This window comes from Cajanus cajan, chromosome 11 (genome assembly GCF_000230855.2).
Source record: "Cajanus cajan strain Asha chromosome 11, NIPB_CcT2T_4, whole genome shotgun sequence".
Classification (NCBI taxonomy): Eukaryota; Viridiplantae; Streptophyta; class Magnoliopsida; order Fabales; family Fabaceae; genus Cajanus; species Cajanus cajan.
Window position 1 is genome coordinate 47,062,429 of NC_138527.1, and position 71,166 is coordinate 47,133,594.

The 71,166-nt window shown below is 34.4% G+C and overlaps 6 protein-coding genes and 1 long non-coding RNA gene across 11 annotated transcripts in view; 3 read left to right on the forward strand and 4 right to left on the reverse strand.

The window, feature by feature from the left end:
* The window catches only part of LOC109797532 (cathecol O-methyltransferase 1), a 9,945-nt gene extending 9,284 nt beyond the window's left edge, over nucleotides 1-661 (reverse strand). The window contains exon 1 of the mRNA XM_083066639.1: nucleotides 132-661. Coding sequence (XP_082922765.1) covers nucleotides 132-565 — 434 coding nt within the window. The 5' untranslated portion in view covers nucleotides 566-661. The remainder of the gene's footprint in view (nucleotides 1-131) is intronic.
* An 11,166-nt stretch (nucleotides 662-11,827) lies between these two features.
* Nucleotides 11,828-18,627, forward strand: LHY (Homeodomain-like superfamily protein). 3 transcript variants are annotated; one of them, XM_020355524.3, is made up of 8 exons: nucleotides 11,828-12,095; nucleotides 12,449-12,474; nucleotides 12,686-12,877; nucleotides 13,439-13,550; nucleotides 13,771-13,832; nucleotides 16,150-16,374; nucleotides 16,474-17,865; nucleotides 17,948-18,627. In XM_020355524.3, exons 3-8 carry the CDS (start codon nucleotides 12,839-12,841, stop codon nucleotides 18,347-18,349), a joined length of 2,232 nt encoding a protein of 743 aa, XP_020211113.1. In that variant the 5' UTR covers nucleotides 11,828-12,095; nucleotides 12,449-12,474; nucleotides 12,686-12,838; the 3' UTR covers nucleotides 18,350-18,627. The 3 variants fall into 3 exon arrangements, with proteins under 3 accessions (XP_020211113.1, XP_020211115.1, XP_020211114.1); XM_020355526.3 differs by having other exon boundaries at nucleotides 16,477-17,865; XM_020355525.3 differs by having other exon boundaries at nucleotides 12,689-12,877.
* Nucleotides 18,628-18,878: 251 nt separating this feature from the next.
* Nucleotides 18,879-20,576, reverse strand: LOC114915846 (uncharacterized). Of its 2 annotated transcripts, none has more exons than XR_003804046.2 (3): nucleotides 19,935-20,576; nucleotides 19,566-19,661; nucleotides 18,879-19,467 (listed from the first exon to the last, which is right to left on the reverse strand). It is a non-coding gene; the product is annotated as an uncharacterized LOC114915846 (long non-coding RNA). The 2 variants fall into 2 exon arrangements; XR_014430607.1 differs by having other exon boundaries at nucleotides 19,951-20,563.
* A 6,448-nt stretch (nucleotides 20,577-27,024) lies between these two features.
* LOC109797832 (Protein kinase superfamily protein) lies at nucleotides 27,025-31,708 on the forward strand. Of its 2 annotated transcripts, XM_083066986.1 has the most exons (4): nucleotides 27,025-27,264; nucleotides 27,842-28,264; nucleotides 28,765-28,848; nucleotides 29,108-31,708. In XM_083066986.1, the coding sequence occupies exons 1-4, from the start codon at nucleotides 27,084-27,086 to the stop codon at nucleotides 30,169-30,171; spliced, it is 1,752 nt and encodes a 583-aa protein (XP_082923112.1). In that variant the 5' UTR covers nucleotides 27,025-27,083; the 3' UTR covers nucleotides 30,172-31,708. The 2 variants fall into 2 exon arrangements, with proteins under 2 accessions (XP_082923112.1, XP_020213567.1); XM_020357978.3 differs by having other exon boundaries at nucleotides 27,137-28,264; nucleotides 29,108-31,707.
* Nucleotides 31,709-32,089: 381 nt separating this feature from the next.
* Nucleotides 32,090-34,864, forward strand: PPA1 (pyrophosphorylase 1). The gene is made up of 9 exons (XM_020357553.3): nucleotides 32,090-32,246; nucleotides 32,369-32,489; nucleotides 32,569-32,597; nucleotides 32,828-32,893; nucleotides 33,045-33,152; nucleotides 33,771-33,836; nucleotides 33,925-34,045; nucleotides 34,153-34,234; nucleotides 34,603-34,864. Exons 2-9 carry the CDS (start codon nucleotides 32,369-32,371, stop codon nucleotides 34,643-34,645), a joined length of 636 nt encoding a protein of 211 aa, XP_020213142.1. The 5' UTR covers nucleotides 32,090-32,246; the 3' UTR covers nucleotides 34,646-34,864.
* A 182-nt stretch (nucleotides 34,865-35,046) lies between these two features.
* On the reverse strand, nucleotides 35,047-52,591 carry DCL1 (dicer-like 1). Its single transcript, XM_083066279.1, has 21 exons — nucleotides 52,323-52,591; nucleotides 51,123-52,196; nucleotides 50,844-50,957; nucleotides 48,685-48,895; nucleotides 47,584-47,978; nucleotides 47,279-47,510; nucleotides 46,790-46,962; nucleotides 46,571-46,693; nucleotides 46,326-46,486; nucleotides 45,006-45,239; nucleotides 44,763-44,913; nucleotides 44,501-44,683; nucleotides 44,185-44,346; nucleotides 44,003-44,098; nucleotides 43,266-43,897; nucleotides 42,788-42,888; nucleotides 37,561-37,760; nucleotides 36,572-37,486; nucleotides 36,273-36,437; nucleotides 35,790-36,157; nucleotides 35,047-35,700 (listed from the first exon to the last, which is right to left on the reverse strand). Exons 2-21 carry the CDS (start codon nucleotides 52,170-52,172, stop codon nucleotides 35,523-35,525), a joined length of 5,844 nt encoding a protein of 1,947 aa, XP_082922405.1. The 5' UTR covers nucleotides 52,173-52,196; nucleotides 52,323-52,591; the 3' UTR covers nucleotides 35,047-35,522.
* Nucleotides 52,592-57,708: 5,117 nt separating this feature from the next.
* LOC145953572 (uncharacterized) lies at nucleotides 57,709-59,679 on the reverse strand. The gene is made up of 2 exons (XM_083067552.1): nucleotides 57,958-59,679; nucleotides 57,709-57,843 (listed from the first exon to the last, which is right to left on the reverse strand). The coding sequence occupies exons 1-2, from the start codon at nucleotides 59,677-59,679 to the stop codon at nucleotides 57,709-57,711; spliced, it is 1,857 nt and encodes a 618-aa protein (XP_082923678.1).
* Nucleotides 59,680-71,166: the final 11,487 nt, after the last annotated feature.

The following is a 71,166-nucleotide window of genomic DNA, read 5'->3' on the forward strand; positions in this document are numbered from 1 at the left end:
ACAACAACAATCAACATAGCGGGAGATATTAAAATAAAAATAAAAAAATAAGATAGAGGATCCCGGTGTCTGAATTGGTTTTTGGTATAATATAATTTAAAATAATAATAATTGAGAGAGAGTTTAAGTACCAGCTTTGTAGGAAGATGTTATCCTGCAACAAGGCCAACAAGGGTCCCAAGGAAACCCCGTCAGAATTGGGAGAGAAGAATTTAGCGACAGGAGTGATTGTGTAGAGCCTGTGAAAGGATCCAAGTTTTTGATCGTCGGGAATGAGGGAACAATTAAGAATGGAATGAGAGGAAAGAAGGGCGAGAAGACGATCTAGCATGGAAGGTGCCTCTGTGTTCTTGCACGAAAGCTGCGACGCAATTTCCTTCGCAGATAGCTTGGCACCTTCACCCGCATTTTTCAAGACTTCAAATACGCCAAGCTCCGTGGCCGATTGCAGCGCCATGGAAAGCACAACGGAGCCGCTAAGCTGCAGAGCATGCGAGAAGTTTTCTTCATCTTCCAATTCTGGAACTTGCTTCCACTTCTCTTTCAAATCTGAAAGGTTCGCCATCACCGCTTCACCTCTGGAATCACTTGTCACTTTCTCAGTGCGGATACCGAGAGACACTTACATGCTCTCCGTATCATAAAAGTTAAATTTCATTTAATAAATATATGGTTATTCATACGGTGCCCTTTTATACGAGGGGGTTTCAGTGCCCCTTATGTAAGGACAAATCATATATTGACATGTGGATTTTATAAAGTGACTCATTGTGAACTAGTCAAGGGGTAATTTGACATTTTGACATATGGTCAAGAGATAATTGGGTAATTTGTACCAAGGGCGTTACTGTAAATAGAGGAGTACTCTAGGTCGTCGTGTGACGACGACAACCACGATACCCACACCGCTAGCACTGGCTCGAGGTCGGTGGTTTCCGGCGCGAGTTTGTTCGGCTACGCGTCCGAGACAACACGTGGGATGGCCACGCGCGTGAGAGTCGCTGTTACAAGGTTTGCTGGAAGGGAGAGTGTTTCAGCTTCAACATTCTGGCCACGATTGATAGGGCAATAACAGACAACTTAATGTTTTTCGTTGTCGCTCGGTGGTGGAGTGGCTGATTATTTCAGAGACCACGTAGCTATCGGAGCTTTTTCTGCAATGGAGAAAGGGATTTTGGTTTCTTGCTCCATTGGGAATGCGGGTCCTACTTCTGATAGTCTCTCCGATGTGGCTCCATGGATTACTATTGTAGGGATTGGCACTGTCTCGGGTCCTACTTACGCAGGGAATGCTAGCAATGCCACGAATGGGAACTTGTGCGTGATAGGATGCTGTCTCCGGAGAAAGTTGCTGGGAACTTGCGTCACTTGCTTCGTTGGAGATGATTAGGGTTTAAGGCTCACAAACCAACTTACTTCGTCGAAGAAGACGGAATTTTCAGATCTACAAACTTGCTTTGTCGTCCGAGAAACAGGTTTCCGAACGGGTTTCAGGAACGGGGTTCAGGATCGTTTTCACATATGTCAAAATCCCAAATTACCCCTTGACCAGTTTACAATAAATCAGCTTATAAAATCCACATGTCAATCTATAGTTGGTCCTTACATAAGGGGGGCATTGAAACCCTTTCACATAAAAAGGGCACAGTAACAATAGCCTAAATATATGGTACATTAAGAGGGTGTATTGGTTTAGGATTTTATAGGATTTTAAAAGACTTTTTTTTGAATAAAAAAGTTCATTGATATTCAATCAAGATTTTATGTCACTTAAAAATAATCCAGTGATATTCATTTAAGATTTTTTACAATTTAAAAATAATCTATTGGTATTCAAAAATATAAGGATTTTAAAGGATTATTGTGTGAGAAGGATTTTGAACGACTTTCTAGTGTTATCTATAAATACCAAACTCATAAAACAATCACATCCAAACCCATCGGATTTTAAAGGATTGTTTGAAGTGATTTTTTAAGTGCTTCAAGAATTTTCAAGTGAATTTTTCATTTTTTTTCTATGCTTTTGTCTTCTCCATTTTTTCTCTGTTAATAATATTGCACTATTGTTCATTGCTCATATATAATATTGTAATTTTGTTCCCAATCTATTTTCCTATTTTGTGAAACTCCGATATGTAAATGACAGTGTTATTGACTTGCTCTATTTTTTTGTTCATTCTCTTTAATTGACTTGCTCTATTTTATTCTATTTAGTTGAATTTGTTCCCTTATGTAACACAAAAAGATGCTTGAAATTTCAACTTTTAAGTGATAATTTTTTTTATAACACACGTCAAGAAAAGGAAAAGGTGAAAGATAAAATTGATATCATGATCTCTACAATATATATATATATATATATATATATATATATAAGATGAATTTAAGTTAGGGTTTCTGTGAGTAGAATGAGATGAAAATGAATCTTAATTGGTGGAATAACCCTCTCAGCATAAAAACTGCGATCTCTCTCCTTCTTACTCTTATCCCTCCTCCTTTTATAACTCAACAATTATTTTATTTTATTTACTATAAATTTTTCTTTTATGAAATTATGATTTTTTTTCTATATTTTAAAAAAAGAAAATTAACATAAGACATTGTAGTATCTAATTTTTTAGGATTTAGGATTTGTGCCTTCATTAGCTTATTTTTGAAAAAAAAGGAAATATTGTTAAAATATTTGTTAGAATAATTTACATTTATAAATATCGTTAAAAAATTATTATATAATATATAACTAAAATAATATATATATATTTATATCTAAATACTTCCGTTTATATAAAAAAATTATGTATTTAAATATTTTCTCACTATCGAATATACTGATTTTTTTATATAAAAAATTATCTTATGTTTCTATATTTCCGTTTTTACATGTTTTTTTTATAATGATTGAGGTATTTTATCCATTTGGATAGCCAAGATATATTCAATCTTGTATGATTGATGTGCTTATAAAAATAATAATATAATTTTATCAATTTTATCTCTTATCCATAATTATTTATATAACTAATTTTCAACATATATTGTTTTAGTAATTCAAATGGGAGATTCACAAGGAAATATTAAAGGAAAAGAAAAAGAGAAAGAAAATTATGAAGCTTAGACCAAGGAAGATTCCGATGAATTGTTACAATTGATAGTGGATGCTATAAAAAGTTGATTGCATGATGCTAATGGGTCAATTAGCAAACTAAATGTAGAATCCATTAAAATCCTACAAAATCTCAGAGAATCTATTAAAATTCTGATTTAAAAGTCTTGCAGAATCCATTAAAATCCTAATTTTAAGTCTTGTAGAATCTTGCAAAATCTTAAAAGTCATGAAAATTCTACAAAGTCTTTTAAAATTCGCAAGATTTTTTTTAACTAAAAAAGTCCTTTAAAATCCTAATCCAATACACCCCCTAAATTTCACGTGAAATTGATGAGAGTTTTTTTTTATTTTTTATTTTTATAAAATTACATTTGTACGGTATTATTACATCATAAAGAAGCTATTATGAATTTTTATGTAGAATGTAATATTATAATTAGTTATTGAATTAGATTTAAACTAATAAAATTTAATGTATAGTGTAGTGAATGTAATAAGTTATTGAATCTAAAATATTTAGTATATATTAGAGGTTAATCAATCATAATATATTTTTATAATTTTTGTCATCGTGATTATATTGTAATATCAAATCATGTATGTTTCAGTATTTATGAGTATTTTAGAAATTTCATAAAGATGAAATTAATCCTATTTGACATTCATATAAATAATTTCATCAAGTGTATGTTGTAAATCATACATCACTTATAAGGGATACAAATTTTTTTATAAGAGGTTAAATTTTCTCATAATCATATAACACTCAACTAAAAAAGTTATTCTCTCATTAATGTAACTTTAGCACTTTCTCACACCATAGGAAAAAAATTAAAAATTAAAAATGATTAAAATTAATTGTAGTGCTAACAAAACTAATAAGTGATTTATTTTTCATTGAATCTTTTTCATGGGATCTCCAATCACAAATGTTAGATTATTATCATTGTTTGTTTCAAGTAATTTTAATAAAATCTCATTTTCCTCAATGTTTATAAATAACTCACAATGTTTCATAAATAATATATTTTTTCCAAAGATCTAAACTCAAAAGACCAGTTAAATCTATTATTCACTACACATAATCAATAAATTTCAATCTTTAAGATTGTTATTCTTAATTTTGTGTTTCCAATGAAATATTAGTTAAGAGATTCCCAACCACTAAGTCTCATAATCAAAAATTTGGATCCTCTCCTGCAATATTATCTCTTCAGCCTCTCTCATGCAACATTAATAGCCATTAGATATATCTAATGGCTCAAATTTAATCTTATAATTAATGTAACTTTTTAAATGATTAAATTTGAGCCATTAGATATATTTAATGGCTATTAATGTTGCAGGAGAGAGGCTGGAGAGAGAATATTGCAAGAGAGGATCCAAATTGCATAATCAACTATCTCTAAAGTAACAAACTCTAATTCAATAATTATTATTGATTGATCTCAAGTTAATCTCACTACAATAAAGTATAATGACACAATATTAGTGAAATTTGTTTCATATGGATCCAAGACTCAATTAATAATCATTGTATTTTCTAACATAATGAAAAATCCACAATATTAAATATCATTAATTTATGGTACCTCTTTAGCATATCATGATATATAAAATTTCTAATATGGGGAACACCATATTTGATGCTAAAGCCAAGTAAAATTACTCAAATTGTTAACAATTCACATTGTCTCTGTAACACCCCGTTTTTATAAAATATAATATAGGTATTTTATGAAAAAATTTGATATTTTATTTTTATTAATAAGAGTTGACTAATATTTATTTTATTATTATTTATTATGTTTGTGATAATTAAATATTTTAAATTTAGTAACTGTTGGTAATTCTTTTATATGAATATATATATATATATATATATATATATAGTGAAATTTTATAATTAAAGATTATATTATTTAATTATTTATAATAAGGGAAGGGAACTAATTTTTGATAACCATGGTTCACATTTTTATTAAAGGGTTAAAGGGATGTTAAGTTTTAAAAAGAAACAAAAAAGATAGATGATCAATTTTAAGTTTTACATTTTTTTCACATACATGTTTACACTTCAGAGCTCAGAGAATCAGAAGGAGGAGGAAACCACCCGAAGTCAATCGTTCATCTTTATATACTCAACAAGGTAAGAGGCAGTGAGAAACCTCGTTCTAGGTGTGGAAATGTATGTTGGGTAGTGGGATTGACCCCCAATTCTATGTTTGTTATATACTCATGTATGAGGGGTTTTCTCTAATTGTGTCTATTTCATCTATTGTTCTTCTTATATATAATTAATTGTATAAATTGCTTGAATGTGATTAATTTTAGTTTTAGAATTGTAATTGTATGATTTGAGATCCTTATGGGTTCCTATGGGAAGCCCTAAGGAAATGCATTAGTAGTTGTACACGAGGATGATTGAAAGATGTAATTGTTTGAGTAAATTGTAGTGTCTTTAATGTTTATTGCCTGATGTAGAACACTTTCATTGATTATATAAATAGATTGAAGATTGGATGGAAAAATGAAAAATCGCAAATTGCATAGTTTTTGATCGCAGAAACCACGCTAAGCGTCATTTTTTGTGCTAAGTGTCAAGGTGACAGAAAGCTGATAATGCTGTTTGTGATCCTTAGGCTAAGCGTGAGCCTGAAGCTTAGCATGGCCCACGTTGAGCGTGAGATTCCACGCTTAGCGTGACTCAACCAGAGAGTTAAGATTACTCTCTAGAAGCCTTGCACTGAGCGCCCAATCTAGGGCTAAGTGCTAGTTGCTCTACTATGCTTATTTCCTTCTTTGTTTGATGAATTCTATTGGTGCAATATGAATCATGTGTTACTTCTCTCTGGTGATCTATGATGTGCAATGATGTGAATTTCTTGTGTTATTGTCATCCTTCAATGAATGTAATTAATGAGTATGTGATGTGATAAAAATTGATATGGTGGAACGACATGATAATGTGATATGATGCAGAGTTTTGATTTATATACATCATTTGCATAGATGTTTTTAAGGGTACGATATGGAATACATTGTCAGGGAAGGTCCCCTTATGTAAAAGCTTGGGGATTAGTCCTTGAGGATAACTCGATTTGTAAGTCTCAGTCTCGCCCATTGTGTACATGGAATGTATCTTGCACAGCTTAGCTATCTCGACTAGACCCTGGTAATATGTCCTTCTAGTGAGAGTGCGCAGAGGATGTGACCCAACATGTACTCCTATACTACTCTACGTGTGTTGCTAGCAATAATGCATCAGGTGATGTTTTACTGGCGCCACATGCATGATAATATGTAGTCCGTGTCCATTACATGTGCATTTTAATGTTATATGTTAAATTAATTTATGTCTTGGATGAATGGAATGTGATATTGTTGTTAATTTATATATGCTATGTACATATACATGTCTTGTTTGTGTTTGATCATCCGGTGTGTATTTCTACAACGTGAGCTAGAGTTCACTCTCTTTTCTTTTGTGTTGTATTCCTTTGACTGTTATATAGATGATCATTAACATGAGACTGTGGATGTTGGTGATGAAGCTTAGGCTTCAGTGTTGGGATTTGCTCTAATAGGACATGTGACATCGTGACGTAGATAGGATTAGATTGAGATGTTATTTCTATTAAATTATTTTGAAAACCTTAGCATTATTTCTTTTGTAATTTCTACTAATTATGTTATTTGTTCAAGTTATGGATGTGATGCTTTCTATCTAGACATGTTTGACATTTGATTATGAAGGATTTATGTTATTCAGATTTTATTATTTATTTGTTATGATATGCGGGGTAGAGGGTGTCATAGTCTCCACTAACTCGTGTCTTAAATGACTATAGCTTTAAGAGTTAAACTCAAAAAGCTCACACTATTAAGATCAAAGGTATTACCATACTAACATTCATTATATGATATTTCATTTAATTAAGATAGTCAATTAACACTTATTTGCCACTAGTTATCTCTAATTTAATGCCATATAGATTAACATATTGTCTCAAAAGCAAAAAAAAATAAATATATAATTATCAAATCAATTATATGATCGCAACAACATAGGAGGAGATCTAGAAATCGATATCTCTTAAATATAGCACAAAAAAAATGCTCATTACTACATAAATTGATGCACACTACCATTGATAATTAATTTTTTTCACTATGAAAAAAATTTCAAGAATTATTTATTTATATCATTTTTCATCATATGATGTCTCGTAATTATCCTTCTCACTCCTTTATCACTCCTCATTTTTTTTCTCTCAAAAATTAACTTTAAATTCTACACATACATCGAAACCCAAACTTTAATTCTCTTGAATATAAAGCTCCTTGATATATGTCAGTAATATCAACACTCAATACTATGCATTAAAAAACTTACCTGCATCAGGGGTTGATCAATTCATTAACCCTTGCGCATGCCCCTTAAAGTTACAATGGAAAGTGTATGTGCCAACCAATGAATGGCTCTTCATGTTCCTTTGATTCATCCTGTAACTAACATTATTTGCATTGTTATTCACCAAATTCTTCACAATTTTTGGTATTCCCTTCTTGCATTTTATCCCTCAAACACTAGTTCCTTTAATGCGATTTGATATCTTTCATTTGGAGAAATTATAAAATGCAAACATAAAAGTTCTTAAAGGCCATAAACACTAGAAACGTGAATATATATGAAAGATATAATAAGCAACTACAATTATGAATTTTAAAATTGATATTAATTAGATTTTAAAACTTATAATTAATAAAATAATTATTTTAAAATTTAAATTTAAATTAAAAATAATTTCACGAATTAATTAACCTTTTAAAATATTTCAAAATATATCACATTAAATTGGTTTATGAATCGTTTAAATCAAATTAATAAAATTGTTGATTAGTCCATTGCTTTCCAATTTTCAAGAACAAAATAAAGAGAGAAGAGGAGGTGGGCGAATTACTTGAATTTGACCACCCATGTTGATTATGAAGGTGTCAGGAATGTGAGTTCAAGCTCTGGACACGGATGTGTTAATATAATCTTTCTCCAATCCCAAACTCTCTGAAATCGCCTCCACAATTCTCAACGATAATCCTCTCATCTCCTTTGCTCAACAAAATTGATACGATTTAATTAATTAGTCTTCAGTTTAAGTATAATTCCACTTCAACCTAAGCTTGTATCGTATTCCTCTTGTGAGGGCGTTAGGCGTGTCTTTTCAGTTATGGGCTTATGGCATAAGGCTAAAGCTCATTGGATCTATAATGTCTGCCTTTGGGTCAAACCCATTGGATTGGGCTTGTCATACCCAATATGGAAAACATATTTTTACTAAAACACATCCTCGTATGATCATTTTTTTTAATGATTACTTAATATGGAATATATTTATTTATATGCACTAACTTATTTTTTTAAAAAAACTATTTTAGCAAGTTACATATTAAGTATATTTTAAAAAATCAGAATTATAACTTATTAAATTACCCATATTAAAGACAACTGAGTGAAAGTTGACATATTACTGTATAATTAAACAAATACACTAAATTAACTTCCAACGGTTTCTACTTGGTGTTAAAAACAAACTCTTTTAGCTTTCACTTTCCCTTCCCATGCTCATTATTAAGCAAGTGCATATAAAAAATATGTTTAAGAGTATACTTTTATAGGAAAAAGAAAACAGAGTAATTTTTCAATAAAGATAATTCTAAAAAATTTATAAAGTAAAAAGACAGATTAGGATATAAAAATTATACTAATTTATCATTTTTTCTTTATTTTAAAATATCGAATTAAATAATATCTATTAGCAATGAAAATCAAATTTATCTTATTTTTTTCTCTTCAAATTTTCACTCGTACGTATATATTCGAAGAAAATCAAATAGAGAACATAATAAATTTGGTTTTGGATAAAAAAAAACAGTAACTTTGAGATTGTGGTTGATAATTTAATCGCAAAAACTATGAGTAATTATGAACTATATTCATTTGAATTTGAGGAAAAATAAAGTGGACTGAATTTATCAAAAAAAAAAATTCAACAATTCAAATCAAATTAATTCAATTAACAATAGTTTGGTTTGGTTCAGATTAATTGAATTCTTTTTTTAAAAAAATTTACATGATTTTTTTTTCCAAAATTTAAATTTAAACCTGTCATTAAAAAATATAAATAATACATTTGAGCATAAATAAAAGACCAACATAATAATTTGAAACATGTTTATATAAAAAAAAACATAAACTAACTTCCATAAATAAATATTAGTCCAAGACTCCTTGTATTCTAAAAAAAAAAATCAAATTATTTAACATAAATGATATTGTTCAACATTCACCAAATTGTCCTAGATAAACCAAATTATCCGAAATAAAACAACATAAACTAGACTATTCAACGTATGAAATTAACTAGCATTAGGGTATGCGAGTTGTGAAAGTTAAAATGTGAGACTTACTCAGGGTCGGGTAAGAACTAAGAATCACAACTTACATAATTTAGACTTACACTTTTGTAGCTTTTGCTTTACACTTTTTTCAATTTGTAAATACTAGTAATAAAAGAAAACATAAAATAATAAAAAGGAAAGAACTATTGCGTATGTTTGTCAAAAATAATATTTTATGAGACTTCACATGTTTTTGAAGGATTTGCTTGTCTTTTCTCTTATGTAAAATATTTCTTTATTTTTTTTTAGTGTGGATAACGAATAAATTTTTTATTCTCTTTGATATGTTAAGGATAATATAGATAAATATGATTTGATTATCAAATATCATAAATGATATATATTAAATTTTTTGCCTTACAAACAATGTAATTTGTTTGAGAGATTGAATGTCAAATATAATCAATTATCAATTCTAATTCGTTTTATAGTATGATTTGAAAAAAAATTCTCTTAAAAATATTTAAATTTGTTATTATTAAAATTTATATCTTCATAAATTCAAGATTATCTTTTTATCTAAAATACATGAAGAATAGGATAAAAAAAATGTTTAGCAGATATATAATTAAATGATTATTTGATAATATATTTATAACTATAATAAGAAAATATCAATATTTAGTTTTCACTCTATGTTAAATCACTTCCTTTTTTTTTATAATAAATATACATAACTGAAAATAATAATTAAATTTTATTGGAGACCATAAACTCATATTATAGATATTTCCTTCCCAACTTTATATTAGATTACTAAAATTATAAATTTAAACATTTGGTTGAGTTATCTGGTGGCTTAAAATTTTTGAATTCGTAATTATGTGTAATACTTACCTCCATTAATAAATGTATTTTATAATTTGTAAATTAAATCTTTGTTATGCTGATTTTACCGTACGTTGTTGATATTATATGTGGAAAATCAAATATATTATGAAGTGAACTGGTGGGTTGGGAATGAAGCAACAATTAGGCAAAGAGGCATCGGAGACATGACAATGCTTATTGCTTAGATTATTAGTATCATCCAGTAAAGGACAACAAGACCTAACACACTTTTCCTGCCTACCTCCTTCTTTAGATGCCACATGGCAGCTTCTGTTCCACAAAATATACAAAACCTGTTTTTATTCTACAAATAAATGATGTCCATTCTATCCAAATCTTTTCACAAACGCTACCATATTTGTGTTTAGTTTGTAAAAATATTCCCTTTCAATTTAAATTAAATATAACAATATGTTTTCATTCCACAAACAATAAAATATACTACTATTAGGATCAAGTCATTATTACTACATTTTATTATTTTAGTAACATTTACTTAATTATATTTAATAATACTTAAAATAAATAAATTTTAATATTTTTAATAATAATTAACTAAAAATATCTTCAATTTTGGATGATTCTTAAAGAGGTCTAGAATCATAATGTATAAATGATAACACCATTAATTATTTTATAAAATAAACTAAAATTTAATAGCATTATTAAAATACCATTTTAGTAACATTCAAAAAAAAATTGTTTAATTATGTAAAAATGTTATTAAGTTTTTTTTAATAACATGAGATATATAAAATATTTATTAATATGTCGTAAAAGTAAATTAATAATATTTATATATAATTAAGTATTATTTTTTAAATATCAAGAAAAAAAAAATATTGTAACACGTGCAACTTAATTGCATGTATATATATTTATTATATTATTAAAAAATATTTATTTTGAAAGTTAAATCTTAATAATAATTTGATACTAACAATATATAAAATGTTAAATAAGAAAAATTCTGACAGTATCTCATAGAACGCGCTGTGCTGGTGTCCATTGAGCATATCCAACGAACAGCAAGTAAGTAACCATGAAGAGAGGGCCACGTAGCGGTCTCTGAAAAGCGAGGTACCACGTTGGCGGAAAACGGAAGACGCTCCGTGCGCCGGTAACCGGACGAAGCCGTTGCCACGAAACTGATGGGGCCCACATATGACAACTGGCGACGCTTTTACGGATTGAAAACTAAGGCGCTAGAGTTTGTGGATGAGATTTCAGTTGAGGGGAAAAGGCCCCAAAAAATAACAATAAAGAAATTCAAAAAGAGTGCAAAAAAAATTGTAGGAAAAGTGCAGGGGTGTGTGTTTGCACCAGCAGCCACTAAATTCACGCCACTTGTCACCATCCTTCGCAGTTCTACTCTTCCGCACTTTCGCAGCCTCAAATTAAAACGACTCCTTAGTTTTTATTAAAAAATAAATAAAAAATACCGGAGAAATTGTAGTGGCTGAGATTGCTTCTCACTGTTGAACAGTTGGGGTGTGGATGCTTCTGGTTCTTCTTCTTCTTCTTCCGTTGCTACTGTTTCTGCTTCTTCTTTTCACTTCCAATTTGATTCTTCCTTCGATCCCTAACACTCAGATTCACCATTGCCGAAAATGAGTCCTCCGCCGAGTGTCCGGTGAATTCCGTCTCTTCACATGCATGATCGCACCTGCAACTCTCTTCACCATGGCTTTACTTCGAGGTACTTTCCCCCTCCTTTATTTTCCTTTCTAAAAAATGATTTAGTTTCCCCTCTTTTTGGTTACCGAGAAAATTTAATCGCCGGGAGCTGCAAAACGATTAATACTGCATCTCTCCGTTCTTCACTCTTCAGTGAATAACTTTCCGGATTTAAATATATCAGGTCCGTTGAGCTAACCTCTGCTTGCTCTGTGATTAATTATTCTCGGCAACTAATTCGGAGAACGGAACTTGCAGTATAGTGTATTTATTTTTGGTGACAGAGACAGTAATTCTGAAGTGAAATTAGAACTAAGAACGTGCAAGTTAGAAGTGATGTGATATACTAATTGTAGTTATTTCCGCGTTTGAAAGGTTTTGGCGCTGTGGAGTTCGTTTTGGTGAGGATTCTGATTAAAGAGTTTTCTTTTATTCTTTCGGAGAAGCGTCTCCGTTGCGGTGGATTCTTAAAATTTGTTAAATATTTTATCATGTTATTTCTAATCTCTATTATCCTGCGTGTGACTTGTGAATTGGAATGCTTATAGTTGCTGATACCAAACAGAGACGGATCTCTACCTATTGTTCTTGCTTTCTGTTTTTTTTTTGCAGTAGCATCACCTTATCATCAGCTTCTGCTTGCTTTCACCATAACGGCTTTACTACTTGCTGTGTCCCATGTCACAAAAAACGAAAGGAGATATTCCTTTTACCCACTCCTCGTCAGGGAAGATCTGAAGCAGCGCTAGCTGCACACGACCTCTAATGGACGCCTACTCCTCAGGAGAAGAAGTGGTTATTAAGGTAAGTCACGTTTATTGTGGCAGATTGATGGGAAATTTTGATTCCTGAAAGAAACAGGTACTGCAACACTGCTAGATTAATAAAGTTATTATTATTATTAGGTTTAATTGATATTTTGGTCCTTATATTTGTCCCTATGTTTTGATTTTTGTTGTACGAATAAACATCGTTATAACTGCTACAAAATCAACATGGTACCCAGAGAACTTACAACAACTCACAATACACGTGCTACAAAATTAACACGGTATCAAGAGAAATTATAACAACTCACGTGATCTATTCAACCAATTAAGCTAAAATTTGTTGTGTAAGAAATATTTAGTGGTTTTACATCTATCAAAAAATTTTGTAGCCGTTTTAACAACAACACGAACAAACATATTAATGACAAGGCCTAAAACTTCAATTATATGTGTACAGACTAAAACTTACATTTTTTTCTTGTAAGAAAAAGTTGTAAAGTAAGAATAATTGTAGAGATTGAAATATCAATAAAACCTCATTATTATTATTATTATTATTATTATTATTTCATGAGTGGCTACTTGGCAATTGCAGACAAGAAAACCATATACTATCACAAAGCAAAGAGAACGATGGACAGAGGATGAACACAATAGATTTCTAGAAGCCTTGAAGCTATACGGGCGAGCATGGCAGCGCATAGAAGGCAATATTTTTCTCACGATTAATATTTATATATATTTTCTTTACTTCATATCTTCAGATGCATAAATGCCATTTTACATTGCCAAATAATCTTGATGTCTAGCATACTCAAATATCTTATTATTAGTAAATGACACAAACTGCTCTCTATTTGATTAAAATCTATATAGGACTACTTTTTTTTTTGCCTCCTTTTATGCTGTTTTACTTTTGTTGTGCAGAACATATAGGAACAAAGACTGCTGTGCAAATCAGAAGCCATGCTCAGAAATTCTTTTCAAAGGTCAATCCGTAACTTCTCACCTTGGATTATGCATTGAAAGTTTTGGACTTTGGTCCTATAATTAAAATTTATGCTTCATTTGATTTGCTGTTGATTTATTAATCAATCGGTATTTTGTTTGATTCATAAAATTCCTATTCAATGGCACTAAATAGTTCTGTATCTGAACTGATGAATTTCAAACTATATCAGGATTTGGTTTCTTACATAAAAATACAAAACTGATGGGTATATCACTAAATATTATGGCTTATGCTTTTGCCTGGGTGGCTCCTTTGGATATCCCAATGAGCGTCCCTTGGAGAAAACATGAACTGACTAACCACATGTGTAGAGAAAACCAAGTGTGAGATCATGTTTAACAACAAGCTAATTTCATCCATTACTTCTCTCTGCTGAAAGTTTCCATCAGAAATCATATAGGTGTCACATGGCCTGCAGTAACTGTTACTTTCAGGATAAGCAAATCAAGGATATACATTCTTTCAGAAAGAAATATACTCTTCTTGTCCCATGCTACGTAAATATGTAAATATAATCAAGGATTTAGGTTTCTTAAGTAAAAGGGTTTGAGTATTGATTTATAGTCAGTAAAGTTGATCCTTCAAACCCAAAAGGGTGTGGTTGGAATTCCAAAACTTGGATGTTAGCATGGAAGGTGCTTCAGTTATGTATGTACATACACTAAATGCAAGTAAAATGTTTTGAAGATTTAAGCTTTATATATATATAAAATATAAAGCTAATAATTGAATGCATATAATAAACGAGTTTAGTGGGCTGTCGCCAGCTGCAACAGTATCAATGTGAACATAAGTGCAAGATAAACAATATGAACATAAGTGCAAGATAAACAGTTCAAAGGAAGAGAAATGAATTGTATCAGCCTTACATAATTCTCACTATTTCCAATTTTTATTCTTCATCAAGTACAATGAAATATGTGTATTTATTTGCAAAGAAGAAAGGTCAAATTACACCAAGAGTAACTTCAAAAGAATATTTTTTCATCCCCACTCATCATTTTCTATTTGTCTAATAATTCTAATGAGTAATCTGTCTTTGACAGTTAAAACAAAAGAAAATAAGAGAGAGGATGAGGAATAACTCTTTTAGAGTCACTTTTGAAGTAACTTAATCCCTTCTAACTTACAAAAATATAGGATTTGGGCTATGCTTAATTTTGATAAGAGAAATATTGGCCTCATCCTTTCTAACATTTTCTATTATTGAATGAAATTTATTAGAAATAACAGATTTTGGTTGGGTCATGAATCTCATCGAGTCTTTCTTCTCTATTTTCCCCATCATTTTGTATTATTGATCCCAAGTATTTAAACTTATAAACTTGTGACATAACATCTTATCCGATCTTTACTTCCAAGTCATACTCCTCTGGCCTCAAGTTCAAGTAAATAACTATTTAATGTTGAGTTTTCGTGCTGACCCCTTTTATTGGTGTCTGTATTAAAGAGGGGTTCAATGCTTTGATGGAGTACACAAATGCAATAAAGACACATGGCAACAAATTGATTTTAAAGAAGATAAAAGTATTAAAAGACAAGGGGGGCTGGTTTGGCCAAGTAGTCAGTTTGATTGCTTGGTCAAGCCAGCCCCCCCCCCCCCCATTTTTTTTTTTTTTGTTAAGTGACACTACTATTGTGCCATTTTTGAGATATAGAACAGATCCGCACATCAAAACAATGACAAATACATGTATATTTGGAGAACCTAATACTAAGGTGAAAAAAGATACGATGTGCATTGAAATAATAGTTTCTGAGAAAAGTGAAAGTTTTGTTAAATATTGTGTTCATTTTATCAAATTTGTTTTTCAAGTCAAATTCCTACAAAAAATCTCGGTCGTGCTTATGCACAACTGCACAAGTCAGCGGTGTTGACTTCTGCAAATCACGTAATCAAGTTATTCTGATTGACATAATGTACTGTATGCAAATTTTGTGATCTGTTAATTAATTGAGCTGTCCTGTTCCATATAACCGTAACTGTACTTTCCGGCTTAATTACAAACTAACTTGTGTATAAATTAATTTTAGTTTTTGAATAAGCTAATTTTGTTTTTTATTTTTATTTTCTTCTCTATAAGTACTTAAAGAGAAATTTATGTAAACAGGCCCATAATTGATTATGCTTTTTTAATGAATGCATTGAAATGATACTGCTGGAGGTATTACAATTTTCTAATTAGTATTTTCATATTTTGGAAATTTCACAAAAGAACTAATGCTCCGATTAATGCTTTTTAAATAGTTTTGGTGAAACTTCATCCTGCTGAGAATACAAATTTTACTTTCAGTTGGAGAAAGAGGCCTTTGTAAAGGGTGTTCCAATAGGACAAGCTCTTGATATAGACATCCCCCCTCCACGGCCGAAAAGAAAACCAAATAATCCTTATCCCCGGAAGACCAATGTTGGTGACCCAACATTACATAATGGAGTAAAGCATGGGAAGTCTCTCGTTTCAATTGCATCTTCACACAGTAAACAAGCACTGGACTTGGAGAAAGAACCACTTCCAGAGGTTATATTTGTTTTTTTTTTTTATATTTCACTCGTCATTTCAAATTTTCTGTTATTTTTTTTTTCCTTCAATGAAATCATTCCGCTTGTTCATATATAGAAGCATAATAAGGATGAAAGCTGCTCAAAAGTATTTACCATTATCAGGGAGGCACCCTGTTCATCTGTATCTTCCGCAAACAAGAATTCACTATCAATGTCAGTGCCGCTGAGAAATTCATGCGCCTTAAGGGAGTTTATACCTTCAATAAAAGAGATAATAACTCCAGATATAACAAACGAATCCTTTATTACTGATGAGCTTGAAAATCAGAAGTTGGAGTTAGATGATGGCAAGCAAACACAAAAGACTAATGGCACTTGTAAAGTCTCTAAATTGGAGAATTCTGACGCTTCGAAATTGATTCAAACTGCGAAAACAGAGGTTCCTAATTGTGCATTAACAATCGATGGGATGCAAAGCAATCAAAATTACCCAAGACATGTCCCCGTGCACGTTGTTGATGGGAGTAGTACTCAAAATCCATCCCCAGATATGGTGTTTCAAAACTCTATATTTCAGCCGATAGGAGGGGTTAATGGGAAACCTAATCTTGTCACCACTTCTGCTACATCAAACATAAGTGAAAGTCAAAATAACACAGCACGGTCTTCTATTCATCAATCATTTCCTCTGTGTCCCCTCTTCACACAACATAATCAGGATGATTACCATTCTTTTCTTCACATATCCTCCACATTTTCAAGTCTTATTGTGTCTACCTTGCTGCAAAACCCTGCAGCTCATGCTGCAGCAAGTTTTGCTGCTACATTTTGGCCCTATGCAAATGCAGAAACTTCCACTGATTCTCCTGTGTGCACTCCAGGTTTTCCATCTAGACAAATTGGCTCACCTCCAAGTGTGACAGCTATTGCAGCTGCTACAGTAGCTGCTGCAACCGCATGGTGGGCTGCCCATGGACTGCTTCCTTTGTGTGCTCCACCCCATACAGCTTTTGCCTGTCCTCCTGCATCAGCGACTGCAGTTCCATCAATGAATATTGGTGAATCACCACAAAAAACAGAACAAGGAGAGATTAAACCACAAAATCCTCCTCTGCAAGACCAGATAATAGATCCAGAACAATCAGAAGCTCTGCAAGCTCAACATTCAGCTTCTAAGTCACCAGCTGTTTCTTCACCCGAATCTGAGGAGAGTGGAGATGCCAATTTAAATACTTCATCAAAGGCTACTACAAATCATGAGATGAACCAAACAATTTCTGAGAACCCGGATTCCAACAAAATGAAGGGCAGGAAACTGGTAGACCGTTCCTCATGTGGTTCCAATGCAACCTCTAGCAGTGAAGAGACTGAGCTACTAGAGAAGGATGAGAAAGAAAAGGAAGAGCCCAAAACACTGGAAGAAAACCTTTTAGCTACTGAGACTAATAATCGTCGTAGTAGAAGCATTAGCAACCTTACTGATTCATGGAAGGAGGTCTCTGAAGAGGTATGACTGTATATCTTATGATGAAATATAAATATAATGTATGCATGTATTGCTTCTTTCCTCATGCCACTGTTATTTTCAGGGGCGTCTTGCCTTTCAGGCTCTATTCTCCAGAGAGGTGTTGCCACAAAGCTTTTCACCTCCTTATGATTTGATAAATCAGGATCATCAGATAGACAGAAACAGCTTCAAGGATAACAAGCAAAACACAGACTACAAAGATGAAGACCTTGAAAGCAAGAAATGCAGTTCTAATTGTGATGGGGTGCAGAAAAATCTGCCACTAGTCAAAGATAACAGTGAGGAGGAGGGACTGCTATCTATAGGTCTTGGACAAGGAAGGCTAAAGACTCGTCGAACAGGATTTAAACCTTACAAAAGATGTTCGGTGGAGGCCAAGGAAAACATGATCGGAACCGCCTGCAACCAAGGTGAAGAAAAAGGTCCTAAGAGAATACGCTTGAATGAGGAGGCTTCAACTTGATGCTTGATATATGCATGCAAACCACACAAAGAAAATCTTTAGTTTTGCATATATCATTTAAGTCCCCCTCTTTTGGTGTCTGTATTGCTTATTTTCTAATCTTGCAGCTCACGAAACTTGTCGTGTAGGTGTGTGTACCATATTAAATTACTACATAAACTCTTTTTCTTTCTTGGACTGATGTTACTGCAGTTAAAAACTCGGCTAAAATAGTTAGACAAGAAACATTAAGTACTGTGTGATCCTTGATCATTTAGTAATTTATGATCCTTCTTTCAGTCACTTCCACATTTTAATTTTAGTTGTGTGACATCTGTGAATTATTTTCCTCTATTACAAAATCTGCTCAGATTGAACAAAAATTTCTTGGACAGGATGTGCTTGTATGTTGGCTGTGGCAGTCAATATACTATTTTCCTCAACTGAAGGATTTTCCTGTGCATTTAACTCCACTTTTTTAATATAAAATATCAGTGATAAATCTTGCAATAGTAACAGAAATTTAGTGCCTTTTCTAACTAGTTAGACATTGTAAATGATTTGATTTGATTTGGTGTATCACAATAGTGAAGTTATGACTATTTTCATTACAAGATAGTCAGTAATTCAAAAGATTACTTCATATTTCGTTTATTGTACTAAGCATTGTATATATTACAATTTACAAACTTGTAGCAATAAAGTCAGCAGGTTAAGCTTACCGAAAGGAACTGGGTAAAGTCACTTGTTTAAACAATAATAACCTGCCTTTCATGCAAATGCTCTGAGGATATGCACATTCAAATAGGTAACACTAGCCTGTTTGAAGGACGGAGTGAGGATATTCCATGCACATGATGCTGCAAACGGAGTGAGGATATTCCATGCACATGATGCTGCAAATGCCGCAAGTTCGTTGCTTTTTGAATTATCTAATCCATGACCATAGCAGGATGGATCCCTTGTTTGATTTGCAACTCCAGTTTCCATGTCAATCCTCTTTGAAGAGCTGAAAACTCTGCTAGTGGAATTATCTTGCACAGATGCCTCGAAGAGACCAGAAAAGACTTCCAATGTTGTGGTATGAGGATCGACTACTAGGACGTAATCTTTCTGAGTGGATTCCATTAAGTGAGAAACTGAATAGAAAAGTGGAGTTGAGGAATTGGCAGAAGGACAGGCAGGAAGCAATGCAAGAATGATAATACAAAATATTCAGAAAACAGCATGAGTATACCTTAAAGATTGGTTCGACAAATGGACACCACAACAAACAGACTTCCCCTGCTTATCCCTCGCAGTATTTGAAGTGACCTCTAGACGTAAAAGGTTTCTGCAAAGATCCAAGTAATCAGAACGTAGTTCAGTGGATGTCAAATTTTTGAAAAATATGCAACACAAAAATGAAATGTCAGGGTGAAAAGGATGTTTAAAAATTACAATGGAAAAGACAAAGAATTGTCATTTTCGTTTTTAATTCTGAGAATAAAAAAATATCATTTTTTATTCAAACTTCATATCGTAAAACCAATTTAAACTGTTTAGAAAAGATAAAAAGAACAAATATTTGCAAGTACAGTCTAAACGTAGTACTGATTTTCATCACCTTCTTGGCATCTTACTTTTTTGGTTTTGGCCCTTTTGAGTGCCACGCTACTGTGAATGAACCCTACCAAACAATCCATCCAAATTATGAAGCTATGTCCATGTTCATGGATGCATCACCAGTTCTTGTTGGGATGAAAAGAAACCATCTTTGATGTTAACAGCTAGAGATAGAGAGGGGACGAACAAGTGATTAGGAAAATGTGCACACACACACTTTCATTACAAATGTATTGGAGTATTCAAGTTTTTATTCGCCTTCCTGAGTTCTGTATCAAGGATTTGATTCTGCGACTATAATTAAAGGTGATTGCTCGGTTTGTAACTCCGTCCACATGGGCAAGTTTGAGATGTTGGTTCAATCTGCCAAAAATAATATAATTACGTTTTTTAGTTCAGCTTGCCCCCGCGTAGCCCACGAACCACGGTTAAACAGGATGGCCCACGGGAAAATAAAATCATTTGAAAAATATACATAATTAATAATAAAACAAAAATAACTAAAATAATATTTTATTAAGGGTCAACAGAAATTTAGCAGAGGAATTTCTTCTCTAAAACTAAGAGATCTCCTTAAATAAATTACCAAAATAATATTTTATTATCGTAAAAGTGCTGAATTCGCATAAGCTCAAATTAGATCTTGTATCATTTATGTCAATTTATTGCAACCTTTTGCAAGCTATTACTTGATAATAATTAATAACATTTAATAATTCTATGAATATATTAATAAAGTAAGAAGCAAATAATTAGCTAAAATAAGACAATATACAAAAGGATAAATGACATTATTATTTTTTAATGATTAATTATTAAGCTTTAAATATATTTTTGGTCACTATAAAATAATTAAATTTTAATTTCGGTCTATGTAAAAAATTCTCTTCATCCTCCCTTTAAAATTTAGATTAATTATTTTTAATCTCTATTATTATATGACCATTTTTAACTACTTGTTTATTTATTAAAATATTAAGTGATTCTTTTTAAGTGTTCTCACAAATGTTAATGATATCATGTTAATGTACGATTTATAGGTTCTTAAAATAAAATGTTATTTATATACCTTAAAATCATCATTAGGGATAAAAATAGTGATTTTATATTTTAGAGAGGTGAAAATCAAAGAAAAGATATTTACATGACCAAAATCAAAATTTACTCATTTTACAAAGACAAAAAAAATTTATAATGACTAAAAATAATGTTTGCATATTTTAGAAGGATGCAAAACAAAGAAAAAAAATTTAAAGAGATCAAAATCAAAACTTATTAATTTTATAAGGACTAAAAAATATTTAAACTAATTATTAAATATCTTTTAACACATCAATTAAATATTAAAAATCATAATAAAATAAAATAATTATTAAAATTAAATTAATTTAAAAAAAAAATATAATAGTATACCAATTTTAACGTACAAAATTGTGATAATTAAGTACATAAAGAGAGTCAATCCAAAATACTAGTTAAATAAATCGGAACGTCTCATGTCTTAAATATCATATTAAACTTAAATATCGATCTATTAAATGAAAGAATCTCATGATTTAGATATTATATTGAGCTTCTTATTTTATTTATGTTGGACTCTCAACTAGAGGACCGATTATTAAGATTTAACTGTGTGAGGAGAGTCAATCTAAAAGGACTAATTCATTTGGTGAAAAAGTATCATGACTTAAATATGAACTTGAACTTCTTATTTTATTCAATATGTAACGAGTTACACAACTCGTATTAAAAAAATGCTTGCATTCTAAATAGGTCTCATTTTATAGGACCTGCACAAATTACTGTTTTCCTCCCTTGAATGGAAAAACTTTTTGTGAAATTACTTTTTTGGTGAACGTAACATTAGAATTCGGAAAAGCCACAAAATAAGCGTACACTTAGAAATTAAGTACAGTATTTAAGGTGAAATCTAAACTCAACCTCATGCTATAACACAAACATAAAAAAATAAAAAATAAAAAAACTAGCTAGGGCACTTAACTTATTTGGTATATATGAAAAATATACTAGATGTAACTTAAATGTATGAGGGACAAAAAATCTACATATATTTATTACTAAATAATAAATAATATATTAATTATTATAGAACCAAACAAACAGCTTATTTTAAATTACTAAAGTACATAAAAAAATATAAATAATATTAAGAATGTCTAGTTGTAAGAATGGACGAGTTTTATCTTCCATATTATGTATTCTTAATATATTGTATAAGTAACTCAATATTTGATTCAAAACTTATATTTGAAAGTATCTATTAAATTTTGACTAATAAAAATTAATCTAGTCGAATCATGACTAATCTCAATTTAATTAAGTGCGTCTAATTAGGAGTAGAAACTCACCTATCAATTGATTCACCATATTTAAAGTTGAAAACTTACATAGGACGTATCTTACTGCTCGAATTAGTAAACATTGGTGCAATGTGTTCAACGAATTAAAATTAAATCTGAAAAAAAACTCATAATATTAAAAAAAATGGATAATTTAATCGCATCGATTGTGTTAATAATATGGTTAAGTTTTTTTATATTGAGATTTATTTTTATTAATACTCTTATTAAAATATACAAGTACATCAATAATGAGGATGACATCTTAGTTGCTCCAATATTTATGGTAGTGGAGACACCTTTAAAGATACTTTGACATTATAGTTAAAAGAGAGTCTAGGAATGTGAATAAGATAGAAAGATACCTGATGTCTCATATATAGGTAATTGATCTTATCTCTAGATTTAAAGAGAATGTTGTATGATATCTTAGAGATATATTTTAGTATTACAAAGAGATATTGTTATTAATCAGCAGAGATATTGTTCCTAATAATTGAAAATATTTCATTAGGTGAATATAATGTGCTTGATTATGATATTCTGTAAGATATTTGAGCCAAGATATCATGTTAGCCATTAGGAGTTAATCACCTAGGATTTCACTTTATAATGATGGGTTAGAGTCGCAATGTGGACGAGTAGGAAAAGGTCAGCTTAGTCTGGTCGAGTTGAGTAGTACATAAGCCCCCAAGCTTCGAGCTATTTAGAGCGAAAGAGTTATGCTTAAGTCGCTTTGTTTCTTGTCCGTGTCAAGGTAGGTTGTCCAACTTGAAGCTTGGAGAGACTTGTATTACAAATTGAAGTGTGTTATGCATGCATATGTGGTTTATGCGTTTTATTGGTAATCAGTTTTTGTGTGTTTGTTATTGATAGTAAGCTTGCGTGTTGTGATAATGACCAAGCTAGCTTGTACATGCTTAGCTTACTAGAAGTGCTAAGTTTGTAGTAGTGAGTAATATGTAATCTTTTAAGATGACACGCTAAGTTGTAATCATAATGGTAAAGTGATTAGCTTATGATTGTAACTGTGAAGATTTTGGAAGCTCATAGTTGATCAACTTGTGATCTAACAAAAATATCAACTTGTGATCGTAATGGTAAAAATATCAACTTGTGATTGTTTTAGTTAAAAAGCTTAGAAGCTTGAAATAATCAGCTTGTGATCCTAATGGTAAATAGATCAACTTGTAATTGTAATGGTAAAGAGATCAACTTGTGATAGTAATGGTAAAAAGATCAATTTGTGATTGTTTTAGTTGTAAAGCTCAAAAGTTCTAAGTGATCAACTTGTGATTGTAATGGTAAAGAGGTCAACTTGTGATCATTTTAGTTGAAGATTTTAAGAGCTTAAAGTGATCAACTTGTGATTGTTTTAGTTAAAGAGCTCAGAAGCTTGAAGTGATCAACTTGTGATTGTAATAATAAATAGATCAACTTGTAATTGTTTTAGTTGAACAGCTCGAAAACTTGAAGTAATTAGCTTGTGATCGTAATGGTAAAAAGATCAACTTGTGGTTGTTTTAATTGAAGAGCTCAGGAGCTTGAAGTGATCAATTTATGATCGTTAGGAGTGTAAGTAGGTACTAGTAACCTGTGAACTTGAATATTGCTTCAAACTAATCTAATGCATTTGGATTAGATTTTTTTAATGTTTGGATCAAACTCGACCCAACCCAATCAAAACCCAATGCAGTACGTATTAGGTAACGAATTTTTGTATTTTTTGATATGTGATTTAACTTAATCTAGTCATATATAATTAAAAAAATATAGTATTTAAATGATTACTTGCTCTAAAGATAATACTCTTTACCTAACAAATTTTATATGTGTGGAATCCTATGTTATCCATTGGATTCAATTAGTTGTGAAATGAAAATTCAACCATGCCTGATGATGTGATGTGGGAGTTCTCGGGGTCAAATATCTCCATATAAACTTCCATATTTATTATTATTTTTATTTTTATTTTCTTTATTAATGAGTTTAATATATTTGATATATCTTAGTGTACCCTCCGAGAATTTTTTTGAACGAAACTTATCTCGAAACGACATGTAAGCTCTTCGTGCTTTAGCGTTTGATACTAGGAGGCAAGTGAACCCTCCCATCATTTTGCCAATAGGAGACCCCTTAAACTTAAAGGCTTTCATACCGAGTAAGGATCTCCCACAATTTTACCTATAGGAGACTTCCGAGAGACTTTCATACGGAGGAAGGATATGTCTTGGGATTTCCTCAAAGCTTTTGGTTTTCTATCTAATACATGGAACCTTCTTTGAGTTCACATTAGAAGAGAGCATTCAAAACCAAATGATACACTATAAATGTGATAATTTTATATATCTCACCTAACCTTAATCACTACTCTTTTGGGTCACAACGGTGGAAAAAAACAAAGGAACATAATTATATATGTTGACAATTAGAGGTACGAACATAATCACTTGTTGGGTTGGCAATTAGATATAGTCCTATATATATAATATATATATCCAGCAAAAGATGCCGATTTAAGTAAGTAATATTTAACTTGTGTAGCCTAATTAGAATTAGAATTAACTAGAATGCAGTTAAGTAGAAATCGTAATTGACAGTTGACAACACTATGTGTCCATTGAGTTACGTCCTGGCATCGTTTTCTCCAGCAGCATAGGATGGGTCCCTAACCCTAATATTAATTACTTAGCTTTCACTTTTTCTAAGCTACGCATCCATATCCATATTCCATACAGATCTGACATTCCGTAATCCTTAAACTATGTTGCTCATAATTTTATTACATGTACACGGACGTTAGGAATAATAAGGAAGTAAACTACCACTATTGACCAAGGTATTATTTTATTTTTTTAGTTCAAATTTTGGATGTGTAGTTGTGTAAGATACTCTCATCATTAATAAGTGTGTAATCTAATTCGATCTCTCTTATAAAAAAACATGTCATCTTTTAAAAAAAAATATATGATAAATTGTAATTCAAATTTCAATCGGAGTATTCATGTTTATATTTAGACTATGTTTAGTTACATGTCTGAAAGTGTAACCTTAGTTAATTAGTCTCAAATGTGGTGTTTATATGTTTGATATATTTTTTTCTCTATTTTGTTGCGTGTGAAATATAAAGAAATCTCAATTAAATCAAAAATTAAAAAATTATTATCTTTTCTTTTTGCAAAAGTTGATTTGAAAAGTTAAATTCAATTTAATTTTATTTTCTAACTATAATTTAAACAAACATTTAATATTGAATAATGATTTTTAGACATCCTAATTTTGTAAATAACTATTAACACTTCTTATTTCTCTCTATTTTTCTCTCATCACTTCACATTATTTATTTATCTATATTTCTCTCTTATGTATCTAATAGTATTTGAGGTGTCCAAATATATTTTTTCTTTTAGTATTTGATTTGTCTGCAATAAAATTGTTCCCGAAGAGATATATACGTGGACAAAAATTATTATTTATTAATTTTTAGTCTTTTAATATCTTAGAAATGTTGGTTAAAAATAATAAATAAAAAAATTATGATAAAGGTTGGTTGTTAATGTTAGAGTTAGTTAAAGTTGTCATAAACAGTTAATTTTATTAAGTTTGTTATGTATATATAAACTAATCAATATGTACTTTTTTATGAGTGTTATTCAATGACTTTATTTTTCTTTCAATTCACTTGTCAACATGCATATTAAGGCAGTTGTTTAAATACCATAAAATCTACAATTACTTTCGTGTCTTTCTTGGTGACTCTCTAATTTCTTTGAAATCTGTCAAATAGGACACCAATCCAAAATTTCAGTTAAATCATAACATCATGTCTCAATATTTTGAAGTTTATGTTGATATAATCATGCTCTTTTGTGATAAAAAATCTACTATTCACCTAACTTCTAATCCTTCTCATTATGATAAGTCTAAATATATAAATATTATTTATATTGATTAATCCCAAGAGTGTGGTTCAGCAGTAGGGGTTGATCCACGCTTAAGTAAGGTTAGGGATTTGAATCCTGCCTTGTGTACGCGATAGCGAGAAGATTAGTCACTATTATCGGCCCTGAATACTCCAGGGACGAACAAAAAGAAAAACATATAAATATTAATTGTCATTTTTGATTTATTTCAAAATTCAACATTAAATAACTACATTGATTTATTTAAGATTCTTGATTAATTAATAAAGATGTCTCGTTTATTGTGTATATATATATGATGATATACGGAGAGAATATGATAGAAAAATTAAGATTAAATATTATAAATTCAATTCTTCTACTTGATATTGTTTTTTATTTGAGTTTTTACATGAAATTTTTTTCTACATTTTAGTTCTTGCGTGAAGAATTAGTTACAAATTAATTTTTATTACTCCCTCAATTTCTTTTTATCCGTTAGATTATTAATAAAATTTTGTTTCTATTTACTTGTTATTTTTAAATTTTAAAACAACATTAATTATTATGTTATCAATTATATATTTATATCTTATCTAACTTTTAATTAATTTACTCATAACAGTTAGTATATATTTATTATGAGATAAAAATAAAAAAAATAATATAATAAAAACATTAAAATTATTCTATAAAAAATAAAAAAAATTATTATATTTCTTAATTTTGTATAAAACAACCGTGAAGGAACGGAGGAGGTAGGTAGTAGTATTTTTTTGGTATTACTATATTATTCCTCACACTTTGTGCTACAAATCTCGATTCCCATGCAAGTTCACAATACTCTATGCTACGTAATTAAGCTTTGTGAAATTCCACAAGATTGAAATGCTCACAACCTTGGCCACGCTCGCTGAGCACACGGTCCCATATATTATTCTGATACGAAATGTACCCCATTCCTCAGACCAATCGTCTTCTCCTTCTCCAACTTCTATGCCTGATTTCGCCACGTCTTCATCTTTCTCGTTGCAATTTTCAAAGCCTTCTCATCACAACTACACTATTGGTAGGATATACTTCCATTCCATTTTGGTTATCTATTAATTATTCTTATCTAGGATATACTACTATAGTATATGTTATATATGTATGAATGAATTTTACAACATAATAATATTTCCTTATTATTTTAAGAGCCATTAAATTGTGGAGGAACTACATTGGACTCACTTCCTCTTCTTCCTTAGTAACCAACACACTGACACACACAAAACGTTCAGTTCTTTCACTGGCAATGTCATTGTCTCGTATTGTTGTTTCTGTTCTTCTGGGGCTTCTTGTGTGCTTCCCATTTTCTTGTTCCCTGGAAGAGCAAAGAGAAGTGCCTTTGCTTCCAAACTCTTGCAATGAAACATGTGGGGACCTACATGTTCCCTTTCCATTCTATGTCAACACTTCTTGTGAGTCAATTTCAAGTGCCTTCCATCTCTCGTGCTCAAATTCCTCTGCCCTTTTGCTTAGAATTGGGGCGGTGACCTACAAAGTGTTGGAATTCTTCACAGATGGTGTGCTAGTGGACTTTCCAGGCTCATCTTCATGTAGACAGTACAATGACTTGAATTCTTTTGGAAGAAGTTTTGCAGGGAAGGAGAACTTTGGAGTGTCAGTTGACAATGTTATTGGTCTCTATGACTGTGAGGATTCTTCTCTGTGCAAAGTAGATTGTGAGACTCTTGACTTGCCTGGTTGTGATGGAAGGGGTGGAGGCTCTCTTGCATGCTGCTATCCACTCTCTGACCATTCCATATGGCATGTTGGAGAGGGGTTTTCGGTGTTTTCTCAGTTTGGATGCAGAGGGTTTTCTAGTTGGGCTGTTCTGAGAGGCTCAACTTGGGGAAAACGTGGGGTCAAGTTGGAATGGGCTCTTTCCAGGAACTCTTCTAGGGATGTTTGTGCAAGGAATGCTAACATGGCCAATGCTACAGCGATTGAAGGAGGTGTGAGATGTGTCTGTCAAAATGGATATGTTGGTGATGGTTTTGCTCATGGAACTGGATGTTTGCAGGGTGAGTAGTTCTCATCATTTTCATCATAATCATGATACAAAAGAGTATTTGTTTTGTTGACGTTACATATTTATAATCACGATGTTTGTATTTTTTTTTGAAAGAAAATGTGATGTAGGTATGGTAGATATAGAAGAGTACAAATATTTTTCTTGAAAAATTCAAGCTTCTGATTCTCATTTTTGTACATTTATATCTATAGATTGGCCCTTTTTTGCTCATAGTAAATAATTTATTTCTGGAAACCAGCAGCAGGTTTTAGAACTAGAAATAAGTATTAAATATAGTATAGCTCTTTTAGTTTCTCATATGTCTATTAAGAAAATATGAATAAGCAAATTAAAACTAGGAAAGTATATGCTTCACAGCACATGGAAGATCAGCAACTCTCTTTTCTTCAATAAATGGATTTCTAGGCTCTGAGGATATAAACTGTAGGAGTTTTGGGTACTTTCCCATTCACATTTGACATTTTCCTCTTGTTGATGTATTCATGGAAGCCTGCATAAAGGATGGAAGAGAAGCATATGGAAGTGATTGCTACATCAAAAGGCGAGATCAAAGGAAATTTGTTTTGATTGCCGGTACGTTGAACAAATTTGTAAAATTCAATTAATTTTACTTTTCTAAAGTCTCAAGGGTACCAAGTCACAAATTACAACTTCATCAACCAATAAGGCACATTGAACAAATTATGCAAAGGTCAATAAGGATTCAACATTACCATATTTATTTCCAATTCTTCACCATTTTCCTTTATCAATATAATATGGTAGTCATGTCAGTCCAGTTATACTTTGAATTCTTGTGTCAATCTAATGACATTGTTAACTCAACATGCAGGAGTCATTGGCCCAGTTCTCATTGTTGCCTCTCTGGTTGCACTATTTTATCTTCTTAAAAGGCCAACAAAACCAGGGATGTTTGACACCGAGCAGGCTTACTATCAAAACATTTCAATCCCCAAAGCTTGTAAAACTCGATTATTTAGCCTCCAAGAGCTAGAGGAAGCCACCAAAGGTTTTGAAGAGAGTCAGAAACTTATGCATGGCAATAATGGGACACTTTTTGCTGGAGTTTTAGGGGATGGATCTCGCGTAGCTGTCCACAAGTTACAATGTGAAAAGAAAGACTTGATTCAAGTCCTGTCACAGATCGAGGTTCTATCTGCTACTGTACATAGAAACATGGCTCGCCTTCTTGGATGCTGCATTGAATCTAGCAACACTCTAGCAGTTTATGAGTATCCTTCCAATGGCACTCTGGAGGAACATTTACATCAAAGCAAAGGACAACAACTTCGTTTAGATTGGTATAGGAGATTGACTATTGCTGCAGAAACAGCTAGTGTTCTTGCTTTCTTACACTACGAGAACTCTCCTCCCATATTTCACCATAACCTTAAATCTGCATGTATCTTCCTAGATGATGATTATTCTGTCAAGCTTGCAGGATTTGGTCTGGTCAACTCCAATTTTTACTATGGTTCTCACTTGCATAAGAACTATGAAGGCTATGGCTTCTACAAAAATGATGTTTACGACATGGGTTTATTGCTTCTTGAGATTATCTCAGGCTCAAATCACTTGGATTCACCAACTTTGGCCTTGCAGAAAATAAGGGCTGGAAAATTTGAAGAAATTTTTGACCCATTTCTTTGCTATCATGAACAACCACATCATCGGCAAGAACAAATGCAAATAATTGCAGATCTTGCTACAAGATGCCTGTTATTTGGTGTAGATGGAAGGCTAGGAATGATTGATGTTGTGAGGGAATTGGTGCACTTGACTAAAGAAAGTCTTGATGGAGGAATTATGAAAGGACCTGCACTGGAAGAGACATTCTCGAATTCAAGCCTTCTTCAGATGATATCAATGTCTCCTGATTCTATGAACGTCCCTTGAATGTTTCCACCCTTATCAATTCCTCCTGATTCTTCACATGATATCAAGTCAGTCCCAGAAAAGAAGATAAACAACCTTAATTTTATGTGTATGTTGTGTGTGCACTATAACCTCCCTGCCACTGTACATTGGGGAACGAATCCAATATTCTGGTTCTGACATACTTCATTAAGGTACAAAGCAAGTGTATGTGGCAGCTGCTACTAAATAAATTTAATTAACTGCCGTTGTTGATGTATGGGAATCATTTTCAGTACAAAAGGTTTTTTTGTGGGTTTATAGATGAAAATCTTCGCGACAAATGACTGCATTGTCAATGTTTAATTTATTACATATAAAAGATAGGCCGTGCAGCTCTGATTCATTTGATGATTACGTTGTTTATTTAAATAATTTCATTTTAAAATGTTAGTTAAAACGAAAAGCCGTTGAGATGCTCTGACAGTTCAATAAGTTACCTGGGTTTAAGTAATTCTAATTTCTAAGTCTCATTTCTTACAAAATTGATTTTGACAAAACATCACATGCTGATATAGCTGCAATTTCGTACTTGTCCTGTCAGGAATGTTGTAAAATGTAATCTCTCTGTTTCTCTCTCAGATCACAACCTATTAATCAAAAATTTGTCAAGCCATTACAAACGGCTATCAGTCATTCAGTGTTGAAAAAGAGGTTGCCCTTTATCAATGTTCTGATCCATGGATTTTTCCTTTCATGTGAGAAATACACCCTTATAAAATAAGCAAACTTTGAAATCCATCTTTCTAAATTTGTAGAATATTATTTATAGTCTTTATAAAATTAGCAAAATTTCTATAGAATATTTTTGTTTAATTTTTTTCTAAAATCTGAAATTATTTTTTGTCCTTCATATTTATTTTAAAGTAGTTAAATATACTATTTTGAAGGATGAAAAACAAAAAGAAAATACAAAAACTTAAAATTTGGCTAGTTTTATAGAAATTAAAAGCATATTTAAGTGAAAAAGAAAGAATAAACCCCATTTTAATCTTTGAATCTGTGAGGTTGTATCATAGTAGTCCCTAGAATTAGGAAAAAGTCAAACATTTTAATCTTTCCTACAACTTATCATTATCATGACCCCTGAATTTACTATGATTGTATTTTCTAACAGAATTAATGATAAAGACTAACATAACTAAAGAATTTCAATTTTAAAAATTTATTTAATTTCAATTTTTCTAATATGATACTGCCTCATAATTTAGGAACTATTAAGAAGGTTTACCCAAAAAATGAAACTTTGGTATCCCATATTGTGACATATGAAGCGGCGTGAAGCTGTTCTGCATCTGTCATTCATAACAAAATATCACATTCAGATTTTTTTACTATACTCAAATTCAAAGTTTCGAAGATTTCCAATGCTTATAATGACACTAATTCATGTATTTTTTTTCTACTACCACGTGCTTGATTTGCATATATTTCGAAGGTGGATGAAAAAGACATTGGAAGCAACGAAAAGCGTTTTTTCAGCACAACGTGCAAGCAATGCGTACAGGTCAAAGCATCCAAGTTAGGCATTTCTCATAATAATCAAAAATCCTAGGTTAGTACATTCATCGGAGTTCCATTACTAACTAATGAACTCATAAAACGAATGATCTATGCTATCTGTAGTTCTTTTTTCTCATTATTAGAAATCACAGTTAGCAAATTGAGTATCTATTGGTACCTATTTTTATTTTATTTTATAAATAATTTGTTATTACCTAAAAGTCGATTAACAAATTAACCTATTTAAAGTCCAATATTTTTTCATACATAAATCAAAAATTGAACATCTAACCATATAATTGATTTGCTTAACATGGGATTAATATCAAAAGGAAAAAAAAAAAAAAAAAAACAGATAACGAACTTTGAAATTTGCACAAAACAAGTGGAGTGGTAAGCTACCATGTCTCCTAAAAAGGGCCGAAGATTATGCTCTAATGAATTTGACCAAGTCTCTCTTCATCCCTTGAACTCTATATAAATACATTAACTATAGCATTGCCTCCAATCTCTCTTTTCAACCTTTACTCTTTCTTTCATTAATTAATATTAAGGTTTGTTTCAAAGCTTATAATCTGCAATGCATGTCAGCCATTTATTTTCTTTGTAGCATATTTGGTTTTTTTTTTTTCCATTCATCATTTTTGCTTCTTCTATACCATGCATATCTTTAAAGATGAGTGAGAATGGTGAAGAAGCTCAAGAAAATCGTCCAGTTCCTCGTTTAAACGAAAGGATTCTCTCTTCCTTGTCAAGGAGATCAGTAGCTGCCCACCCTTGGCATGATCTTGAAATTGGTACTCTTGTTCATATTGTATTCATTTTACATTATAATAAGATTTAAATCATGATTCGAAACTAAGTTTTCATATGCAGGACCCGGTGCTCCTCAGATTTTCAATTGTGTAAGTTTTCCTCTTCTGCTTTGGAACAATACTTGTTGCCTCATTATGCATGTCATCTATTTGATGCGTAAATAAGGTTAAAATGAGGCTATTGTTTTCAACATTTCTTTTACGAGGAGTCTGCGCTGCAACCGTTGCACTAGTACAATGCACTGTAATTCCATTCTTGAGTTGCAATTTTCTAGTAAAGTAGTGTTTCTGCATGTTCAATGATTAGTTGGCTCGTGCAGGTTGTGGAGATCACTAAAGGAAGCAAGGTCAAATATGAACTTGACAAAAAGACTGGATTAATTAAGGTACAACCCAATTGCCTGATTATTGGAATGGAAGTCTCTAGTGCTGTAATTTGAAACAGATTTCACTACTGCTCTCGCTAGATGACTTTTTCCGTTACGCATCAATCTTTATGCTTTAGATTTTTCTTCTCATCATTCGAACAATGCTCAGGTTGATCGGGTTCTGTATTCATCAGTTGTTTATCCTCATAACTACGGTTTTATCCCTCGCACACTCTGTGAAGACAATGATCCAATGGATGTCTTGGTTCTCATGCAGGTTCAAATTCTTCATATATTTTATACAATAAGCATTAAATCTTCCTGTTCAAAATATTCTATACAGCAATATTGGATTATAATATTCTATACAAGAAGCCCAAGTCCTCCTAACACTAACACAGTAATGCTAGTTTTGAAAATATTTATTTAGTTACCTCTTTCATTACCTGCGAGTTAAAAGCTGCTGCTGAAATGTTGACGCATTTGGATTAAATTGATGGAAAGCAACAAACATCACTTTTGAGTCATTAGTTAATTACCCAAATCATTATTATAATCTCAGTTATTTTCACCCTTTTAAAAAAAACGAAGATTCAAAATCAACTGAAATATTGCATTTTGTTTTCTTAAATTAGTAATTAATTCCATGACTAGATGTTTTGGAGAAATCCTGAACATAGGCACAGGCACTTCATTTAAAATTAAAAGCATGTGTAATTTTGTGTGCAGACATAATAAAAATGTACTTATTTCTAAACAAAGTCTTTTAACACATGTTTACTGTTGAATGAAGTGCATACAATAGGTAATGCCTGTTTAAGAATTTCTCCATTGCTTGGTTTATATATCAACATGACAATCCATACTTACCTAACTGAATGACTGACGTTGATAGGAGCCAGTTCTTCCTGGTTGTTTTCTGCGAGCCAGGGCCATTGGAATTATGCCCATGATTGACCAGGTATCTATTGTCACCTTAGCCAATAAAATCATCCCCACTCTTTCCCCCCATTTTCCATTACACAATAACAAATGTGCTATTGACACAGGGAGAGAAAGATGATAAAATTATTGCAGTCTGTGCTGATGACCCAGAATATAAGCACTTTACCGACTATAAAGAACTTGCACCTCATCGCATCACCGAGATCCGACGCTTCTTTGAAGACTGTATCCATAACAATATTTAATTCAAGAATTTTCTGCTTATATTTCTCCTAAGTTTAGTTCATTTTTTTTTTCACAATTTGAGTGCCGTTTCTTAACACATTGCTAAGACAAAAAGAATGAGAACAAGGAGGTAGCAGTTAATGATTTTCTTCCGGCAAGCGTTGCTGTTGATGCCATCCAGCATTCAATGTAAGTATATGTCAACCTAACTTTACCGTATCGAATTTAAAATGACTTTTAAGAGGAATAGTTCTGTTCATGGTAGATAAATAACACTTCAGTAACAATCCTGTCAGATGCCTAAGATCATTCTCTGCCGTCGTTTTTTTTCCCTTCATTTTTGGTCATTCCTCTCACGTTTATTTAACTAATATTGCACTATAATGCAAGAATTTTGATTATCTTCGGTCAAATTTTGTAACACCGCCTAAAAAAAATGGCCTTTTATTGGATATGACATGTGTAGAAAGTAAAGTAACATGAATAAATATTGTAAAATCTGGAATCTTCTACGTGTTTTCACGCTACTTTAATACCTTACCCCTGATTTGGTGCAGGGATCTCTACGCGGAGTATATTTTGCACACCTTGAGGCGATAGACAAGATTATTCCCCAATCTCCATCAATCAAAATAAGCTGCAATCTAGAGTTATTTTAATACATATAAATCAACCGTATGTATACTCCACAATTTTTGTATTTAGTCGGATAATATACTTGTTTGGTTTATTGACCGTGTTTAATGATGCTTACTATCAAATGTACTTGATACGTAATGTTTCATGTAGAATCCTCGAAATTGAAGTGTTTTAACTGTATTTACCAGTTTCCAAGGCATGATTTTGCAATGTGTTTTCATCAAGGTTGATTCAACTTAATTGTAAACCTTCATTCTGGACTAGTCAAAGTAGAAAACTCTAAAGTGAAAGTGCAATATTGATTAATATACTTTTAAGGGAAAGACACTTGCACAGACTGAGTATGTTGGCAACATGGGCGATTATGAATAATGAGATCGTATTGTAATTCAATAATTTGAAAGAGCTGTTTCCAGAATACATACATACCTACAAAATAGTATAACCTAACCTCACAATAGCAGTGTCAACAAAACACCTAATTCTGGCTTTCAGGCCTCTGAAATTCTGGTCCGCAACTTATGTGCCACTATCTTGTGTCACAAAATACTGGCCATGACGAATGCCCGTAAACATTAAGGGCTCGGGTTCGTATGCCAGTAGAAAAAAGGATGAAAAAAGTGAAGTGCAAGTTGTATCTCTATGTTCGTATCGGAATCACAAATAAATGTATACATATTTTTTTAATCGTAACATCTCTAGTTTCTTACTTATTCAACCATGGATTGAGACATGGTTTGAAGTTAGAACCAGTAGATAATGCTGGGTTCAATACCTGATGCACAGGATGGTTTAAATATTTTGGCATGATAGAATGTGAACCAAATCACTCCATCTATCACGAGTATAATTTGTTTAGTAGTTCTAAGAGAAGAACAGCAGCTGAGTCTTTGGCCTTCTTGACGCTTGGCATTGGCTCCCCAATACATTCATCCGTCCATCCTCTATCAGTGGTATTGACACGCACAGCAAATGTAAACCTCTTTGCATGTGCTGGACCACCCTCATTCACACACCTACAAGTTTCAGAATAAAAAAGTAAAGCCATTTAGCTCTTGTGATCATCCATTTTTGATACTATATAGGCAACTTCGTAATTTCATACCTGTAGAATGGCATTGGCCAATTTCTTCGTAAACAGATATCATTTAATGTTTGTCTAGTAAACGTCTGGTTTCCATTCTTTTTCCCGTTTTCATCATTCTTCTCCTGAGTTTTTCCAACCTCCTTCTCTTTCAATGCAGCAAGAGCATTTCTTGCAGCTAATTTCTGTGCCATTTTTTTCTGTGGATTTTGAGCAGCCCCTACTTGCACCCCATCAATGAATACTTCAACAGTGGCCAAATTGCCTATACGACTTGCTTTATACTCTAATCCTTCAGCTTGCTGCTGACATCGCTCTTGCAGCTCACGCACAGGATGCATTGGCAGAGTCTCTGGGGTAACCATAGGATGCAAAAGAGGCTGAAAAACCTGGGAAAATTGCAAGACCAAGAATATTCTCCATCATTTCCTCTCCTTTTCCCTTAATTTTGCAAAAGAATATATGGGAGGGAATGTACTATATGCTTAAAAGCTAGGCACTAACCTTCCAAACAACAGTAGTATCCCTCCCACTGTCAAGGAAAATGGCACCGGCAATAGATTCAACAATGTCACCAAGGACCTTAGGAGCTTTGCAGTCTCCCAGACCAAAGGAGTTAAAACCTGGCTTTGACAATTCATCTTGAACTTCCTTCACAAATTCTTTAATCTGTAGATAACCGAAAGCACAATATTAGGAGGACCCCAAAAAATCACCAACTTGCTTAAAAAAAAGGAATATTAGGATAGGTCATATGATTCATCTTTGAGTAATAGCAAAAAGTCATCGGAAGGAAATAAGACCTGTTTTTCTAGGGCACTGGACCCATGCCGGAGATGCACATGAAGGTTGTGTTTAACTGCAACACGCGCAAAATTTTCATTGTTTACAGCAGCAGCCCGAAGGTCAGTCAGACGTCCAGGTGGCAGATTTGTGTAAGTGAAAAACAAATGCCTGGTAATAAGATGATCCAAGACGGCATCACCAACAAACTCTAATCGCTGATAACAGGATACTCCTGAAGATGGTCTGGAGGCATGAGTTATGGATTCTACCAGCAGCCCCCTGTCTTTAAACTTAATATTCAAAGCACCTTCTAAAGCATCAAAATCAACACTCCTAAGTATGCTGTCTGGAACATTAAAGGGCTTTCTTGAACACTCCATCTCATCGGGATCAAACTCTATTTGAATGCCAATCCATTTCATAAGGTGGTTAGCAGCATTCCTACCGCCTTCTACATAATATACCCCAATCAGCGCTTCCACAACATCTGCAAGTGTCTTACTGGACAGAACTCTGTAAGAACTTGAATCACTCTCAAGCTCACCATCTTCCATCTCATCCTCATATCCATCCGTGTGACAATCCATCTTTTCAGTCTTAGAAATGGATCGCTCTTGGTCAAACAAAGATGAGTCCCCATCCTTGGTATCCTCATCAAAGACAGGCAGAACCCCAGGAGCTGCCCATCTGGATGGGGCAAAGCGATCTGCTTGAATATATGATTGAAGCCCTTTACTTAATGCATACTGATATAATACCATGTTACTGACCATTTGTTGTCTCATCCTAGTAAGTTGACCTTCATGTTTCTGTGGGTATTTTAGGAAAAGAAATCGACTAACAACCCATTTCAGGTAAGCATCTCCAAGAAGCTCTGCCCTTTCATAACAGAATGTCTCCTGGCAAGAGGCGGCAGTCAAGGCTTCCAATATCTGTTCTCATAGAAGGCATGGGTTAACAGAAGAAACTATAACTAAAACCTAAATACCTGGAGCAGAGAAGATACCTTTAAAGACTGGACAGGAAAATTTATCATATTCTTAAGCTGAACTGCAAGTAGCATACTTTCAATCCTCCTCATTATTGAAGGTAACCTCTGGGCACCACGGACAAGTGATCCAGGCAGTGGGTGTACTAGGCATAGCTCAGGAGGAAGGAAAACATAATAAGTTTTGTCATGTGTCTCTTCAGATTCACCTTCATGTGCTACAATGAATGACATATCCCATTAAACTAGTATCTACAAATTTGCAGAGTACAATAATTCTAGGATAGGAATCATGATGTTAGATAAAATCAAGAGAGGTAAAATGTAATAGTGAAGTTTTATTATCGTTGATACTTACGAAGGAATACAAGGAGAGCTGAATATATAGGGAACCTTTTCTAAAAACAACAGTGAGAGAAAAGAGAGAAAACGGTTGTAAAAGCAACCAGCAGAGAGAGAAAAATTAGAGAGGTGGCAGGACAGCTGTCCACTAAAAAGATTCTGAAGATATCCTAAAGATATCACAGAATGCAAAAAGCAAAAAGCACAAACAAACAAATATTCCCTTTTGTTGTAACCCATATACACTAACAGCCCCCCTCAAACTCAAGGTGAAGTTTTGACACAAAAACTTTGCACTTTGAGTTTGTTCCTAAGAACTTCAAACCGAGCAGCAGACAAAGGCTTAGTAAGAAGATCAGCCCATTGATCAAGAGCTGGTATGTGATAAACTAGAAGTTGCTTGGATAGGACTTTGTCACGAACAAAGAACACATCAATCTCCATGTGCTTTGTTTTGCTGTGGAAAACAGGATTGTGAGCAATGGCCACCGCGCTTTGATTGTCACAGAGTAAAGTAGGTGTAGAAAAGGGAACCTTAAGTTCCTGCAAAAGGGCTTGAATCCAAGTTAATTCAGCAGAGGCTTGGGCTATACTGCGATATTCAGCTTCTGTGCTGGACCGAGCAATAACACGCTGTTTCCTGGACCACCAAGATATCAAATTGGGTCCAAAAAAGATAGCAGAACCAGAAGTGGACCTCCTGTCATCAATATCAGAGGCCCAATCAGCATCACAAAAGGCAGTGAGAGAGATGGGGCCGTTTACAGCAGCAGGTTGAATATGAAGACCATAAGAGAGTGTGCCTTTTAAATACTTGAGGATACGTTTGACAGCCACCCAGTGAGAGTCAAGAGGAGTAGCCATAAATTGACAAACTTTGTTAACAGCAAAACTGATTTCAGGTCTTGTAAGTGTAGCATACTGTAAGGCACCAACAACAGATCGAAAAAAAGTGGGATCATGAAAGAAGTCATTCCCAGACCTGGACAATTTGCAGTTAGAGAACATAGGAGAAGGAGCACCATGAGCTTCAGCCAAATTAGTTTTAAAAAGAAGGTCTCGAATGTACTTGCTTTGAGTCAGAACCAGAGACTTGTCAGGCAAGTGTTTAACCTCAATACCTAGAAAGTAATCCAAGCTTCCCAATTGCTTTAAAGAGAAAATTGAGTCAAGTTGGTTGGTGATTTGTTGAATGAGCAAAGAAGAGCTGCCAGTGATAATGATGTCGTCCACATAAACTAGAATAAAAATGGTATGAGTTTGATGTTGGTACTGAAACAGAGATGGATCACATTTGCTAGCTTGAAAGCCAAACCGAGTTAGAGTCAATTTTAATTTGTTAAACCATTGACGAGGAGCTTGTTTCAAGCCATAGAGGGCCTTGTTTAGCTTGCAAACCAGACTCTTATCCCCAGCTTCAAATCCAGGAGGCTGCACCATGTAAATAGTTTCTTCCAAAGTGCCATTCAGAAAAGCATTATTTACATCAAGCTGAAATAGATTCCAATTATTGGTGAGAGCAAGAGTAAGAATAATGCGAATAGTTATAGGTTTAATAACAGGGGAGAAAGTCTCATGAAAATCAAAACCATGCACTTGATGAAAACCCTTTGCAACTAGCCGAGCTTTGAGCTTATCTATAGAGCCATCAGCATTTTCCTTGACTCTGAAAACCCATTTACATCCAACTGCTTTGCGATCAGATGGCAGAGAAACTAAATCCCAAGTATGATTGAGCATTAAGGCATTGTACTCTTGTTGCATAGCAGAGAACCAGTTAGGATCAGCAAGAGCTTGCTTAACAGTTTTAGGTTCACTATGAGCTAAGAACAGGGATGGATGTATCCGAGGATTATGAAAGCCAGATTTAGACCTAGTTTGCATAGGATGGTTATTAATGGTTCTTGGTATACTGGCAGGGGCAGTGGAAGAGGTAGGAGAAGAGACATTTTGTGAGGAAGACTCAGGAGATGAAGGAGATACATTTTGGGAAGAAGACACGGAAGGAATGATTGATACACTTGAATCACCAATTTGAGAAGGCAAAGGAGGCTGCTGGGAGAGAACAGTTGAAGTGGTGCAAGGAGGAGACAAATCTGGATTGAGATTGAAATATTGACATGGAGAGACATTTTGTGTAAGGCTTGGCTGAAACAAATCTGTGTAAGGAAACCTATGTTCATTAAAGATGACATCCTTTGAAATGTAAATTCGGCCAGAAGAAGAGAGACATTTATACCCTTTGTGAGAGTTTGAGTATCCCAGAAAAACACACTCCTGGGATCTGAAATTAAGTTTATGACTGGCATATGGTCTTAAGAAAGGAAAACAAGCACAACCAAAGGTTCTTAAGAATTTGTAATCTGGTGATTTGTTGAATAAAGTAGTGAAAGGAACATTAAAGTTTAATGCAGCAGAAGGCAATCTATTGATAAGATAAACAGCAGTGGTAAAAGCAAAATCCCAAAATTTTAGAGGTAAGGAGGCATGATGAAGAAGGGTGAGACCAATTTCAACAATATGTCTATGTTTCCTTTCAACCACACCATTTTGATGATGTGTGTGGGGACAAATCACTCTATGTTGGATTCCATTTGTGGCAAGAAAGGAAGTAAAAGCTCGGTATTCCCCTCCCCAATCAGATTGAACACTTTTAATTTTGGTGTTGAATTGTAATTCAGCCATAGCCTTAAATTGTTGAAAAACAGATAGAGTTTCAGCCTTTGATTTTAAGGGATATATCCAGGTGTATTTAGAGAAAGCATCAATAAAGGCAACATAGTAAAGATAACCAGAAAAAGATGTAATGTGAGATGGTCCCCATAAATCAGTGAAAATTACATCCAAGGGGGCAGAATATATAGTTTGAGATGCAGAAGAAGGAAGTCTACGAGATTTTCCAACACAACAAGATGAACAAAATTCAGTAACATGTGTATTTGATGAGAGAAGGTTACATTGTGTAAGAACAAGCTTAAGAACATGAGAATTAGGATGACCAAGTCTAGTATGCCACATAGTGGAAGAACTAGATACATCAGAATTTTTATTGAAATTGAAACTATCTAAGACTGCAGAAGGTGAAACAGCAGACTGAGAGGGTATTTGAGCTGAAGAAGAGACCAATGCCGAGGGACCTTGGAGCTTTAGATGAGGAAAAGAATAAAGCCCATCAGCACCAACAACACCTTGAAGAAGAACCTCATTGGTGTCCTGAGATTTGACAAGACAATGATTAGCATGAAACTCAAAGAAAACACAATTGTCTTTAGCAAACTTACTGACACTCAACAGATTTTTGGTGATAAGAGGAACATGGAGAAGATTATTCAGGTGAAACTTAAATTGAGAGTTGATAGGAGAAATAAAAATGGAAGTACCAGAACCATTGATTTGCAAACCTTGACCATTTCCTATGAAAATTTGGTCTGGACCATCAAAATGCTCAAGTTGATGAATGTTCTGAGGCTCACCAGTAACATGAAATGAAGCACCAGAATCAGGAATCCATGAAGAGTTAGCACCTGGTTGAGAAGTATTAGCAACCATAGCACTTGGTGTGACATTAACACGAGCCTCCTGGCTGGGCTGTTTCGGATTAGGATTCACCCAAGTGTTGGAGCCTTTAAGATTTGAAGAAGAAGTGACCTGCACAGGCTGCAGTGTGGTAGGATCATACAGAACAAGGGATTCTGCAGGTTGATAATTAACATCAGCTCTATAGAAACAAACATTGGCAGTATGGCCATACTTGAAGCAAATCTGGCACTGGAAATTAGCAAAACGACCACCACGGCCTCTGCCCGAACCTCGACCACCACGACGCCCACTGTGACCACCACTAACACTGCCACGAGAATAACCCTGAGTGTAATTAATTGAAGGAGAAAAGGATTGCTTACGAAACCGGTTAGCTCTTGACTCATGAGCAAGAAGAAGAGCTTCCACTTCAGCAATAGGAGGAGTGACAAACTTGCTTTCAATAACAGAGACCACAGGTGCATACTCCTGAGGCAGACCTTCAAGAACAGCATCAACATATTCTTCAAGAGACACAGGACTCCCAACTCCAGCAAGTTCATCAGCAATAGTTTTAATTTGAGTCAGAAAATCACGCATAGACTGACCATCAAGAGTGGTGGAACGCAGGTCAGTGCGGAGCTGTCGAGCACGAGCTTTAGTTTGAGTATGAAAATACTCGTGAACCTTGTCCCACACTTGATAAGAGTGAACGGAGCCAATGACACGGGAAAGGATAGACTTCGAGAGCGTCGATTGCAGCCATGTGAGAAGCATTTGATCCTGGACCTCCCAGGTTTCATATGCTGGATTAACAATATCAGAATCACGATCAGCATCTGTCAGATACCGGGGTGGAATTTGCGGATTAACCACAAACCGTTGAAGTTTGTGGGATTTGATGACTGGTTCGATCTGCTGCCTCCAGTGAAGATAATTTGAATCATCAAGTTTTTCAGCTATGGAGTTGGAGAAAAATTGTGAAAAGGGAGAGGAATTATTTGAAGTTGCCATAGAAGAGATGAGGAAGAAAAATTAAGATCCGGGTACAGGATCAGAAGGCTCTTGATACCATGTTAGATAAAATCAAGAGAGGTAAAATGTAATAGTGAAGTTTTATTATCGTTGATACTTACGAAGGAATACAAGGAGAGCTGAATATATAGGGAACCTTTTCTAAAAACAACAGTGAGAGAAAAGAGAGAAAACGGTTGTAAAAGCAACCAGCAGAGAGAGAAAAATTAGAGAGGTGGCAGGACAGCTGTCCACTAAAAAGATTCTGAAGATATCCTAAAGATATCACAGAATGCAAAAAGCAAAAAGCACAAACAAACAAATATTCCCTTTTGTTGTAACCCATATACACTAACACATGAGAACAAACCTTCACTGTGCTCAAATCGAGGGGACAGAAGATTCTTGCAGTATGATACACCACGGCCTCTTATGAGAGGTTGCTGCTTGTAAATCAAATCAACCCCATACCTACAGCAAAGCAATAAAAAAGTACAAGTAGCCATGTGCACCCTCTGTTGTGCAAAGAAGAGACAAAAAGCTTCTCTAATCTGGAAGGAACAAGAAGTTATTGTCACTTTCCATGAAACATTGTTGATAAAGCCCTTGCAATTTAGAGGTGACAACAGAAGATTCCTTCACAGATTAAGATTAGCACCTTGCTCTTCCTGCACAACATTAGAGGTGCAATGCGGCTAACAAGTTATTGGTAAGAATTTTCAGGACATATAGAAACAGAGTAGAGAAAATGAGATAGGAGGTTTGGCTGGATGGGGAGGAAAATCCTTTCAAACAAAGAGGAAAACACTAGTAGACAATTATATTCTTAAAAAGAACGTTTATCATACTTTTGCTTGTAGTAATCAGCATATGAACTGTACTCCAGAGGACCAAGATAACCTTCTTTCCTAGGGAAAGAGTTTTCTGCTGACATGTCATAGCGTATTGAATCAACATAAAACCTCTTCCCTGAATGAGCAGCAGTTACAATTTTCCCTACCAGATCCTCTGCATTAGTACAGGTATCTGCCATCATCAATTTTCCATTGGTAGTCATATTGATGTGCTTTTGTGTTTGCTCGGCATCTCTGTGCGGAACCAATCCTGAAGCTTTCACCACATCAAACTGGGCCACAGCTCCTCTGATTCCATAGGTAGGATGCGATTTTTGTCCAAAAGCCATGCCATGACGCAATTTCCCAAATCCATATTCCCTTCTGTCTCCACCTAATGTTCTCTCATTAGTACCAAGGTAAACATCTGGTCGAGCTTTCTGGAGGGGATTCTTCCATGCATCAGCTCCAATTATTGTCTCAACCAGATGCCAGTCAATTTGGTTCATAGGATCTACAGACTTATCGCTAACCATTGGGACAAACAAATATGCTTTTGCAGGATCCCAAGGAGTGGTAGATGGTTCAACATCCACATCCAAGACAATGCTCATTAATCTTACATGAAAGCTTTTCAGGGATGCCAGCTGCATGTCATTAAAAAATAGGTTTTACCCAGAGATATCAGAAGCTAATTTTTAAAAAATATATGAACATTTAAAACTGGTATGGACAATGGTTAATCTGTCGACCTGACTCTCAGTGATATTTATTGGCCCTCTTAAGACAAGAGATGCCTTTGTAGTCACGGTTCGAGCGATAAATAGATCCATTGACATCGATAACACCTATAAAATGGATACAATTAGAGAGGAAGTGAATGAGTTAATAATACCAAAAAATGAACTAGAAGCAGTAGAAAAAATAGGATTACCTCTGCATCCAGCTCATTGCCAAAAAGTACTGCAAAATTTGAAACTTGAGTCAAGAACGGATCCTTTGAATGGCCTATATTTTCGCACTTCACAGCATACATGTAAAGATGAAGCAATTTGGAGTTGTTGCAAGCATCTTTTCCAGAGAGGATCCATTCTCCCTGAAAGTCCAGATAGCATTAAGCACTAATGAGGGCAAGGCAAACCAACTTCAGAATTCTCATGCCAAAAACAGAAAGGTAAGAACAAAACCCTTCCTGTCACTAAAGATTAATAAAGATGGCTTAGAGCAGATAACTTGCAGAAAGAACCAACCTTCAGTATGTCAGCCACACCTTCAGGATAGAACTCCCTATGTCTGGCAGTCCCTGGAAGTGGATCTCCTTCATCAATTTGTTCATCCTTTTCTCTTTCTCCCCCACTTCCTTTATCAGGCAATAGCATGTCAGTGAATGCTCCCATCTCATGCAGTTTCTTGCAAGCAGCCAGACAAACAGCCTGCAAAACACCAAATTAACCATCAGTTCTTCATAAAGATGAGTAGAATCAATCAATTTCATAATAAATGATGGCATGCCTGTTGTGCCAAACGCATAGAACTGCATATAGGACCCTCAAGATTTTCAAATGGTGCATTACACGGCAGCTGAAGCTTGCAAGAATACTCTGTAGGACCTCCTGATTTTTCATGCTTCTCCATAATAAACTCTGGTCGAAGAATTGAATATCTGAACAAAGGATAGAAGACATCCAAATCATAATTTGAGGCTTAAAAAAGGCTGGAATAGCAAATCACCAAACTCAAGCATAAATGCAATACCTGTCACTTGGTAGCTGAGAGCAGTAGAAGTGGATAAGACCTACAGCAGAATTTAAGCTCACAACTGCACCAGTTGACTTCACCTGGTACACTGTTCCAGGCCGGGTGTCAACAGAAATCAATCTAGAACTGTCCTTCAGATGACTAAGGTCTGTTCTCTCTATTGCTTCTTTGCGCAAAGTCTCCTCACTGTTCCTGGCATTCCTTAGGAATGCTTCATGAGACAAATTCCCCCTATTTACAGGACAGATCACAAGGATGGGGACAGAGAAGGTGGAAAGAGTTCAGTTATCCAGCATTCACAAAAATATAAAACACCATGTACAATAGGGAAAATTAGGAACATGATACTGGTTAATATCAGATCCAAGAAAAAATCACAGGTTTTTCAGTATGCTTATCTGAGAAGGAAAAATTAAATCACACTGACTAAATCAAAAAACAAGTTCACATTTTATAGGCAGTATAACAAAACCAATTTAGCCCAAGAGCCTTGGCTCATGTGGCACCAAGTTTCTCAGGAGACTACTTGAACCCATGTTCAAAATCCTACCCAATTTAACTCAACTTTAGCGTACCTTCTTCACCACACAGCATTTTGATCTCCAATGTCAAAAAAATAATGACCTTAAGAATATCAATAATAATATTTATTTATAAAAGAAGAATTATTTGACACAGAATGAACCACAAAAGGAGAAAGGAGGACAAAGTATCTGTCTTAACCAAAGAACAAAATTAAAAAACAACCAAGAAAAATAAGAAAATCAATGAGTAAACCCTCATTCTAATCCATGAAATTCTAAAAGCTTCACACTTTAGTCTCTAGTTCTATAGAATCCTAACTTAAATCCTTGATTTTGCAAAAAGTCGTTAATTTTAGTTCATTCTATACTTCATTTTCGTTGTTTTGCACAAAAAATGACCAAAGTAACTGTCATTCTGCAAAGTCCAGGACTAAAGTGAATATTTTGTAAAGTGAGGGACTTAAGACATCAATGCTTTACAATTTCACGGACTAAAATGAGGGTTTATTCAAAATCAATGGTTGGAGGAGGAAAAATAATAATTTTAAAAAGCACCAAAGAAAGAATAAACATCTTTTTTAGTTGCAGTGTTGAACGGGAAAGTAAACCCTTCATCACTCAAACCATCAGTAAAATAACAAGTCATGCAAGGGAGGAGAAAATCCAGAGGACAAACATAATAAATTCACTCCAAATCTCTTAGAATTGCTAAATCTCTAGAAAAATATACTTGAACAGCTGAACAACACCAGAAATAAGAAACAACACAGGTAACATGGTCAAATCCATGTACCTCTCAACCATCAAGATGTAATCAGATCCCGGCTTTCTAGCACGGCCCCTAGATTGAATGTATGCCAGAACAGTCTTTGCAAGGTCAAAGCGAATAACAACATTGCATTGCCGGATATCAAGTCCTTCTTCAGCAACACTAGTGGCAACTAACAATGTGACCTACAAATGAGTGCATTAGTGAGATTGTGAGAATAGACAGGATTACACCTACAAATGAGTACATTAGCAAGGTACAAATCTTACCCGCCCATCACGAAACTTGGCAATTGTATCCTGCATTTGGTAGGTCCGCATTTCCTGACTGTTATTGTGACCAATCAAGCTTGCACACTTCACAAAACTAAGAGATGGAAGCTCTGCAAAGACCTGCCAATATTGACACACAATGGGCCAATAGGATCTTGATTTATGCAACTGAATCAACCAAAAGGAACTATTAAAGTAATATGTCTATATAACCACCTTGGGCAGAACTAATGCAGACACAACACGCTCAACAAAGATGATTGCACGGAAATCTTCTGTATGCTGATACTTGAGAAGTATTTTGATTAGTGCCTGCACCTTCGGGGTCACCTTGCCATCAGCCACAGCTGCTCCTATAATGACATCCACATGCTCTCCGCCAGAGACAACTAAACAAAAATGAGTCAGCTTAAATGAAAGATCAAACTACATTCCACATCTGTCATGGGTATTTAATATTTAAATTTAAATATCTTTACAAAGCATTAATTAGATATATGGTGAATTATGAATGCTCTCTCACATGTAAAATATTTTGTTAAAATTCTTAGTCCAATTTCTTATATTCACTAAGTTACCAAATTAAAATAATAATAATAATAATAATAATAATACAGCATTACAGCTTATAAGGATAGTTTACAAATTTAAACTATGAACTAATCAGCAGCCATTACTAAGTTTCAATTCAACAATCAGGCTCACCGTGACTGTCTGGAAGCTCTCCTTCTTCCATCTCTTCATGTTCAGACACACTTTGAGCTGCACCATTCTCTGAGTCATCCGTGCCAGCATTTTTGTCAGAAACTGCACCCTCTGACAGTTGGCATTTCAGAAGAGAGACAACTTTACTTAGATAAGATTCCTGAAACTTGACATCAAGTTGGTAGTTTGCCCTTTCGTCATTTTGCAAAGCTGCTAAAAAGGATTGTGCAACCTGTAAAAAGAAAGAATTTATAAAGAAGTCCATGAAACTCAAGATTCCTCATTCCCAAAGAAATAGTATGCACCTTATATGCACACCATTGTCCCAGTTCACCAAGTGCATAATTAACAGCTCTCAACTTCTGAATTAGGTTTGCAGCTCCATCGCTTTCTGTTCTTTCAGAAACGCCATATACTTGGCGCAGCTCTTCCTTAGCTCCAGCATCTCTAGCTCCCATAAACTGCCATTTGCTTCTTCTTGAACTAGATTTTGCAGCTTCTTCAACCTCTACCTCCATCTGCTTTATCTGCTCATGCAAATAACATAAACTGGCAGCTTTATCATACTCCACCACAACTTCAGAGGGCATTGGCACATGTTTCTCCAGCTCCTTACGATCTTTAATTGTGCAAACTATAGAATCTAGTTTACTTTCAAGATTACGAATTTTTATTGCACAGTCTACTTGGCTGGAGACACCTGAATATACCATAAGCATAAGCAATGTTGACTTGAAAAAGAATGCAATGAAAATGTCGCATATAAATAGAAAATTGACCATCAGTTTCAAACCTAAAGCATATTGTTAGAATATAGGAAAATATCTTATCATATTTTAGATTATCTTCTAAGTTTAGTTTCCCTATCTCCTCATTATCTCTTACAATTAGTTACCAAATTCCTTACCATATCATGTTTTGTTTCTTTAATTAGTTAGGAATATGATTAGTATACATAAGATTAGGGCTTGTTTGGATGAACTTCTCCAAAAGCATTTATAGAAGAAGAAAATACAAAGGAAAAATAAAATAAGCTTCTTCATAAGTTGAAGTTAACTTATATGTAAGTTAAAAATGAGTTATTGGTGAAGTTAATATGAGAAAATTTCTACAAATTAACTTATGGAGAGGCTAATTTCATATTTTCTTCCTATTTTCTTCTCCAATAGTATTTTTGGATAAATTTACCCAAACAAACCCTTATATTGTAGCTTTTATGAACACATCAAACACATGGATGCATTGCAATATATCTCGGTGAAATATCAAATTAGTGCTTCATTATCTTTTCTCTCTCTTTCTTCCACTTACACCTAAAATCCCATAATTTCAACACAAATTGTAGCTTGAAAAAATTAGTAACAAAGCACAGGATCCCAAGTTCAGTTGAGAACTTGAATAACTACCCTTCAAGTTAACAGGAGAAGCAGTCATTCCAAATACAGATGGCCTCTTCTCTTTGGGTGTTGTATGGTAGAACTCAGACATCACCAATGAATATGGGTGTTTCTTCACAGCATGGTGGCACTCATCCAGAATCAATAGATTGATTGCTTCCATTTTTATTATGCTATGCCTCAAAATGTTCAAAAGAATTTGAGCGGTCATGACTAAAACCTACAGCAAGAATAAATAACCAATTGAGTAATTAGTATAAACACATACCTGGCCTAGGAAGAACACTAGCAATATGAATAGGGCAGGCGAGGGGGAAAGGGAACTTATGAATCTTACAGAAAAACAATTTGCCTACAACTTGTATGCAATAATGAGAATAAAAATTGCAGAAACAAAGAGCAATAAAACTACTTTAAAGTAACAAAACGATGTCTTTTATATATGATTTATGATTTACTGGCAATTTGTCATGCACTGCTTTTTAATATTTATATATATATACACACACACACATATACATACACACACACACACACACACACAGAAACAGCAAGAGCTTCAAAAAGCTAGACACTAATTAAAAATTCCTGGGTTTTAAGATAAGCTGCATCTTGGAGACATTGAAGGGACGAAACCCACATGTTGGCATCAGAGTATTCACATAGATCATAGATAATGCAATTCAGTTGAAGATAAAAATAAGAGAAAACTGATTTTGAGTGAATATTCTAGAGTGCTGAAAACACAGTTAAATGATATATACACACAAGGGATAATAATCACAAAGTATATTTCACAAAATGGCAACTTAACTATCTCAATTTCCCAAGATAAAATGAACCATAAAAGCATTGTGACCAATTACCAAGACCATCGCCACATCCCCATCCTTTTCATCCATGATCAGATTTTGTAAGAAAGGCAGCAGAATCAACTTGAGAGCACATTTGGGTGATTCTTCATTAATGGGACTCAGAATTAACAATCAATTGACTCTACCACAGCAGGAATATTTGCGTTGGTCATAATTTGATTTCCAACATTTTCAAAGTCCTTATGCAAGCCATGAAGGCCAAAAACCAAGTACATTAATGATTTGATCTAACTTTTAAGCACCTTTTGGGGAGGATCACAATTGGTCAAAATCATCTTGTTGGATGCTATATACGGAGTTTTGTTCAAATTAGGGATTAAGTTGTGATCATGCATTTGAAGAGCTGCCAAATTATGAACAAAACCATAGAGATAACACCTGGATGTCATGTAGTTTTTACAATAAAGATTTTCAGAGTTTATTGAAGGATTCCCTGAGAATATAAAAGAGAAGGGGGCCTTTATCAGACCCTGTTGCAGATACCATGAAGACAAAAAGACTGAAACTTAGAGCTGAACCAAAAGATATACAACAGGACAGCGAGTAGATTTTGAACTCACTATTCAGATCAAATAAAAATGAGAATACAAGACGTGAAACAGACAAAGGAGAGGCTAACAAGTATAATGGAGGTGGCATGATTGATATCTGGCCGTAACAAAGTGACATGTGGCTTTCACATGCCGACCAGATGTATTAACATATGACGGCACTCCATGGGGAATTGTTTGGTGATGAGTCAGGAATGATCACTTAAAATGAGGCACTTCAGATGGTGGTCTCACCAGAATAAATGGCTTCAGTGGCCAGAGAATGACTAATGATGACTTCAGATGAACAAAATTAAGACCATAAATTCAAACTTCTTAATTCTATAGCTGCACAAATGTATACAATTTTATTATTGCATGCTAGGTACCAAAAATCTATACAACTAGCTATGACCCATTTGCTACAAAGGCTGCATCAGCTACAATTCTGATATCCAAGCAAGAGTTTCCTTCAATATGATGAACACGTGCATTGACCATAAACGAACAACTTATTTTCAATAATAGAATAAACAAAAGTTGTACTTAACCAGTAGCCAACTCTAGATGTGACGAGAATATGGACAAACATGAAGAAGAAAACTTAACAGAATCTGAATTCAGAAATCAAATGCTATACTGTACAGAATAACCAAAAAAATAATACCACATCAGTAGACTAAAACACAAACCAAAAAAACAGAAGAACAAAATGACAGCAACTACAGGCCAGCATATCTTCAATAGAAATATCAAAACATACATGTTTGGTGTCAAATTCACGCTGCCACCTTCGAGCATCCCAAAAATCCTGCCCCATTTCTCCGCAATAGTGGCCCACTTGATAACCAGTCCGCTCACGAATTACTTCAGCTTGCTGTATTAGACAAAGAACTAGAATTACTACAGCTTACGGTAATTAAACAACGAATTACAACTTCCAAACAGTGAATGGACACCATTTGCATTTGATTACTCAAATCTCATGTTGTCTCCAAGCAAAAGCCTTTAAAAATAAAGAAATTGTGAAAAACCATATTACCTGGTAAACAAGTGGAACTTTTGGAACTAAAAAAACTGCAAGCATTTTCTTATTTAGCTTCTGCAAACTCTCCTGTATGCTTCTAATGAGAAGAACAGCAATTAAGGTTTTCCCTGCTCCAGTTTCAAGAAAAGCTATAGTATTTTTCTTCTTTGCCTGATCAAGAACATCCAACTGATACTGTCTAGCTTTTTCCTCAGGAACCCTCTCCTTAGCCTCCTCAGATTTCTTATCAACCTTTCCATTGTTTTCCTGTTTTGCCTCACTCACCATTTTGTCTTCTCGAATACGATCAGGTTCCCAGGCGCCCAGGCGAAAGATCATATCATTGGAACCTGACTTATCCCTCTCCCAATAACCCCTAGTTTCTCTATCCCTCCAATCCCTATCTCTAACATCCCTCTTGCCACAATTACCATAATGTTCTCTTTTCCTAACACCATCCTTATCCCTCCTATCAATCTCATCCCTATCCCTAGGCCTCTTCCTGTTGTTAAAACACCTCTCCCTCTCCTTCCCTTGATAATTATTCCCTCTACCATAGTAAGGTCTCTCATTCTTGTAGCCACCAAGCCGAGCCCTTTTGCCACACCTCTCTTCACCATCAACATCATGGCCTCCATTGAGAGTGAGAGTCCCTCTTTCCCGAGAATGATTAACCAAAGCACCCCCTTCATTCCCATTGGTCATCTTGCAAGAGCCGTTACTCTGAGCAGCAACAGAAGCATCAGGAGCAGGAGCAGGAGCAGGAGCAGGAGCATGATTCTCCCCACCCTCCAAAGTGGCATTGGAGGCATCATTAGGCAACGACACTTGTCCTCCAGCAGAGTTGGAATTGGATTCAGCATGAAGAGGAAGACCAGAACCGTTCTTGATGCTGTCCAAAATTTTATCAATGCCACCGAAAAAGTCCTGATTGGAAGCGTTGTCAGGCTGGTCGGACACGATGGATGAGACATCAAAATCAATGAAATCACACGATATGTCCTCACAAGCATCGAGCCAGTAAGAGGGGTCATCCCCCGCCGGAACCCTACCTCCATCCTCCATATCCTTTTATGCAATTTGATTATGCTAAAAAGAAAAGGTCTTTATTAGTAGCAATAGGAATCTTGAAGGAGAGAATGAAAGAGGGTATTGATTTTTCAGTGGAAGAGAAGAATGAATGAACAGTGGTAAAGAAGAGAGAGGTGTGTGCACCTAAAACCACAAGTCCTGTAGTGTGATTCCGCGGTGTATCAACGCTTATTCCGCTCCTCTCTTTTTTTCTTTTTCTTTTTTTTCTTTTCTTTCTTTATGATTTTGGATTCGACACAATTAGCCGCTTCTGAATTTTGCTTCTTCTTCTTCTTCCGCTGCTGCTGCTTTTTGCAGAGAAATCAAACCACAGCCACAGAGACAGAAGAAACAGAGCAAAATCCCAGACTCGGAGAAAACATACACTCCACTGGCACACATGTCCCATTTAAGTCAATAGATTAATTACTTAATTATAGTATTAATTAAGGTTCGAAGATACTACTATTTCTTTCACCGCCGTTACTAGGTAGTATCATATTTATGGGTCGGGTATCGTCCACCCGATTCGAATACACCTTTAATCTAATCTTTTTATTTAATGAATCAAAAAATGTAATATAATCATTGACAATAACAAAAACAATATATATATATATATATATATATATATATATACTTGTGAATAACATAATTTGTTAGTGACATTATAGTTATTTTAGAATTTAAATATCTTTTTATAATTTTACAATTTTTTTGTTATTTAAATAATCACTCTAATATAGCCGTGGTGATAGAATTTCTATAATTTAAATGAAGTTTTAAGTTCAAAATTAATCATTATCGTCATTGTAAAAGAAAATAATTAAACACTCTTTATTTTATTTTGTTGCTTCATTTTCTATATTTCATTCAAATGGTATTTTTTAATTCGCCCACAAGAGTGTTTGAATAAAAATAAAAAGTAAATTATTTTTATATTTATCAGCAATAAATAAGTAAATAATATTGTTCTTACTGGAAATCTGCTGTAGAGCTGGGCCGTCCAGTAAGATCGGTGAGTTTCCTTTGCCCGGTGTATTGGTACTCCAAGATGGGGGAAGTACCTGCAAAAGAGACTCTGATGCCAAAGTTAGGGTTTGCATGAGTAATAGTCTCATATATATAATGCACGTACCTTGAGGTGATCGAGGTTTGCCTTGGGCTTTTGGGCTTGAGATAAGATATATCATGATATGATATGATATAATTGAAGGGCGGATCTGGTCTGGGACGAGATCCTCGGAATCAGGTATGATTTGCTCAAATACCGGGCTGACGTCATGCACCGCGTGCCCGAGGTCACCTATTTGCATTACTAACCCGGGCTAGGAGCCCGGGTGCGAAATACGGTTAGTACACTAGCCCCCCGAGCTCCGAAAGCCGTAGGTCGAGGAGTTAAGACCGGGCTCATTGGAGGGGAGCGGCTTTTCGCTATACGTTGTCCGAAGGTTTGCCATGTGTCACGACTGTTCATTTCCCGAGGGCGTTCGAGCGACGCGTTAAGGGAAGTGACGGTTGTGTAATGATGGTTTTGCAATAAATGTGTTGTCAGTTGTGCTTTTCAACCGACACGTGTCGCGTCGGTTTTGAATTTTGGGGGAGAGTTTTTCCTTTTCTTCCGCTCGCGCCTCTTCGTTTTTACTCTTTGTCTTTCTTCTGACTTCTCGAGTACGAGAGCTTTTCTTGCTTTCTTGCCTTTGCGCTTTCGTCGCCGTTTCCGGTAACTCCTTCTTTGTTAGGGTTGTTTTCTAAGGAGGAGTATCAGGTACTTCCTTTTTATTTGCTTCTTCTCTCTTTTCATGGCCGGTGGAAGTGGTGTCGGATCCTCTGCGTCTGCCAGGGGCAAGGCGCGTGGCAAGGCGCGTGGCCGCCGGAAGGGTCACTGTTGAGAAGAAAGACCCGCCGCCGCCTAGGGGCCCGGAACCAGGCGTTCCTGGTTACGACTGGGTCAAACGCGAGGTGGCTGAGGCTCAGAGCATTTTTTGCTCTTTCCTCGAAGTGAATGCGTTTCGGAGAGCGCATAGGGTTTGCGATTCCTCCATCTCCCACATGATTCGGCTTGAGCCCTGTCAGGCAGATGAGGGCGTGTACATGGGGAGGTCTACTGATCCCCCCCATTTCTATGTATATCAATGCTTTTTTAGGGATTTGGGTGTCTGTCTTCCCCTCACTCAGTTTGAGTGCGATTTTTTGAATTTCATCAACGCGGCTCCTTGCCAGTTGCATCCCAATAGTTGGGGTTTTTTGAGGGCTTTTCAGGTTCTGTGTACAGTTCTAGGTATAGAGGTGTCTCTTCGCGTCTTTCTTCATTTTTATCAGTTGAAGATGGGCGTTCCGCCTTATGGCATTTTTTCCCTGAGCGGGAGTAGGATGGGGGTTTGTTTACTCCCTATTCCCAATCGTATAAAAATTTCAAGCAAGAATTTTTGGGGGTCGCCCTCGTGGGTGTTGACCCTTTGGAAGATGAGGTGTTTTACTTCGGCGGTTTGCCGAGGTTTCCGTTCTATTGGCGTCCCAAACCGTCTAGGTTTCACGGTTTGGGAGATTAGAAGGTGACGGCCGCGGAGGCGGCCACCATTAAGAATCTTGCCGCGCTCCCTCGTCCGCTGGATTGCAAGCTCGTTCTGTCGCTTGCAAATTCGCCTTATAAGGAGAGGGGCCTAGAGAGTGAGTATTGCACGCTTCAATAGATTGTCGGGCTTGTGTAGTTGCCTTTTACTGATGTGCTTCTGTTTCTTATCTGCAGGCATTATGGGGAAGAACTTGTGACGTGAGCTTAAGCACCGTTACAATGTGGCTGAGCTCGAGGTTCCCGAGCTCCCAGAGGAGGATGCCGCCCCCCTGAGGACACATCGCAAAAGAAAAAGGGGAGAGAAGGAGGTCGGGGGGACCTCTGCCCCTCGTAGTGCCGAGGAGGTGACCTCCAGGGCCGCTGATGCCGATACGGTGGACCTTACCGAGAGTCCGCCGTCCAAAGAGGTTTTCTCAGTGGTTGTTGAGGATGTGACTCGGGCTGCTGAGCAAGTTGTTCGAGTTGCCGAGGTGGTGAGTATCGTGTTTTTTCGATCGTCTCTTGTTACAATCTTTGGTCTTTTGACCTGGGAACGTTTTTTGCAGGCAGGAAATGCCGCCGAGGTGGCGACGCAGGCTGTTGGGCTGGCCGCCCAAGCTGCCGAGGAGGGGGTTCCGGCCGCCGAGCATGTTGTTCATGCTGCCAAGGTGAGTAGTGTTTGTTCTATTTGTTTTTGTGGTTCCTCGTATGTCATCTTATTTGTTCTTGACATGGGGTTGGTCTTTGCAGGTGGGGTCGGGGGTCCCTACCGTTGACGTTCAGGATGCCGAGCAGGGGACGCCGGTCTCTGCTGCAGCTTCGGCGCCGCCGGCGGGTTCGTCGCAGGGGCCTTCCTGGACCCATTATCTGGCGCATCGCTTCGGGAAGGGTTTGGACAAGGTGCGGCTGGATCACGTGAGTGCTTCCGCCGACATGAACTTGTGGAGTGCGGGGGTGACCGCTGAGAAGTTCTTTCCTCAGGGTTCATTGGGCTCCAACGACCAAGGATTGATAGACGAGGTCGACCCTGAAGATAGTTTTGATGCTGCCCAGGTCATGCTGTAGAGGGTTATGGGCATAATGGGCCATTGGAAGCCTAAGTGGAAGCAGCGGGAGGACCTGGCTAAGCAGCAAGAGGATTTGGCCAAGTTGAGGGGCCGACTTCATCCTTGGAAGGAGGCGAACAAGATCCTGAGGGAGGAGAATAAAGTTCTCAGTGCCTCCATCGGCGAGGCTAAGCGGCAGGACGCTGAGCTCCGGTCTGTGCGTGGCAATCTTGCCAGGGTGCAAAAGTCTCTGGAGATCGCTTTGCGGTCTAATGAGGCTTATGCTACTCAGGTGGGGGAGCTGCAGCAGCTCGCTGCCTTCTCCCGAGGCCGCGTCCGGTCCTTGGAGGATGAGGTGACGTCCTCTCATGGTCAAGTGCGGGCTCTGGAGGACGCCGTCTCTTCTCTAAAGGGGGAATTGGCGGCGGCGGCCGAGGAGCACCTCCGCAGTGAGGTCGTTCTTGGTGGCTGAGAAGACGTTTTGCTTCCTTGAGGGCGGAGCTTGTAGAGTTGGCGGCGAGGAAGGCGGCCGTGGAAGAGGGGCTCGCGGAGGTCGAACGCTTCGTTGTGGCCGAGCACAAGAGGGGTTTTCAGAAGGCTGTTCGTCAGGCACGGCTCCTTGCTCCCGGGTTTGACTTCTCCTCCATGCATGTGGAGAAGGTGGTTTGCTTTGGGAGGCTGGTTCAGGAGGACGATGTCAATGACAGCTCTAGTGAGAATGCCTCCGCCTAGGTTGCCTTTGTAATAGCGTAGTTGTTTTTGTTTTTGTGAATTGTATCTTGAGGACTTGTCTTATATGTACGTATATATGCCCCTTTGTTTTCTGTTTTTCCTTGCGACCGTATCTGATTTTTCGACACTTGCGCATTTTTAAGCTATATGTCTGGTGCCTATGGTGTGTTCTTGGGCTGAACACATAATTAAGCTATATGTCTGGTTTGAATTCGACCCTGCTTTTAGGATGAACAACATAATTAAGGTTCGAACTCGACCTTGTGCTGAGAGTGTCGAGGTTCGTATTCGACCCCGGATTTTCATGTTCGAGGTTCGTGTTCGACCCCGCTTTAAAATGAACAACGTAATTAAGGTTCAAATTCGACCTTATGCTGAGAGTCCCGAGGTTCGTACTCGACCCCGGATTTTCATGTTCGAGGTTCGTGTTCGACCTCGCTTTAAAATGAACAACATAATTAAGGTTCGAATAAAATGAACAACATAATTAAGGTTCGAATTCGACCTTATGCTGAGAGTCCCGAGGTTCGTACTCGACCCCAGATTTTCATGTTCGAGGTTCGTGTTCGACCTCGCTTTAAAATGAACAACGTAATTAAGGTTCGAATAAAATGAACAACATAATTAAGGTTCGAATTCGACCTTATGCTGAGAGTCCCGAGGTTCGTACTCGACCCCGGATTTTCATGTTCGAGGTTCGTGTTCGACCTTGCTTTAAAATGAACAACATAATTAAGGTTCGAATTCGACCTTATGCTGAGAGTCCCGAGGTTCGTACTCGACCCCGGATTTTCATGTTCGAGGTTCGTGTTCGACCTCACTTTAAAATGAACAACGTAATTAAGGTTCGAATTCGACCTTATGCTGAGAGTCCCGAGGTTCGTACTCGACCCCGGATTTTCATGTTCGAGGTTCGTGTTCGACCTCGCTTTAAAATGAACAACGTAATTAAGGTTCGAATTCGACCTTATGCTGAGAGTCCCGAGGTTCGTACTCGACCCCGAATTTTCATGAAAGAGGCCAGTTTAACTTCGAGTGTTACAAAAGCAATTCGTGAGGAAATGGATTGAGCAAAACGTATAATTTTATTGATTTGTTCTTACGTGCCTCGTTAAAAACCCTCTCAGTCGAGGACTGAGGCGGGAAAAGAGTGCACAGCTTGTTCGTACTGAAAGTAAAAGAAGATTAAGCAAAAAACTTAAGGAGTTATAGTGGGGGGATTCTCCTTGTTTTGCTTGCTCGACGAGGAGATCTTCAGGCACTCGGCGTAGCATTGCCGAGCTATCTTCTGATTAGATTTGACAGAGATGACCTGACCGTCCTTGCCCGGGAACTTCATAGTGAGGTGTGGGGTTGACACTACCGCTCCGAGTTGGTTCAAGGTTGGCCTCCCGATGATAATGTTGTAGGAAGTGTTGGCTTCCACGAGGAGGTACCGGACCATGACCCGCCTTGTATCTGGTGGCGTTCCGAAAGTTGTCAGCAAGTCTACGTATCCCCGAGTGTGAACTCGTTCTCCCGCGAAGCCGACTAGGGGCTCCGTGTGAGGTTGAATGAGAGAGTGGGGGACGTCTAGTTTGAGGAAAGTCGGCCAGTACAGGACGTCAACCGAGCTTCCCTGGTCAATGAGTGTTTTCTGCACTTTCCAGTTGGCTATCTCCACAACGATGACCATGGGGTCATCCTGGTTAGGGCTGACGCCGGCGTAATCTTCATCGGAGAAGGAGATCGGCGACGAACTTAGGTGCGGGGTCGAGGTGGTAGAGTGGACGCAGTTGATGTTCCGCAAGTGTCTTTTCCGGGCCGAGTTGCTGGCGCTTCCTCCAGCAAAACCACCTGCAATCGTGTTGATTACTCCCCGTAAAGGAGCCGACGCTGTTTCCTGACTTATTTTGGCCTGTATCGCGCCGTTAGCATTTTGCTGGGACCTTGTGGGTAAATCTGTGCGAGCTCCTGACACGCGACCTCTCCCGCGTCCCCGGCCTCCAGAGCCACCTCGGGAACCTGGCTGTCGCTGGATATAGTGGCCGAGGTGGCCTGCTTGGATGAGCTCTTCGATGCGGTCCCGGAGCGTGCGGCACTCGTCAGTGGTGTGGCCGTAGTTCCTGTGGTACCGGCAGTGTTTGGACTGATCGGCGCTGTTGGGGGTGTGGCCGGGTGGTGGAAGGGCTAGTAGGTTATTGTTACTGGCTTCTTCCAGGATGTGGACTCTCAGGGCGTTTAGGGGAGTGTAGAAGTCATACCTCCCGCTTCTGTTGGCTCTGGCCGGCTTCTTGAATTGGCTGTCATTATTGACTTTTACCTTATCTTTGTGGCCCTGTTCTGGTTTTGCGGGGCCCTTCCGGCGAACTTGGTCGTGGAAGGCCGAGTGCTCTTCCATCTGAATGTAGCCGGCGGCGCGGGCACGTAGCTCATCCATGTCGTGGGGGGCGTCGCGGCATAGGCTGTCGACGAACGATCCGGGTTTCAGTGCCATGAGCATGGCGTGCAGGGCGACCTCTGGGTTTAGATTCCGGATCCGAACCGAGATGTTGGAGAAGCGCTCCATGAAAGCTCGCAGAGATTCATCATCGTTCTGCCTGAGGTTGGCCAAGGCGGCCGAGGTTGTGTGGTGAGGCCGGCTGGTGGCGTATTGTGCCACGAATCGCCGCATCAAGGTGGCAAAGCTGTCGATGGATCCGGCTGGTAGTTGGGTGTACCAATGAAGTGCGGGTCCCTTGAGTGAGGTCGGAAAAACCCTAAATAATATAGCGTCGCTGTTAGTGTAAAGGTTTACCTGAGTTATGTACGAGTCGATGTGCTCGTCGGGGTCCATGGTGCCGTCGTAGCGGTCGAGGTGGAGGGGCTTCCACCCGCGGGGCAGTGGGGTCTCCATGATGCCATCCACAAAAGGATGACGGCGGAAGGGTTCTTGGCCCTCGGAGACATGGGTGGGGGCCCTGCTAGTACCCTGCCCTGATCTATGCGTTGATGCATGAGACCGGTGCGTGGCGGGCCGTGAAGTCGGTGCCTTGGTCGTCGCTCGGGATTGGGAGGCTGAATGTGCCTCCTCCTCATGAGTGTCGCTCTCGTGCGGAGGTTGTTCGGAGTGGTGTCGAGGGAGCTGGGCGCGAATGCGCTCATTCTCGGCACGTAACACTGCGAGGTCTGCTTCATTAGCGGTCCGCATCGCTGCAAGGTCGTTTTCGTGCTGGGTGTGCATGTTTTGAAGGTCGGCGTCGTGCTATTGTCACATCTGCTCAACTTGGTCGATCAGCCGCCTTAGGGTTGCAGCGTCGCTGTCCATGTTGATTGAGTGGCTTGCGTCGTCTGTCGCTCGTCTGATATGACTTCTAGTAGAAATCATGCAGGTGGCCGATAAGAGTTGTCTTGATCGGCCCCACGGTGGGCGCCAAATGTTCTTACCGGAAATCTGCTGTAGAGCTGGTCCGTCCAGTAAGATCGGTGAGTCTCCTTTGCCCGGTGTATTGGTGCTCCAAGATGGGGGAGGTACCTGCAAAAGAGACTCCGATGCCAAAGTTAGGGTTTGCATGAGTAATAGTCTCATATATATAATGCACGTACCTTGAGGTGATCGAGGTTTGCCTTGGGCTTTTGGGCTTGAGATAAGATATATCATGATATGATATGATATAATTGAAGGGCGGATCTGGTCTAGGACGAGATCCTCGGAATCAGGTATGATTTGCTCAAATACCAGGCTGACTCATGCACCGCGTGCCTGAGGTCACCTATTTGCATTACTAATCCGGGCTAGGAGTCCGGGTGCGAAATACGGTTAGTACAAATATAACTAATTAAAATTTAAATTTTAAAAAATTAAAATTATTTAAATTGTTTAAGTTGTTTTATATATATATATGTGTGTGTGATTTTTTTAAAATTTTAAATATTATAAATAACTTTAAACTTGTATGTGGTGTTAATTATATTAAAATATTAAATATAAATAATTAGTATCAATTTTTTGAACTTATAATTAATGATAATTTTTTTAAAATATTAAAAATTATATAAAAAATATAAGATAAAAAATATAAATATTTAAGTAATTTTATTTAACAAATATTTGCAAATATAAATATTACCATCCTCATCCTTATTTCATTTATAAATGATAAAAAAAAAAATACAGATATCTTTCGCTTACAAATATTTATTTAGACTGTTTATTTATTATCAGTGACAAAATTTACCTATAAATACTTATGAGTATAAGTATATTTTGTCGTCACTAACTAGAATACTCTTTTATGGACCAAACTTTCCCTACCATTTTTTTACTATAAAAATGATAAAAAGCACTCTCCCATGAGATAAGATGCTGAGTATAGTTCTAAAAGAATATTATAAGATGTAGAAAACAAATTGATCAACTGGAATCATCAACAAATAGGAACAATAATTGGAGAATGAGCACATACAAGAAAAAGAAAGAAGATGCATGGGATAAGAATTAAGCTTTCATGACATATTTGGTTGACAAGTGGGTGATTACCTTTCTTTGGGTCAGCGCTGAGCAAGGGAGCACAATCCATCCCTCATGCTCATTGTGAATATTATTTCTTACGTGATTGTTCTTCAAATTAATCTCAAAAATTAAATAATATACTTGCAAAACCCTCAGAATTTAGGAGGATCGGGTGCATTTTGTTTTATAATTTCAAAAGTAGATTAAATTACATAAATGAATAAGTTCTTAGTTTTATTGCACTTACGTTCATTATATGATGTTAAAGTTTCTATTATTATTATTATTACTACTACTATTATTATATAGTTTAGGATAGTGTTGCTTCTAAAATATATATTTTTAAGTTAAATTACCTCTCTCCCTTATAAAATTTAAAATATTAATATTAATAACATTATAAATATTATATAAGTAAATATTCTTAAACTATTACGACATTATTATTGTTTTTAAAATTTAATAAAATAATAATAATTATGATTTTCATTACATTATTAAAATCCAATTTAAATATTATTAATTATCATATCATTTATTTAATGTATTATTTATTGATCACCATTTATTGTTTATTTTCCGATGGGGAAGAGATTAAATTCAGATTTTGTGTACTATATTATTAGGAAACATGTAAAGGGAAAAAAAAATCAATTTTAAGCATATCAAAAACTCATTTTATATTTTTTCTGGGGGCCCATGAAAGTGACAGATGAAAAGGAAAAGCCCAAAAGACAGGAAGACCCAGCCCAAAGTAAAAAGAAGTGTAAAAGGACTCTTTCCAACTAGATTCGGGAGAGCTTCTTGAATCTTCACAACTCACAGGATGCTCTTAGCTCCACAGGCTTCATAATGGGCCCAACATTACTTGCCATGGTAGCTGCACTTCTGGGCGTTCCTGGGCACCACAATTTCTTATTCCGGAATGAAATTAAATTTTTTAATATTTGTTAACACTAAACACTTTTTTTTTTTCATAAAATTTTGTATTCTTATATAATTATTCTTATATATGATTTTGTAATTAATAGGTGATCAAATGTATTCATTGGTCACACAGAACAAAAATTGTATTCACCGGCTTAAGCATTCGTCAATGTTCTTATAACATGAAATAAATCAAAAGATTTGTTAAACTTCTTATTTCAACGTGATAACATCTTTCTAATAAGATGAAATGTTATATAAAGTTGATGATCTGCAATACGGTGTTTAAAATTTAGTTATGAGATGGGATTAAAAAGTAATAAACCATAATTATGCATCCTCAATACAATAACAACAACAATACATGAATCATATATATGGCGTTATTTGTCTCGATTAAAACTAAAGTTTAACGGATGTTTAACCAATTTTTCTAATTTCTTTCTTGTCTTTCTTTTCGTTTTCATTCTAAAAAAATATGCAATCGACTCTTCTCATTGGTACATTATAGATCAGTCTTCTTCGTACACGTCTAAACCATGTTAATTGATTTTCTGTTAAATAAGATTTTTTTTCCTTAAATAAGATTTTTTTTAATATATATTAGTGCAATACCAATCTCTCGAATACTACCATTTGGTATCTTACCTTTTCCATTTTAATATTCCCATTTACTATTTTAACATTATCTCTTGGTTTGGCTCTTTATTAAAACCAACATTCATTATAGTCCTTGAATTTGATAGGTATTTTGGGGTAAAAAAAAAAAAAAAAAACTTTGACGTTTATTTTATTTTATTTTAATCATCTGCTTGTATTTTATATGTGACATCTTCATTAATTTTTCCATCATTTTGTAGTATTAATACTACTTAATTTTGTTTTTTCATTTGTTTTGGGATTTATTAAAGACTAAATTGCCTTTTGATCCTGTAATTTAAGCATTTGTATGAACTATTAGTGTGTGTTTTAACATTTTTATTTATTTATTAAGGACATAATTGTATTTTATCCTTTAGTTAAACATATATGTATGGATCATTATAGTTTAACTAATATTAGGAGTTTGGAATAATATACAAAAAGTTTTAGGTTTAAACTTTGCTTTCTAATATTGCTATTTTTTACGAGTAAAAAATTGAATTTTAATTTATTTAGTTTAAATTATATGTGTAATTTTAATTTTCATATTTTCATATTTTTAAAATTTTAAAATAAAGAAAATCAATAAAGGAAGTTAAATTGCTTATTTTTAAAAAAGGATATGTTACATATAGTGACATACAAAAAGTGTCACTATAGGTACAATGTATGTATGTATATGTTTATTTGACATATAGTTACACACAATTTTAGTGTTGATTTTGAATGAGATTTAACAACATATTTTGTGTCATTATAGTCTATACTCACATTTTTTAATAATATGCTAACATATATTATAGTTATTGTGTAGGTAAAAGTAATTTTTAGTGACATGTATAGTGTCACTATAATGTGTGTGTCACTATATGGTAATTTTATTGTAGTGTAAAATCGAATTAGACTGATATTAAAACTAATATCGTTGCACAACAGTATTTATGCAGGATTTCGGTATATAATCTGTGAATCGGACTGCATAGGGGCGGTGAAAGCAGTGCAGGGACCCACACTTGATAGAGATAACATTCACAAGCATAGGGACATCATTGGTGTAGTTAAGGACTTGGTGGCTAGGGATTGGAGTGTTAAGATAGTCAACATCCCTCGGGAGATTAACTCAGTAGCTCACGTTTTGGCTAGTTGGGGAGCAAAAAACTCGCCGTTTAATGTAATATGGAGGAGTCCTCCAAATTTTGTTTTACAAGTAGTAGGGGAGGACATCTATATTCCCCTTTATAATTTTCTTTTTTTTTTCCTTGTCTCTTCGCCCTGTTTAATTTTCTCACGAGATAAAAAAAAAATCCTTCTAATTTAGGATAAGTGTGTTGTTAATCCCTTAAACTTAAAACTATCATTTTTAGTTTTATAATTTTTAAAATCTTATTTTAGTCTCTCAAGTCACCAATAATATATCTAAAAGTGACATATTGTGATATTTATATACTATTAATTAACTTCAATGTGAAATTTGCGTTAACAAGATTTTAATAATTTTGCGTTAACAAGATTTTAATAAGTAAATTTTATTTGATAATATTTAAAGATCCTTTAACAAAATTTGAGTATAAAAACAAATATTTTTTTTTAAAATTACAGGATTAAAAAATTAATTTTAAATTTGAGAGATTAAAAATAAATTTATTTTAAATTTAAAATAATATAAATAAAATTTATTTTTGATTGATACTGATTTGTTATTACGTGTTCAATTTGCCTTATTAGGTCATAAACTATGAATATAACTGGTTATATGTGATACTTCTATATACGCATGAAATTTATATCAAGGGGTGGTATCCAGATACAAAAATTTATCTTTATCAGAAGTTCCCCGAAAAATAAGGAACTGTGGGAATCCAATTCACTGTGCATAGTCAAAGAAATTAACTTTATAATTTTTGGTCGTGTTCAGAGAAATTTTTTTTGAGAGGTAAGGTATGTATTCTAATTGTTTCTCCTAGACACTATTAATGCTAATATGCAAATTAAGAAATCCAATATTGTTGGTTGCAATATAAGAACATGATCATTCACATGCAAACGTGAAAAGGGGCCAAAAACATGAAATGAAAAAACAAGTAATCTGATGTTGAAAAGGCCATGTTTTGAGAGAGAAATAGGGGCCATAATAATTTTGAGAATGCATGTGGATTCATCTGATGGCATAAAAAGTTTTATTTGATGTATATATCAGGTGGTCGGTGGTCCATATATATGCGAATTGTCACTCTCCCACACTTGTCATTTGATGGTCTCACTTTGTTTACCTAACTTGCATGTCTAGTATGATTCAATATCATCCACACATCAAAAGCAAACAAATTAGGCAAATTAAAGCATATTTTTGTATCAATCAATCACTTATCCTTTCCCTTTCTCCACACTTGTTAATTCATTTTTGTCACTCAACAACCAATTTTACTCTCATTTATTCATCACAAGAAAGACTAACTTGAATATTCTTTCGTGTGACAAATTTAAATCTTAACTACATCTCAAGGGATCATGTTCAGACAAATTGATTGAGATCACAACGTTCAACGTTATACTTTCATATATAATTTACTGCGAGTTAATAGAATAGTGAGAAGAATTCAAATAGCAAGAAATATACTTAAATAGAATAAAAAATAAAATTACTATTATATTGTTTGAATATTTTAATTAAGTTGCTATCAATACAAAATATTTATTAATTCGATTGATAATTAATGTATGTTAAGAAACTTAATTAATTGACTTTTTTTAGTGATATCTCTCTTTATTAAATCACTTTTTTATTAATAAAATTTTAATTTGAAACTTTCTTCAAAGAAATAAGTTCAATTTCATTTAAGTCCATGACATATTAGTAAATAATTAATTATAATAGGCCGGAGTAAAATATGAGAAATATAACTATGTAGACTAATTAATGCATTCAAGTGTTTTCTTGTGAATGGAAGTTTGAATATCAAGGGACAATATTACCAAAGTAACAAAATATATAAATCTTATCCATGTGACATTAATTGTATTTATAAGATTTGGAGGTGAGCAAGTGAAAAGTTGGATGATTTAATTTTTGTCCTTACTTAATTCAAAATTTTGGTAAAATTGTTTATTTAAACATGAATCCAATAAAAACTTGAAATATATAAGATAAAATTAAATTAACCCAATTTTTTAACCTAATATATCAATATTATTAAGATTCTATTAATTAAATTATGAAATAAATAATATTTAAAATAAATAATATGATAATAAATTGTTATATAAATATTATTTATTAAAAAAAGTATTATTAATACACAATTATTCAATATATATATATATATATATATATATAGGATACCATATCAAATTTTAGGATGATTCAAGACATAACTAAATCTATCCTCAAAATACAATGGGTGTAATTTAAAATTTTTAACTTGTCAAAATCAACTTTGAGATAAATCAGATAATAGTGGATCATACTCATCCCTAATGGGAATATGAGATGGGTTGAATTTCCTAACAAAAGGCCCAATACATCTTGGTGGCAATGCGATGTTATTTTGGTGTAGTGATATGATAATTTTTCTCTAAGATGAGGTATAATTTATTATTCATAAATTTGTATCTTAATAATTTTGTATTCAAACATGAACTTTGGTCAACAATATATACAATTTGGGGCCAATGCAATAGTTGGGTTAAAGTAGCCTACTCCAACAGGTTAAGCCTCTGGCTTAGTTAGGATATTCTACCCCTAAACCTAGTTATTGGGTTGTAGATTCAAAATGTTTAAGAATCTATTTATGCAACTTATTAATTTTATATAATGAAAATTATTAAATATAAAATTTTTAATAACATAAACTTTATCAATTTTTATTTTGTCTTTGAATATAAGTTTATATCTATGTAGTACAGATTTAAACATGATGTGGAGATACGACATGAACTCCAGGATACGACAAAATTAAAAAAATAAGATATGTAGATACGACATATATATTCAAACCCTAAACCCTAAACCTTATCATATTCATAATTTTCTTTTTAAATTTTGAATCCTCCCTTCATTATTTCTATTTTTATCAAATTTTTTATAAAAATTTCAAAATTTACCTTTTTCGTTTCTATTTTTATCGAGATTTTTTTTAAAAAAATCTCAAATCATTTGTACTTTGTTTTTGTTCTTTTTATTGAGATTTATTCTTTTTTTTTAAAATTCTCAAATCGACGTATTGAATAGTACATCGAGATGGAGACATGTTCATTTACAAATATCCGCAATAGAGACACGTTAATTTTTTAAGTATCTATAATGGAGACGTGTCTAGTTTATGTGGACATAGTCTATCAAAGTATCCAAGGTGCGTCCATTCCTAAAGAGCGTTAGACTTGGAGACACGACAATCTCATGTCGTGTCCGTGCAACATAGGTTTATATTATGATCAAATTAATTAATTAAATTATTTAATCTCAAATAAAAATTAATTTTATAATGATAATAATTTTAATTTTATTATCACTATAATAACTTATGATTATAAAATTATAATAATATTATTGTAATGAATAATAATTAATATATTTTAATTATTAATTGATTACATGTTAATAAATTAATAAAATCATTCAATCAATTATGTGTTTCCTTAAATATTAATTATATATTTTCTATAATACACTCTATTACCTTAAATTACATGTTTCATTAAATATCATAGAATTATGCAATACTATTAGCTTAAATATGATTGATTATTGATTATGGTTTATAATTTTTTATAATATTTTTGTCGCTAAAATCAATTATCAAAAGGAATGGGACAAGATGTTGTTCATGTTATGATTAATGTTTCATATATTTGACCATTATGTAAAGTGCTTACTTTGATGAAAAATATGAGACTTCAATGTGGGTCTTCAAATAAAGAGGTTAGTCAATTAAAGGAATTTTCATAATGTATTCTAGGTATAGGAAATAAAAATATAAGGGAAATTAATGATGCAAATCTGTAGTTGATATATCTCAGGATATGTTTATTAGAAACTTATCTAATCCCCTCATTGCTATTATCAATGGTACATACCCATTTTTTCTTAAAAATATGAAAGAGTGTTATCATGTTTTCAACACAAAGCAACTTTAGCCCTTACAAATAATGAGTTGAATGAGTACATTTTGTAATTGATTCATGGAGAAACAAATACACACTTAAGTTTTGATAGTCCGTATTCAATACATGTTGATAAGCCCGATGATGTACATACTACTGCTTTTTTAAACACATTTGATACATCTCGACTACCCAATCATAAACTGAAGTTAAAGATTAGTGTTCTTATCATGTTATTGAGGAATATAAATTGATCTTCAGGATTGTGCAATGGTATTCGACTCATGCTTTTGGAGAAAAAGTCATTTCTAGCAGCAAAATTGAAAGAAAAAAAAAAAGGTTTTCATTCATGAATATCATTAATTTCTTTTGATCTAGTAATTCCATTTAAATTTTAGCATAAATAAATTTCTATGATGGTTATTTATCGATGACTATAAAAAGTCATGGAAAATCTCTCAAACATCTACGTGGTTTATCTTCTATGACTATAGTGTTTTTATATGGTCATTTGTATGTTACAATATCAAAGATTATATCTTATTTTGAATTAAGAATTCTGATATAAAATAATAAGGGGATATTTGGTAAGGGAAAAGTTTTTTCATATATTAAAATTATAATTTATGAGAATTACAAATCTTAAGAATCATGATTCTTGAGATCATAACTAAAATATGTTTGGTTACTCATAAAAGTTTATGAGAATATTTATATAAGATTCATGTATATATTAAAGATTTTCATATTTGGTTACACTATTATATATTCTTGGAAATATAAATATTTTTTACAAAATATCCTTTATTAAAATAAATTTATTAGAAATATTTATTTACTCAAATCGTATTACAAATATGATATTAAATTATTTTTAAAAAGTTAAAAATTTATAGTTAAAATTATTTAAATACAAAATTCAACAAAAAATAATAATAATTAAGAAGGATAAAAATATATGTTTCATTTCATTCAAATGAATAATGAATTAATTAAATTTTTTTAACAAATATCATTAAACTATAGAAATAAAATAGACTTTAATAATATTAATAAAATTGACAACTTTAAGAAATAATGAAATACATGAGAAAGAGCAATAAAAATATGGGAGGGAGAGAGAGGGAGAGGAGGAGAGGGAGCCCTTGTCTCATCATCTTAATTGTATTTTTTTTTACACACTTATCATTCTGATTGATAACAAATAAACTATTTTTTTTTGCTGCTATATGAATGAATGTTGAAATAATAAATAAATTTTTATGTGTTAAAATTATGTTATATTCACAAATATAGATAATTGTGTGTTATTTTGTATTGTTTTCTTAAAATTAGAATGAATTTGTGTTGCAAGTTTCAATATAAATAAAATAAATGTTTTTTTATTAAATTTTTCACTTTGTTAATTTATGTTTATATATTATTAAAAATAATTAAAAAATAAAATGTGTTAGATGCAAATTGAGAGTCCCATAACTTATAAAGTTATAAACATTAGACTAATTTTTTTTTTATCAAAACTTAATATTTTATATAGGTAAATTTAATTATACATATTATTATAAAAATAAGCCAATCTCTATATATACTTATATATTCTATTTACTACTTGGTATGTTAAAAATACAAGGGAGTTAAACATTATCAAGAAAAACTTTACTAATAAGACATAACAAATTATATAAATAAATTTGACACCACATCTTAATTGAAAACTTTAAGATATCGTATTATGAGTTTTTGTCATTTATATATATGTTTACTTAATATAAAAATCTTTATCTAATATAAAAATTTTCACTCACAGTTGCACGCTATCAACATATACTTTAATTTTGTAATTTTAGGATTGATCGAATAATAAGTCATTTTACATATTCTGTACCTGATTTTAGGATTGGTAAATGTAGGTTAGGAGTATTAGTGATTGATAAACATGGTGATTTTAGGAATGAATGCAAGAGTTGACTTAGAAGAAAGACATGAAGATATGTTCATCTAAAGCAAGTATGGGTAGATACATATAACAAGACAACTTTTATAGTATCTCGTTATTATAAAAATTTAATGTTGTTTTGTAAAATAAGTAATTAATTGTAACATAAATATGATAACGACAATTGAATCCGTGTTATAAAGAGACAATGTTAATTTGGTAATACACACGCGCCGTAACTTAATTAGTTAGGTCGAGGGTATTTTTGTGCGTATGAAGTAGGAATAAAGTGGAGTAGCGGTGGGAAGAATACAGCTTGGCACCATAATTATGGTCATATTATAAATTTGCAGTGGAAAGCAACAAAGGAGAGAAAGAAAAGCAAGATAAGGAAGCACAGTTTTAAAAATCTGACCGGTCATCGAACCGGTTAAGGTATTGGGTCAGTGGGTCAAAGATTGAACTGGTGGGTCACTGGTTGAACCGCATGACTCGATTTTTATTTATTTTTATTAAAAAATATTCATATTAAATATATTTATACTTATAAATTTTAATAAATTCATATCTTATTTTAAATTTAAATTTTTCTATCTTATTTAAAATTATTTTTATTTTTATTTTGTAAAAAAATACATAAAAAAATTACATGTTAAACGGTATATTAATACAAATTAAAAATATAAATAATATGTACATATATAATATGCTTGCAATTAATATCACAAAATAATATATGTAATATTTACATAGATATTGAATTATTAAATATATAATTTAAAATTAATAATATACTATAAAAGTTATTTAAGTTGTATATATTGTAAACAAATATATTAGAACAAGTAGTCATTGTTATATTTAATAAGACTCCTTGCTTTTTCATTAAGAGATTCAATTTTCATTATTATTTTTGTGATTTATGGTCCCTTAAAAAAATTATAAAAAAAAAAAGTGGTTGAACCGGTTTGACCCACCGGTTCGCCGGTTGAACCGGAAAATTGACCGGTTCAATCCGGTTTGAAACGGGTCGACTGCATGGCCGGGTCGGTCCGGGTTTTAAAACACTGTAAGGAAGTGTAAAACATGAATAAATGATAGAGAAGGGGCTAGTGACCTAAACTTAATAGAGTCTACGTACGTAATTGAAGATTAGAAAGCGACCCAACAAAGAGAAAGCTCAACGGTATTCTCAGAGGGTAGAGTCCTAGTGTGGGGTTTCTTTTCATTTTTTTGGTGGATTACTTTGAAGCCTGAACTCTAATGTATATATGCTTCTAGTTCTACAGCTACCTAGGCCAGCTGCATGCTGCATGCTGCAGCTATTATTTGGCCTATTGCAAATACTACTATTTGTACTGCTCTTCCCTATCCATTAATTACGTCCAAAATGGACCACCATGTGGGAGAGTTGAATATTTTGCCACTCATATTCACCAATACTTTTGTCATTTAATTAGGAGGCTTCCCCCCCTTTCTCATAACATCCACACATGACACACCTATTAATCGGATCTACAACCCTTTTACCCATCTCCTTCTAACATACTCCATTTACTAATGTCTTCATTAATTCTTTC

What these genes read in the sequence shown, in the direction of transcription:
- LHY (XM_020355524.3), top strand. Translation starts at nt 12,839, where the DNA reads ATGGACGCCTACTCCTCAGGAGAAGAAGTGGTTATTAAG. An exon ending in AGCATGGCAGCGCATAGAAG is followed by an intron (nt 13,551 to 13,770) that starts GCAATATTTTTC and finishes TTTGTTGTGCAG; the next exon opens with AACATATAGGAACAAAGACT. An exon ending in GGAAGGAGGTCTCTGAAGAG is followed by an intron (nt 17,866 to 17,947) that starts GTATGACTGTAT and finishes TGTTATTTTCAG; the next exon opens with GGGCGTCTTGCCTTTCAGGC.
- LOC109797832 (XM_020357978.3), top strand. Translation starts at nt 27,493, where the DNA reads ATGTCATTGTCTCGTATTGTTGTTTCTGTTCTTCTGGGGCTTCTTGTG. An exon ending in TGGAACTGGATGTTTGCAGG is followed by an intron (nt 28,265 to 28,764) that starts GTGAGTAGTTCT and finishes TATTCATGGAAG; the next exon opens with CCTGCATAAAGGATGGAAGA. An exon ending in GAAATTTGTTTTGATTGCCG is followed by an intron (nt 28,849 to 29,107) that starts GTACGTTGAACA and finishes CTCAACATGCAG; the next exon opens with GAGTCATTGGCCCAGTTCTC.
- PPA1 (XM_020357553.3), top strand. Translation starts at nt 32,369, where the DNA reads ATGAGTGAGAATGGTGAAGAAGCTCAAGAAAATCGTCCAGTTCCTCGT. An exon ending in TTATGCCCATGATTGACCAG is followed by an intron (nt 33,837 to 33,924) that starts GTATCTATTGTC and finishes CTATTGACACAG; the next exon opens with GGAGAGAAAGATGATAAAAT. An exon ending in CCGACGCTTCTTTGAAGACT is followed by an intron (nt 34,046 to 34,152) that starts GTATCCATAACA and finishes CACATTGCTAAG; the next exon opens with ACAAAAAGAATGAGAACAAG.
- DCL1 (XM_083066279.1), bottom strand. Translation starts at nt 52,172, where the DNA reads ATGGAGGATGGAGGTAGGGTTCCGGCGGGGGATGACCCCTCTTACTGG. An exon ending in AAGTTCCACTTGTTTACCAG is followed by an intron (nt 50,958 to 51,122) that starts GTAATATGGTTT and finishes TGTCTAATACAG; the next exon opens with CAAGCTGAAGTAATTCGTGA. An exon ending in GTGTGGCTGACATACTGAAG is followed by an intron (nt 44,347 to 44,500) that starts GTTGGTTCTTTC and finishes CTGGACTTTCAG; the next exon opens with GGAGAATGGATCCTCTCTGG.
- LOC145953572 (XM_083067552.1), bottom strand. Translation starts at nt 59,679, where the DNA reads ATGCGGACCGCTAATGAAGCAGACCTCGCAGTGTTACGTGCCGAGAAT. An exon ending in CGCCACCAGATACAAGGCGG is followed by an intron (nt 57,844 to 57,957) that starts GTCATGGTCCGG and finishes CTCACTATGAAG; the next exon opens with TTCCCGGGCAAGGACGGTCA.